Consider the following 72,089-nt stretch of genomic DNA (forward strand, 5'->3'; position numbering starts at 1 on the left):
TACTGACGCAGGGCTTTGGCTAAGCACCGCTACGATATGATCGAGGTGGATTATGGTGGAGGGGGGCACCGCACACGGCTAAGAGATCAAGAGATCAATTGTTGTGTCTTTGGGGTGCCCCCTACTCCCATATAAAGGAGTGGAGGAGGGGGAGGGCCGGCCCTCTCTATGGCGCGCCCTAGGGGAGTCCTACTCCCACTGGGAGTAGGATTCCCCCTTTCCTAGTAGAACTAGGAGCCCTTCCAAGTAGTAGGAGTAGGAGGGAAGGAAAGGGAAGGGAAAAGGAGAAGGAAGGAAGGGGGCCCCCCTCCCTAGTCCAATTCAGACCAGCCCATGGGGAGGGGTGCGGCCACCCTTTGAGGCCTTTCTCTCCTTTCCCGTATGGCCCATTAAGGCCCAATACGAATTCCCGTAACTCCCCGGTACTCCTGAAAATACCCGAATCACTCGGAACCTTTCCGATGTCCGAGTATAGTCGTCCAATATATCGATCTTTACGTCTCGACCATTTTGATACTCCTCGTCATGTCCCCGATCTCATCCGGGACTCCGAACTCCTTCGGTACATCAAAACATATAAACTCATAATATAACTGTCATCGAACTTTAAGCGCGCGGACCCTACGGGTTCGAGAACTATGTAGACATGACCGAGACACGTCTCCGGTCAATAACCAATAGCGGAACCTGGATGCTCATATTGGCTCCCACATATTCTACGAAGATCTTTATCGGTCAAACCGCATAACTACATACGTTGTTCCCTTTGTCATCGGTATGTTACTTGCCCGAGATTCGATCGTCGGTATCTCAATACCTAGTTCAATCTCGTTTCCGGCAAGTCTCTTTACTCGTTTCGTAACACATCATCCCGCAACTACTCATTAGTTGCAATGCTTGCAAGGCTTATAGTGATGTGCATTACCGAGTGGGCCCGGAGATACCTCTCCGACAATCGGAGTGACAAATCCTAATCTCGAAATATGCCAACCCAACAAGTACCTCCGGAGACACCTGTAGAGCACCTTTATAATCACCCAGTTACGTTGTGACGTTTGGTAGCACACAAAGTGTTCCTCCGGTAAACGGGAGTTGCATAATCTCATAGTCATAGGAACATGTATAAGTCATGAAGAAAGCAATAGCAACAAACTAAACGATCAAGTGCTAAGCTAACGGAATGGGTCAAGTCAATCACATCATCCTCCTAATGATGTGATCCCGTTAATCAAATGACAACTCATGTCTATGGCTAGGAAACTTAACCATCTTTGATTCAACGAGCTAGTCAAGTAGAGGCATACTAGTGACATACTGTTTGTCTATGTATTCACACATGTATTATGTTTCCGGTTAATACAATTCTAGCATGAATAATAAACATTTATCATGATATAAGGAAATAAATAATAACTTTATTATTGCCTCTAGGGCATATTTCCTTCATATTGTTGATTGGAAATGATATAGAATTTTTGGATAGCATAAAGGGATACTTGAATAACAGTTTTTCAATGAAAGACCTCGGTGAAACTGCTTAGATATTGGGCATTAAGATCTATAGAGATAGATCAAGACGCTTAATTATACTTTCACAAAGCACATACCTTGACAAAGTTTTGAAGAAGTTCAAAATGGATCAAGCAAAGAAAGGGTTCTTGCCTGTGTTACAAGGTGTGAAGTTGAGTAAGACTCAATGCCCGACCACTGCAGAAGATAGAGAGAAAATGAAAGATGTTCCTTATGCTTCAGCCATAGGCTCTATCATGTATGCAATTTTGTGTACCAGACCTGATGTGTGCCTTGCTATAAGTTTAGCAGGGAGGTACCAAAGTAATTCAGGAGTGGATCACTGGACAGCGGTCAAGAACATCCTGAAATACCTGAAAAGGACTAAAGATATGTTTCTCATTTATGGAGGTGACAAAGAGCTCATCATAAATGGTTACGTTGATGCAAGCTTTGACACTGATCCGGATGATTCTAAATCGCAAACTGGATACGTATTTACATTGAACGGTGGAGCTGTCAGTTGGTGCAGTTCTAAACAAAGCGTCGTGGCGGGATCTACGTGTGAAGCAAAATATATAGCTGCTTCGGAAGCAGCAAATGAAGGAGTCTGGATGAAGGAGTTCATATCCGATCTAGGTGTCATACCTAGTGCATCGGGTCCAATGAAAATCTTTTGTGACAATACTGGAGCAATTGCCTTCGCGAAGGAATCCAGATTTCACAAGAGAACCAAGCACATCAAGAGACGCTTCAATTCCATCCGGGATTTAGTCCATGTGGGAGACATAGAAATTTGCAAGATACATATGGATCTAAATGTTGCAGACCCGTTGAGTAAGCCTCTTCCACGAGCAAAACATGATCAGCGCCAAGGCTCCATGGGTGTTAGAATCATCATAGTGTAATCTAGATTATTGACTCTAGTGCAAGTGGGAGACTGAAGGAAATATGCCCTAGAGGCAATAATAAAGTTATTATTTATTTCCTTATATCATGATAAATGTTTATTATTCATGCTAGAATTGTATTAACCGGAAACATAATACATGTGTGAATACATAGACAAACAGAGTGTCACTAGTATGCCTCTACTTGACTAGCTCGTTGATCAAAGATGGTTATGTTTCCTAACCATAGACATGAGTTGTCATTTGATTAACGGGATCACATCATTAGGAGAATGATGTGATTGACTTGACCCATTCCGTTAGCTTAGCACTTGATCGTTTAGTTTGTTGCTATTGCTTTCGTCATAACTTATACATGTTCCTATGACTATGAGATTATGCAACTCCCGTTTACCGGAGGAACACTTTTTGTGCTACCAAACGTCACAACGTAACTGGGTGATTATAAAGGTGCTCTACAGGTGTCTCCAAAGGTACTTGTTGGGTTGGCGTATTTCGAGATTGGGATTTGTCACTCCGATTGTCGGAGAGGTATCTCTGGGCCCTCTCGGTAATGCACATCACTTAAGCCTTGCAAGCATTGCAACTATGAGTTAGTTGCAAGATGATGTATTACGGAACGAGTAAAGAGACTTGCCGGTAACGAGATTGAACTAGGTATTGAGATACCGACGATCGAATCTCGGGCAAGTAACATACCGATGACAAAGGGAACAACGTATGTTGTTATGCAGTCTGACCGATAAAGATCTTCGTAGAATATGTGGGAGCCAATATGAGCATCCAGATTCCGCTATTGGTTATTGACCGGAGACATGTCTCGGTCATGTCTACATAGTTCTCAAACCCGTAGGGTCCGCACGCTTAACATTTCGATGCGGGTTATATTATGAGTTTATGAGTTTTGATGTACCGAAGGTTTTTTGGAGTCCCGGATGTGATCACGGACATGACGAGGAGTCTCGAAATGGTCAAGACATGAAGATTGATATATTGGACGACTATATTCGGACACCGGAATGGTTCCGGGGGTTATCGGATATATACCGGAGTACCGGGGGGTTACCGACCCCCCCCCCCGGGGGGGGGGGGTTATTGGGCCTCATGGGCCCAAAGTGGTGGAAGAGGAGAGGCAGCAGGAGGTGGCGCGCGGCCCCCTTGCCCCAGTCCGAATTAGGAAAGGGAAGGGGGCGCGGCCCCCCTCCTCCTTCCTTCTCTCCACCTCCTTCTTCCCCCTTCTCCTAGTTGGAATAGGAAAGGGGGGCAAAACCTACTTGGAGTAGGATTGCCCCCCCTTGGGCGCGCCTCCTCCTCTTGGCCGGCCCCCTCCTCCTCCACTCCTTTATATACGTGGCCAGGGGGCACCCCATAGACACAACAATTGATCTCTTGATCTCTTAGCCGTGTGCGGTGCCCCCCTTCCACCATAATCGACCTCGATCATATCGTAGCGGTGCTTAGGCGAAGCCCTACGTCGGTAGAACATCATCATCGTCACCATGCCGTTGTGCTGACGGAACTCTCCCGTGAAGCTCTACTGGATTGGAGTTCGCGGGACGTCATCGAGCTGAATGTGTGCTGAACTCGGAGGTGTCGTGCGTTCGGTACTTGGATCGGTCGGATCGTGAAGACGTACAACTACATCAACCGCGTTGTGCTAACGCTTTCGCTTTCGGTCTACGAGGGTACGTAGACAACACTCTCCCCTCTCGTTGTTATGCATCACCATGATCTCCCCTCTCAATAGTGACAAATGTGCAACTCATATTTTTTTATTTCTTATAAATCCCCCTTTCCTTTCCAAGTGTCTATTTTGTTGGATATATTTCTTAAGATTTATTGGCATAGTTTTGTTTGTCCTTTTATTCTATTTTTTATTGGTATTTCTTGCAATTGTTGTGGTTAATGTGGGCTTTTTCTAAGGATCCCAAAAATGGTTTATGTGGCATCAGAACTTCCATTTTTTTATTGGCATCAGAATTTCCATTTTTATTTTATATTTTGACCAACTTTTATTTTATACATGTTTCGGAGACAATGATTGCATAAATAATACTACATGCTCAGTTGGCATGTACGAACTATGGTAAGTTAGACATTTCTTAAGATTACGATTACTCATAATAGTAAGTGCTTTTGTTCATTCTTGCTTCCTTTTATCTTCTGTTGGTATTACTCTCACTGGTTGATGTAGATATTTTTTAAGAATCTGAGCTATGACTTCAAATCTTCAATTTCTGTAGGAGAAATGTTAGCAAAATGGATAGTAAATTGGCTAAAGGGGGGCTTAACATGTCTCCTATGTTTATCTTCGGTGCTAAGAAATCGTCCTAGCATTTGTGTACCCATCTACTGTTTCCTAGTGCTGATACAGTTAAATTGTTCTCTTATGTCCCGGCCAAAAAAAAAAATTGTTCTCTTATGTACAATTTAGGCTAGTTAAAATTGATCAAGATAACATCATGTCCCCTGACCGGGCGTTTATATATAAAAATATAGTTAAAATTGATCAAGATAACATCGTGTCCCCTGACCAGGCGTTTATATATAAAAACATAGTTAAAATTGATCAAGATAACATCATGTCCCCTGGCCGCGTTTTCGGTCATCGATCACCTGGAAGCTTTGACAATGCTTGCGAGATGTCCATTTTTGGTACAACAGAAATTAATCATTGAACCATTCCACTAATTTCCAACATCACCACCAGTATTATTAATTGTTATGTATGTACATCAATGAAAGAATAGAAATAGAAGAAGAAGAAGAAGAATGTCTTCCAATGTTACACTGCCACCGCGTGATATAATAGACACACACAAAACTATACTAAACAAAAACAATGATGCTGTTGCAGCGACCTGACGGATCGAGAGCTACGCGCTTGATCGCCGACGGAAGCAGCACCGCAGCGACGGGAGGGAGCGATGGATCTGCAACAAGACGGGCAAAGCGAGCAGATCATGACCGAGTCGAGTCGTGTGAAAAAACTAGCTAGGAAGGAAGAAACAAACCAACAAAATACCCCTAAAAAAGACCCAACATAATAAGTGGAGCAAAATTAAGGCTGGGGCACTATCTGTAGTCAAACAAAGTGAACAAGAGCTTTGTGGAAATCGGTCCATTTCAGGGGAGAACTTGAATAAATTACAGCAGGGAGTGTCCATGCATGATCAAGAAGAACCATAGAGCAAGGATAAGTTCAGGGATGGATGGCCACCTACCTGCAGGAAGGGACACAGCGAGGAGCGTCAGATGCCGGGCCGGAAGGATCCGACGAGGTCCCCTGTCCGGAAGGCGCGCGCGACGGCGGTGGCGCCGGCGAGGCAGGACGACACCCACACCGCCAGGACCTCCCACACCATGTCCACGACGGACACGGTCATCGCCCACGGCATTGACATCGCGCGCCTGCCTCTCTCTGCTCTCCTCTCCCCTGCCACAACCAACAAGAAGAAGAAGAAGAAGAAGAAGAAGAAGAAGAAGAAGGTTCAACGATCCAACAGCTTCCGTGCATGGACCAGCAAGCCAGGCGGCGACTAAAACTGAATTAAAACCGAGACGAGCACACGCAAGATATCCATGACAGGCCAAAGTGCCCGTAAGTGTAGGATTTTTGTATCCCTGATCCGGGGGAAAAGACTGGATCCTGTGCGCACGTCACGGGCAGGGGGGCAGCTGCGCCCTGTTGCCGGGATGAGACGGAATTCAATGGAGAAAACGACCTAGTTAATGAATTCTCTCGCTGTCGCCTCACCGGCCTTCACGAGGGAGAGGGGAGAACACGTACGCGCGCTCCATCGAGCCCATGACGACACCGACCAGAAGCCGATTTAGCGCATCGTAATCCAGATTTGCACACAAAAGCGACATGGACAGTTGAGTGCCACGACGTGCTTCCTCGGCACGGTGGGACAGTTCTACGGCTTTCTCCCTCCGTGACAGGCCCGGGCCATCGCCGTTTGGTCCGTGGAGACAAAAATAACCAGCCAACGAGGGCCTGTCTATATGCATAGCGTACTACTACGTGACACCGAGGAAAAGGTCCCCGATATTGTGCTATAGGGTCCCTGTCCAGGGTGGAAGCATATGAACATATCGGTAGACGTTGACGGCTATCCGTCGATCTGTCCTGCCTCCCATGCCATGCCATGCCTGCCTTTGGCGACGAGCCGTGCATGAGTCATGCCGACGGTGATGGAGCCACGTACGTAGTGAAGCGTCGAGCCGTGATCTCTGCCCGTTCACCGTCCAAATGTTGCACGTATCGTGCACACTATTTTTCCTTGGTTTCTCAAATTTTATCACTAGCATACTACTACTTTTTCAATGATTGCATGGGTCATGTGGTAGCAATTCAAATTATTAATTTGTAAACATTTTTTTATGGTAATACATGTCTCATTTATATTATAAGAATCATAGTACAACCCCGGAAACAACATCGAACTCCAGATCTGGCACCCCGCACGACTACAACATCAAAGGAGAAAATCATACCTTCCATCTAGAAACCACAAATTCGAAGACACAAGTCCACCACGAGGATGTCGTCACTACCACACCACCCTTACTTGAACAGATAGGTTTCCAAACCCATTCCAACCATAAAACCGATCGACTTGTCTGGATAGTATCCAAAGAAATCTCTATTTAGCACCCGCCATCGTCGTCCCTGAAACCAAGATGATGAACATCGCGCGTAACTACACTTGCTTGCATGTACGGCAGGAGGCGTAATTGCAGTTGCACGCCCACTTAGATGCATGCAACTGTAGCTGCACGCTTGCCACGCGCAACTGCAGTTTGAAACTACATATTGTCTGGCAACCGCCCTTTTTTTTGTACTCCCTCCGTGAATTAATATGAGAGTGTTTAGATGACTATTTTAGTAATCTAAACATTTTTATATTAGTTTACAGAGGGAGTAGCAAGGAAGAAAGAAAAGCGATTCACCTTGCCGCACAATCTTGTCTACTACTAGTACACGCATCCATGGTTGTTGTATTTTTTTTCTACCGCCACATCTTTTTCAAATGCTTAGGGCATCTACAATTCGAGTGATCAACTTTTTCTTCTCTCGCCTATCTAGTCAATGGTCCTACATCCGCCCGATCAATTTGGGCAATCCAGTTATACATACTCTCAGTGGAAGTGCGATACAGACATATTATACATGCCCATTCCTATTTGACGCCTATAGCACCGGTTATAGGCAAAATGGTAAGCACCGCATATCCCCATTTCGTTTGCGAGATTTCTTGGGCTGACCCATAGAGGCATATTTCTGTGAAGAGCTCCCTGTCATTTTTTCTTCTTTTTTTATTTCTGGTTTTCTGGCCCGGTTTTTGTTTGGTTTTCCTTTGTTTTATTTTCCTAAATGCATGATTTTTTCACAAATTCGTGAACCATTTTTATATTAGTGGACTTTTTTTGGAAAACATTTCGAAATTCATAAAATATTCTAAATTCATAAAAAATATTTTATGATTTTTTCTCAAATTCTTGAAGTTTTTTCAAAAGTACGAACATTTTTTAAATTCATGGATTTTCCCAAATTCGTATTTTATTTTATTTTTCGTGAACACTTTTCAAGTTCACAACTTTTAAAAAGTCAACGGCCAACATCCACAATCAACGGTCAATGATCAATGCTAATGGTTGTGGTCCAAAATTCTATGTTCAAATGCTCTCGTGGGCCATGGCCCATATATCACATGCGTGAGCGCCAGTAGCCTAACGAGCGCTATAAGCATCAATTAGGAGGTCTCTACATACATATGCTATCTACTCCCTCCGTTCGGAATTACTTGTCTTGGAAATGGATGTATATAGAACTAAAATATATCTAGATACATCCATTTCTGCGATAAGTAATTCCGAACGGAGGGAGTACATTGTAAGGTGGTCTCGTACTGGGTAATTCCGAACATTTTGATATATTATACGTTTTTTTCTGACATCGTATGTAAAAGTTATAGCCGTTTTACATTTTCACTACATTTTTTGCAAAACATGTCCAAATTGAAGTTTTTAAATTTTCCTAACTAGTAGATGTAGTAATATATAACTATCTCTCGAAGGATTTTATTTTTTGAAATTTTTATCATTTTCTTTTGATTTTTTCAAAACAAAAAAGGCGATCCACCAAGGGGGGAGGGGGAGGGGGGGGGGGTAGAGTTTGAAAATGAGACCTTTAGTCCCGGTTTGAGACACAAACCGTGACTAAATGGCATCGCACCCTTTAGTCCCGGTTCGTGTCTCAAACCGGGACTAAAGGTCTAATCTTTAGTCCCGGTTTGAGACACAAACCGGGATTAAAGGGCATCGCACCCTTTAATTTTGGTTCGTGTCTCAAATCGGGACTAAAAGACTCAGATGAACCGGGACTAAAGCCTTAGCCGCACGAACCGGGATCAATGCTCACCGTGATCTACTAGTGACTGAGGGAGATAACCTCCACCAATTGCCCCGTGACCAAAGCCCTGTTTTCTACTAGTGACTGAGGGAGATAACCTCCACCAAGATCTGCAGCGCCGTGGCCAACGCCATGGCCGTGCAGTACAACAAGGCGGCCGAGGGCGTGCTGAACGGCATGAGCACGCAGCACGGGGACCTGCACTACGCGCTCTTTGACTCCTCCGCCGCGCTGCTCCGGTACATCGACCAGCCGGCGGAGTACGGGTTCACCGAGGCCAAGGCGGCATGCTGCGGCCTAGGGGACATGAACGCCAAGATCGCCTGCACCCCGCTCAGCAGCTACTGTGCCAACCGCTCCAACCACGTCTTCTGGGACTTCTACCACCCCACGGAGGCCACCGCGAGGATGCTCACCGCCACTGCCTTCGACGGGTCCACGCCTTTCATCTTCCCTATCAACGTAAAGCAGCTCAGCGCCATATAGAATTGTATTTAGACTAGCACTAGATTCATCATCTTCGTATAACAAGGAATGTAGTACATGTTTACACATGAAGTGCAGGGGAAAAAATCAAATATATATTGCAGTTATATGTTCATCGCTTGCCTGAATTTTTCTCCAAAGTCCGAGTCATATTTTGAAGCCTTTGGTCAACGTCTAACCATCACCATGTCTAAGTCAATCCATGCATAATTTACAACAACAAAATTCACTGGGATTTCACTAAGCAGTGTGCAATTCTAGTTGACTGGGATTTTTAAACAGATTATACAACTGAAATTTAGCGAATGCCAAATGTACTTTATACTTTATAAAAATGGTTCCACGTTCCAACTTTCAACTTGTAGAAGTGAGCATTTGTACGCTTGGAGCTCCACAACGTGCTCACTTCTACAAATTGTCGATCAAACGCCCTGGGGACACACTCACTGGGTTGGGCCATTTTGAAGCCGGTCATTACTCTTTTTTCTTTTGATATTTTTTGGGGATTTGCCTTTTTTCAGTTTCTTTTTTTTTTGCGGAAGAATAACTTGTATTACTCGATCACAATGTGTTTACAGTCTTCGAAGACAATCTCCAAAACATCTTCAGGACCGGACCCTAGCCATGTCATAGTCCGTCTATCTACTCTAGCAAATCTAGCTAAACTATTACTTGCCTTGTTTTGCGAGCGAGAAATATGAGTAATACAAGTTTGCCTAAGACTCAGTAAGTGTCTAATTTCATTCACCAAGGAAGCATAGAGTGATCTGTCAACTTCATCACTTGTAATCATAGATACCGCCATACTTGAGTCCATGTCAATAGCAATGGGAAGTACAGTCCTTTGAATGGCTAATGATAGGCCTTTCATGCACGCACACAACTCCGTCTCTAAAGCATCTCTGCAAGAGAATAAAGCTCTGCAAGAGAATAAAGCTCTGCACGCAGAAAATACAATCGCGCCCATATTATCACGAAGTATCATACCGGCGCCGGCGTTGCCGTTAGAATAAGAACCATCCGTACTTAGTTTCATCCAGCCATGTACAGGCGGCCTCCAACATGGCTCAGGCATATCTAGACGTGGGATTACCAAAGGCACAGTGGCCGGGTCATATGAGATAATGGACTTGCCGGATCAACATGAGAATTCAGTTTGACCCCAATCAACTCGTCCAGATACCTCTGCAAGAATCTGACAGATACTTCCATCGCCGGTGCTGGTTTATGGTGTACGAGTTCATTACGAACATACCGGCTTCTCCAGAAGATAAGCAGCAGCTTACTACGATCAACATCACACAATGGAGCTAGTGTATGAAGGAGCCATTCCTTGCCGCTCGGAATTACTGATTCAATTGCTGGCAGTTGCCAAACCTTGGTCATTTCCAAGTAAAGGTCACGTCCGAACTGGCACCTCAAGAAAGGATGATAATTGTCTTCAGTTTCCATACCACATACTGGACAACCACTCACCAGCTCAAGACCAATCCTGTTCTTGTTTTTCCAAGTCGGAAGAGCATCAGTAGCCAGCCTCCAAGCAAAGTTTCGAACCGTCGGAGGGACCTCACACTTCCATATAAATTCCCAACAATTTCTGCCTCCCGTCGCCGATGTGCTAGTAGAAACAGCACTCTCCCTATGGGATTCCTCAAACGCTAAATGGTACGCTGATTTTACCGTGAAAACTCCCAATTTCCCATGTCCCCATGCTATCACATCCTCGCCTAATCTAGGCGATGCTCGGATCTGCAGGATATCGTCCACATCCGCAGGCATGAAATATTGTTCCAGCAACCCAATGTTCCAAGAGCCATTCATATTCAATAGGTCTGACACATAAGGGATACGACATCTTCCCTGTGGCGGTATTGGTTTGTAAGAGAATGGCCAAGGGATCCAGTTATCTCTCCAAACCCGGATGCTTTTCCCGTTACCTACCCTCTAAATCAAACCTTTTTTCAAAAGATCAAGACCATGACTTATTGCTTGCCACGATGACGATGCATTCTCTGTAAATACTGTATCCTCAAGCTTACCTTGTGGGTAGTATCTTGCTTTGAGCACCTGACTACATAAGCTGTCCGGATTAGATAGCAAACGCCATGCTTGACGAGCCAACAAAGCCAGGTTGAACATGCGGAAGTCTCGAAAACCGACGCCACCTTTATCTTTAGGTTGCAAAAGATGGTCCCAGCCTCTGAAATGCACCTTTCTTTTTTTTTTGGAGGAGCCCCAATAGAAATTCCTCACCATTCTCGTGAGATCATCACACACCGAGTAGGGTAATCTGAAAACCCCCATAATATACGTTGGCAAAGTCTGTGCCACCGATTTAATAAGCACCTCCCTACCTGGCTGGGCTAGCAATCCATCACCCCACTGAATAAGACGCTTCGTCAAACTTGCCTGAAGATTCTGAAAACAGCCCTTTGACATATGGCCCTCCGGAGTGGGAAGCCCAAGATATTTCTCCTCAAACATCAAATTGGTGTCATTAAGGGCATCCCGAACCTGCTCTTGGATCACAACAGGACAGTCATCTCCAAACAATACTGAGCATTTATTGTAGTTTAGGCTTTGGCCCGTAGCCGCTCCATATAAATCCAATGTTGCCTTCACATTCTCCGCCTGGGCTCTGGAGGCCTAAAAAAACAACAAAGTGTCATCTGCAAATAATAAATGAGATATCCCCAGCGCTTTTCTGCATACTTTAACCGGAGTAATATCCCTCGTAGCCACCTTGCTATTCAAAATAGCTGATAGACCATCCGCCACAAATAGGAATAAAAACGGTGAAAGTGGGTCACCTTGCCGAAGACCACGCGTCGGTGCAAATGAATCTAAGAGGGTTCCATTTAGTTTAACAGAATATCTCACCGATGTGACACACGTCATTATTCAGTCAATCCATCGCTGAGAGAAATCCAACTTTTGCATCACCTGCTTCAAGAACACCCAATCCACTCTATCATACGCCTTTGACAGATCAAGTTTGTATGCACAATAACTTTTTGTAGGATCCTTCTCTTGCTTGATATAGTGAATACACTCAAAAGCGACCAGGGCATTATCAGCAATCATTCTTCCTGTAATGAACGCGCTTTGGTCTTGTGAAATTAAGTTATCCAATAGTGGCCTCAAACGATTAACCAAACATTTGGATATAACCTTATAGATATCATTCCAAAGACTAATGGGCCTGTACTCAGACAACTTAGTAGGGTTAGGCAATTTAGGGATAAGGACAATTGTTGCAGAGTTTACCCCCACGGGCATAATTCCCGTTCGAAAGAAATCCTTAACCACAGCAAGAACATCGTCCTTCAGTCTACTCCAGTTCCGCTAAAAAAACCTGACAGGAAAGCCATCGGGTCCGATGCCTTTAATGGGCCAATCTGAAACAAGGCATCCGCAATCTCCTTATCAGTAAAAGGTGCACACAGCTTTACATTATCCTCATCGGTCACCATAGACTCAAGGAGGTCAAGGACCGGAGATGCATCCAGTGAAGGATCCGCTTGAAAATGTCCTGAAAATACTCATTAGCAAGAGCCCCCATAGCAGCTAGATCCGTGTGCACCACCCCGATACTATCCGTCAACTCGCGTATTTTATTCTTCCTTGCCCTCCAAACAGCCTTGCTTTGGAAATACCTCGTATGTCTATCTCCCTCCTTCAACTATGAGATTCTAGAACGTTAAAGCCACATCATTTCCTCTTGATATAAAAGCTCATTCATCTTGTCCGTGACTCTACGAATTTTCATTCTATCCGCGTTCATATGCATCAGCTCCTCTAGTTGCGTCCGCGATTTAGCTAGCTCGCTGGTTATATTCCCAAACTTTTTACTCCATGCACCAAGGGACGCCATGGTCTTTGTAGGGCATCCCGTAGCTGGCCCAAATTCTGCACCCCGCCAATTGCTGACCATGCTTCCTTAATTAAATCCGGCAACGCAGCATTTTTTTCCCAAAACAACTCATAACGTCTGCTTGTAGTACCGGTCGGTCCTGGGTCAGCTGAACCCTTCAGTAAAACAGCTACGTGATCTGAGCAAGGGGAAGGGACATGCAAAACAGATGCAAAAGCGAACAAATTTCTCCATGCGCTCGTCGCCACAGCTCTGTCTAGCCGAACTCTGACATTGCTCGGCCTGCTCCGTTTGTTATCATATGTAAACGGAATGCCAATGAAACCAAGGTCAACCATGCCACATATCTCCAAAGTATCTCGGAAGGCCACCATCTGAGCTTCCCGCCTTCGGCGTAGTGGACATATGCTCAAAATTCCACATTGCCTCGTTAAAATCACCGACAACTACCCATGGTAGATCACTCACATTCTTCAAATTCTGGAACTTGGACCACATGAGGTGTCTATTCTCGACTCGAGGCTCACAATATACACAAGTTATTCTCCATTGATCGGCATCTTGTTGTACACATACTAGGGCATCAATATACCGCTCGTTTTTATCCAGAACCTGTACATCATAAGACTCATGCCAAAAAAGAGCTAAGCCACCACTCATACCATTACTATCAACTCCAGAGTAACCTCTAAGGCCCAGCCGTCCACTAATATTATTTTTCAGTTTCTGGTTTGCTTTCGGTTTCTTTTTTCCTTTTTATTTTACCATTTTCTCCATTTTCACGAATTTCAAAAAGTGTTCACAAAATTTAAAAAGTCATAAAATATATAAAACGATCACAAAATTTGAAAATGCTCGCAAAATTTTACGAAATGTTCAAGAATTTTAAAATTATATATTTTTATAAAACCAATGGAGTGAGGGACGGGCAACAGACGGAAAAAAACGGGAAATGGAGGGTGAATGCTAGGCGTTCTTCAGTGTAGACGTAGATAGATGAATTATTTAGATAGATAGATAAATATAGATTGATATAAAATATAAATATAGAGATATAGAGGTATCATTTGCATGTGAACACTTACGACGGAGATATATGTGTAGATAGAGATAAAGATAGAGATAGAGATATATAGATAGAGATGAAGATATCAGAGCCATGCCATCTTCTCCACAACCAAAGCACCTAGACACACACTTAAACAATGCAGGAACTCCTTTGTGCATCCTATAAACTGTCGGAGCAACTCCAAAGGGCCGACCCATTTCGTCCGTCTGCGTCCGTTTGGGTCGGCATGGACAAAAGTGGCGGCCCAACGCGCCGACCCAAACCCAAATCACATCCGCGTCGCGTCCGCGCCGACGCATTTGCAGCCCAAATTTGCGCCTCAAATGCGTGGGCGCGGACGCCGAACGGACGCTTCACACGCCTTTCCGTTGTCCGCCGCATCCCCACATGGCGGCCATCCAATTACCCGTTGCCCACACGGTCAGCCTAATTTATGACGACGGGCCCACGCGTCAGCGACGGCGCTCGTTCTTTTTTAAGCCGACCATGCGGCGGGGCCGTCCTCATCCAAACTCGCCGCCCACATCTTCCATCCTTTGCTCCCTCGTCGCCGGCAAACCCTAGCCACCACAACCACGAGATGGGCCTCTTCTCCGGCGCTAGCGGCAGCAAGGCCAAGGGCAAGTCCCCCGCCACCCCTTTCCTCCCGCCTCCGCCGGCGCCAGCGCCTCGCCGGCAGAGGCAGCGCGTGAACGTGCCAGTGCACAAGGCGGAGTGGCACTGGCAGCACCGCTAGCCTCTGCCGTATCCCGACGTGACGCTGCCGCACGACTGGCATCTGGATCCAGATAGGATCCCAGTGCCGGCGGCACCGCGGTCGGCTCGTGCTCACGCGGAGGAGGTGCGGTGCCGGCAGGCGCTGCTAACGCCGGAGCAGCGCAGTGACCCCGCCTACGCAACCGACTCGCCCAACTGGGCGAGGTGGTTCGCCTTCGAGCACGAGGAGGCGAGGTGACGGGGCGTGCGCGAGGTCGACCGGAGGTCGTCGCCACCGGCACTCGTCGTCCGCGAGGAGGACCAAGCGGCGGAGGATGCCTACCAGGCGGCCCTTGCGGCCGTATGCCGGGAGAGCGAGGAGGACGAGCGGCGCAGGGCGGAAGCGGCGGAGGCGGAAGAGGAGGCTCGGTACGAGGCGGCAATGGCGCAGGCCCTTGCCCTCTCCGTGGCGGGCGACAACGTGGTGCCGCCGGTGGCCCCGCCGTCCCCCATCAAGCCGGAGCCCGAGCCCGAGCCGTCCCCCATCGAGCGCTACTCCTGGACGGGAGTAGTGCACGAGTGGGTACGCGCACCGCCGGTCTGGATGGGAGCGACACCGTCGCAGGAGCAGGCGTACCTCGAGCACTGACGCGCCATCAGGGTGGCCGAGGAGCGCCGTGACGGCGAGTACCTCGAGATGCTCGAGCGCGACCTTGAGGAGGAGCAGCGCGAGGCCGAGGAGGAGGCGCGCCAGGCCGTGGCTGCACAGGCGGCCGCACAACCCCCCGCGCCGGCACTGCCTGCGCCGGCACAACCCGACATGACGGCGCTCTGGAACACGGCGTTTGCCTGGGCCGGGCCAGCGCCGACGCTCATCGACCTCACGGACCCCGAGGACGATGACGAGGACACCTAGGGCAGCGCGCCGCCTCGTAGTTTAGGCTGTTTTTACTTTTTTTAAATGTAAATGTGGACGCGTGGACTCTCGTCGGCCTTCGTGGCCGGCTCTAATGTTTAATTAATGTTGTTTATCTTTTTTAATATGCATGCGTTCATTTTTTTGCGCCGTCAAAAATGGGTTCAGGCCAGCGTTGGGCGCACGCGCCGACCCAAATACGGAAGCAGACATCTGTGTCCGTCTGGCCGACCCAAATGTACAAAAAGCGGACGAAATCACCGTCCGTTTGGGTCGGCCCGTTGGAGTTGCTCTCATCAGCCAAACCTCTTGAACTGAACTCTGCTAACACATTAAATACTTTCAAAGCGAAACACACACCGGTATAGTACCGTGCGCGCTGCTCTCGAACACTTGTTTGTTTGACCTAGCTAGCAATGTGTAATGCCCAGGCGGATCCCGATCTAGAATTGAGGATGAGGGAGGAGAGAGCAGAGTAGGTGAGAGGCTTGGAGAAGGGGGAAAGGAGGACTCGATCAATACTCGCTGCCTCATACGTCTTGTGAACCGTACATATGTAGCCGCCCCACTGGGCCACTCTTACAAGGCCGCGGCCCAATCACAAACCCACACACGCACTCGACCCAAGCCCAACAGTGGGTTCCAGGTTCAGATAACTGAACTGCACTTGTTAGTCCGCTGCAGATGCATTAGCAGCATCTGCAGGCGTGACATTGCCTCCCTCTTGCGATGCAGACTCATCCCAGATGCAAGCGGATGGGTACCAATGACGAAGGACGTCGTAGTCTTCCCAGGTTGTAGCCGATGGTGGCATGTTTGCCCATTGAACTTGCAATTGCACCACCGGGGCATCCCCTTTCTTCATCATGCGCCGTTGTAGAATTGTCACTGGTTCGGTTTGCTCTCCAGCGAGGTCCGGTACTCGTGGCAGTTCAGAGAACACCAGAGTATAGTCAGGAGTAAATGGCTTCAATTGAGAGACGTGGAATACCGGGTGGATGCTGCTGTTTGGGGGAAGTTGCAGTCGATACGCCAATGTGCCAATGCGTTCTGTCACCAAGAAGGGACCGAAGAACTTGTAGGCGAGCTTCTTGCAGGGGCGATTGGTGACAGAGGACTGTGCATATGGCTACAGCTTGAGAAGGACTTATTCGCCAACGTCGAAGGCTCGTTCTGCTCGGTGTCGATCCGCTTGTTTCTTGAAGCGAGCTTGGGCACGCGCCAGCTGTGCGCGCAGCAGGTCCGTGTTTGCAGTCCAGTCCAGGTCGCCGGACGCCGCGTCGCTGGGGAGCGCGGCGCTCAGGTGTGGTAAACCCCCCAGGTTGGGCTCTCTGCCGTACAACACCTTGAAGGGAGAGCAATTCAGGGAGGCGTGATGTGCCGAATTGTACCGGAACTCCGCCGCTGGTAGCCACTTGCGCCATTGATGCGGCGTGTCGTGGACTGCACACCGCAGGTACATCTCCAGGCACTGGTTGACGCGCTCGGTTTGGCTGTCCGTCTAGGGGTGGTACTCGGTGGAGTGTAGTAGTTTGGTTCCGGCGGCGGCGAGCAATTCACGCCACATTGCGCTCGTGAAGATCTTGTCACGGTCGGAGACGATCGAATGTGGTACGCCATGGAGCTTGATGATGTGCTCCCAGAAGGCGCGAGCGACCTGAACGGCGGTGAAGGGGTGACGAAGCGGCACGAAGTGCGCGTACTTGGTCAGCCGATCGACGACGACCATGATTGTGTCGGAGCCTTCAGACTTCGGCAGCCCTTCCACGAAATCCATGGTCAGCTCCTGCCATGGTTCTGTGGGAATTGGAAGGGGTTGGAGCTTGCCGGCAGGGTGCGTGTGCTCATGCTTGGCGTGTTGGCACACGGTGCACTGCCGGACGAAATCTTCCACGGCACGCTTCAGCCTGTGCCAGGCGAACAGCTTGCGGACGCGGTGGTAGGTGGCCGTGGCGCCGGAGTGAGCACCCACTGCACTGTGATGGAGCACGTCGATGAGTTTGGTCTGCAATGCAGAGTTTGCGCCAATCCAGAGCCGGTCGCGCTGCCTGATGACGCTGTTCTGCAATGTGCAGCCTTGGTCATCGGTGGTGGTGACCGCGAGCTTGGCCAACAGCTCTTGCGCGTCAGGATCAGTTTCGTAGGAGTTGGCCACCTCTTGGAGCCATTGGGGCTGGCACAGAGAGAGAGAGCGTCGAGCGCGAGAAGATGGCCCACGTGAGAGAGCGCGTCCGCTGCTCTATTGTCGACGCCTTTCTTGTAGCGAAAGGAGAACTGTAGCCCCACCAGCTTGGACATGGCTTTCCGCTGGAGGTCCGTAGCCAGCTGCTGATCTATAAGCGCACACAAGCTCTTGTGGTCGATGACTATTTCGAACGAAGCACGCTGCAAGTACGGCCGCCACTTGTCGATCGCCATCATCATCGCCAAGAACTCCTTCTCGTAGGTGGACAACTTCCGATTCTTGACACCCAATGCCTTGATGAGGTATGCGACGGGGTGGCCGTTCTGTGTGAGCACCGCCCCCACGCCGGTGTCGCACGCATCGGTCTCGAGCGCGAACGGCTTGGCGAAGTCGGGGAGTGCCAGCACGGGCGTGCTCACCATGGCTTGCTTCAGCAGCTCAAACGCTTGTTGCGCCTTGTCGTTCGAGGAGAAACCTTTCTTCGTCAGGAGCTGGGTCAGCGGCTTCGCGATGATGCCGTAGTGGGGGACGAATTTGCGGTAGTAGCCGGTCAGGCCGAGGAAGCCGCGGAGTTTAGTGGCTGTCATGGCCACGGGCCAGGCCTGCATGGCGCTGGTCTTGGTCGTGTTGGTGGCGACCCTGTCCTTGGAGATCACGTGCCCCAAGTACTCGATGCTGGTTTGCGCAAACGAGCATTTGGATTCCTTGGCGAAAAGCTGGTGTTCGCGGAGCAGTTGCAACGTGAGCCGCAGGTGCTTCTCATGTTCCTGCAAGTCCGTGCTAAAGACAAGAATATCATTGAGAAATATGATGATAAACTTACGAACGTATCGTCCGAAGACAGTGTTCATGAGGCACTGAAAAGTTGCAGGGGCGTTGCACAGACCAAATGACATCACTCTGAAGTGATAGTGCCTGTGATGAGTTTTGAAAGCGGTCTTCTCTTCATCCTCCTCGCGCATACGGATCTGATGATATCCAGCACGTAGATCGATCTTGGAGAAATAGGTGGCACCGGCCAGTTCGTCCAACAGCTCATCCACGACCGGCAGAGGAAATTTGTTTTTGACAGTTGTAGTATTCAGTCGTCTGAAATCAACACAAAATCTCCAGCTACCGTCTTTTTTTCTTAACCAATAGAACCAGTGCAGCGTAGGGGCTCATGATGTGCGCAATGACGCCAGTTTTTAGCATGTCCCGCACCTGCTTCTCAATCTCGTCCTTCTGAGCAGGTGAGTAGCGATAGGACGAGATTGCCTAGAAGGCACCGACTTTGTATTGATAGGAACAGTGCCTGGTTCAAGGTGAATACCATGGTCATACTGTCGACGAGGCGGTAACATGGTGGGTTCGGCAAACACATCCTTGTATTCAGACATCACTTTCTGAATATTTGATAGAATTGGTTCCGGGACTGCTCTGATACCACTGTAATGCCCAGACGGATCCCGATCTAGAATTGGGGATGAGGGAGGAGAGAGCAGAATAGGTGAGAGGCTTGAAGAAGGGGGAAAGGAGGACTCGATCAATACTCGCTGCCTCATACGTCTTGTGAGCCGTACATATATAGTTGCCCCACTGGGCCACCCTTACAAGGCTGCGACCCAATCACAAACCCACACGCACTCAACCCAAGCTCAACATTGAGTTGCAGGTTTAGATAACTGAAGTGCACTTGTTAGTCCGCTGCAGGTGCATTAGCAGCATCTGCAGGCGTGATACAATGATGGGTGCCAGTGTAGTCGCTTGTTGCTCCTTGTTCATCATGGCTTTGATGGCGGCCGCAGCAGCCCCAGGTTTCGTGCCGGCATTGTACGTGTTCGGCGACTCGCTAGCGGATGTAGGGAACAACAACCATATGCTAACACTGATCAAGGCGGACTTCACGCACAACGGCATGGACTACCCGGGGAGGAAGGCCACCGGCCGCTTCAGCAACGGCAAGAACTCAGCCAACTTCCTCGGTGCGTTACCTACTCATTCTTCACTTAAACAGTCGAATACCATTCTTCCCTTGCCAGCTGCCTGCATTCTCATCTTGCAATTATAGTGAAGCTCGATCTCTCAATCAACGAGTACTCATGATCTTTTTGAGAAATAGTTATTCATGATATTCTGCAAAGCAAACAAGAGAAAAGAATAATTGAAATCGACATTGATCCCAGCTATCTTGCATTCACGCGCGGGCAAGTTTTTTGTCAATTTTATTACGAGGTCCCTATTACTCACTCCCAATTATATTTGACTTGAAAACTCCCAATTTGTCTCATGTTGATGTATCATAATCTAGTTATGATGTAGAACTAGAGATATTGATCGTAGCATATAGTATTTGTTTAGAAAAAAAGAAAATACTTGTATCATATCATGATAGACAGTATCATAACAAATGAAGTACTACCACGAGTCATTTAAAATAATAAATGGAATCATCTAAGAGCAACTTCAACGGATCGACCCAAACGGACGACGATTTTGTTCGCTTTTTGTCCGTTTGGGCTGGCCAGGCGGACACGGACGTTCGCTTCCGCGTTTGGGTCGGCTCATGCGCCAATCGCTGGTCCGATCCATTTTGACGGCGCCGACAAAAAAATTGTGCATTCATATTTAAAATAAAAATAACTTAATTAAACATTAAAGCACTTATATCATATCGTGATAGACAGTATCATAACAAATGAAGTATTACCACGAGTCATTTAAAATAATAAATGGAATCATCTAAGAGCAACTTCAACGGGTCGACCCAAACAGACGACGATTTTGTCCGCTTTTTGTCCGTTTGGGTCAGCCAGGCGGACACGGACGTTCGCTTCCGCGTTTGGGTCGGCTCATGCGCCCATCGCTGGTCCGACCCATTTTGACGGCGCCGACAAAAAAATTGTGCATGCATATTTAAAATAAAAACAACTTAATTAAACATAAAAGCCGGCCAGGAAGGCCGGCGAGAGTCCACGCGTCCATATTAGCATTAAATAAAACTAAAAAAACTAAACTACGAGGTGGCGCGCTGCCCAAGGCGGCGTCGTCCTCAGGGTCGGTGAGGTCGATGAGCGTCGGTGCAGGGCCGGCCCAGGGGAACGTCGTGTTCCAGGCGGCGGCGATGTAGACCGCGAACAGCTGTTCCGGCGCGGGCCGGGCCAGCGCGGGGGGCTGTGCGGCCGCCTGTGTAGCCGCTGCCTGGCGCACCTCCTCCTCAGCCTCGCGCGCCTCCTCCTCCTCGAGGTCGCGCTCGAGCATCTCCTCGTACTCGCCGCGACAGCACTCCTCGGCCAGCCGGCGCCCGTGCCACATCTCGAGGTACGCCTGCTCTTGCGCTGGGGTCGCCCCCAGCCAAACCGGGGGCGCGGACACCCACTCGCGCAGCACTCTCGTCCAGGAGTAGCGCTCGATGGGCTCCGGCTCGGGCTCCGGGTCGGCCTTGATGATGCGTCGGGGAGGGGACGGCGGGGCCACCGACGGCACCACGCAATCGCCGGCCGCGGAGAGGGCAAGGGCCTGCGCCATGGCCGCCTCGTACCGAGCCTCCTCTTTCTCCACCGCCTCCACCCTGTGCCGCTCGTCCTGCTCACTCTCGCGGTAGACCGTCGCAAGGGTCGCCTGGTAGGCGTCCTCCGCCTCCTGGTCCTCGCGGACGACTAGCGGGGGCAGCGGCATGCTGCGGTCTACCTCGCGCACGCCGCGTCGCCTCGCCTCCTCGTGCTCGAAGGCGAGCCACCTCTTCCAGTTCGGCGAGTCTGTGGCGCAGGCGGCTTCGCGGTGCTGCTCCGACATCAGCAGTGCCCGCCGGCCCCGCACCTCCTCCACGTGCGCCCTAGTCGACCGCGGCGCCGTCGGCACTGGGATCCTATCTGGATCCAGATGCGAGTCATGCGGCAGTGTCACGTCGGGGTACGGCAAAGGCTGGCGGTGCTGCCAGTGCCACTCTGCCTGGTGCACTCGCACGTTCACACGCACCCTCTGTTGGCGTGCCGGCGTCGGGCGAGGCGGTAGGACCTCGGAGGGGAAAGGGACGACGGGGGCCTTGCCCTTGGCCTTGCTGCTGCTGCTGCCGGCGCCGGAGAAGAGCCCAATTTTGGCTTCGCTAGGGTTTGCCGGCAACGGGGGAGCGAGCTTGCCTAGATGTGGACGACAAGTTTGGATGAGGACGGCCCCGCCGCACGATCGGCTTAAAAAAGGACGACCGTCGTCGCTGACGCGTGGACCCGTGGTCATAAATTAAGCTGACCGCATGGACAACAGGTAGTTGGACGGCCGCCAGATGAGGACGCCGCGGACAGCGAGAAGGCGCGCGTGGTGTCCATTCGACGTCCGCGCCGACGCATTTGGGGCGCAAATTTGGGCCGCAAATGCATCGACGCAGACGCGAAACGGATGTGATTTGGGTTTGGCTCGGCGCGTTGGGCCACCACTTTTGCCCACGCCGACCCAAACAGACGCGGACGAACGAAATGGGTGGTCTCATTAGAGTTGCTCTAAGAGTACCAACTTGAGTTTGGTGGTATTATGATAGCGTATGAAAAGTAGTGTATGATACTCCATGCTGTAACTTTCATTACAGGCCCAACTTTGGTGACTTCCATTATGTATCTATAGTCATGTAGTACTCCCTCCGTTTCTAAATGTAAGTCTTTTAGAGATTCTACTAAAAACTACATATCAATGTATATAGAAATATTTTAGAGTATAGATTCATTTATTTTGCTCTGTATGTAGTCTATAATAGAACCTCTAAAAAGACTTATATTTAAGAACGGAGGGAGTATATGAATATGGAATTCTTCCCTGGCATATATGCATGCAGCCGACAAGTTCGGGCTAGCGACCTCCCCACCGTACCTGGCCTTGTCCTCGAGCAGCAATGCCAACTATGTGAACTGGCCTTGTCCCCATCGTACCTGGCCTTGTCTTCGATCTGGCAATGCACTGTGACCAAGGATGTATGGCGATCGGCAAGCCACTGGAAAGGATGTGCTGCCCTGGATCCTTCTTTGTGGGCAGTCCACAACGACTCCACATTCTACTGGGAAGCGATCGTGGCGGCCACAACACCCGAGAACATCAAGGGCACCAAATCGCTACTGATTCTCATTGCCTGAGAGCTGTGGCTTGAGAGGAACAATCGGATTTTCAAAAAGAAGAGCGAGAGCACGGCAATGATCATCCAAAATATCCGCCGATCCGTTGAAGCCTGGAGGCTTGCAGAAGCGACCTACTTCATGTCTCCCTTCGGGGACCCGCCGTGAAATGTAACCCAGAATTGTCTCCTATATAGCCTATAATCTCTTAACTTTGCTTTTTTTCATCTTTATGACTGCTCTCGCAGCCGTGTAATTATCTCTCCCTTCCTATCATAATAAAAAAACCAGCCATTGCTGGGCGCTTTAAAAACTATGTGAATGGCGACAACTTCGCTTCCGATGGCGCAGGAGTCTCCATCGCCACAAACGAGAACAAGTGCATCACCCTCGACAAGCAAATCGAGCACTACTCAGGCGTGTACTCCTCTCTCTCTCTCGCAGCCTCGGGCAGGCCCAGGCTGCGAGCCACCTTGCCAGGTCCATCTTTGCCATCACCATCGGCAGCAATGACATCATCCACTATGCCAAGGCCAACCCCGTCGCCACATCCTCCCAGCAACAGCGGTACGTTAATGCGCTCTTGCAGACCCTCTCGGACCAGCTGGCCATCCTCTACAACCACGGCGCGCGCAAGATGTTTTTTTTTTCGAAACGGAGACAAAAATTGCCTCATCTATTAATTAAGCAGAAGAGAATTGCCTAATTAATTATGAAAAACCGGGCGAAAACCGGAACAACAAGGGCCAAGCACACCCCAAAGACTAACACACAGGGCAAAGCCCACCCACGACCAACTCCGATGACAACCACGTCGCCCACACGACACGAGGTCCATGCCCTCGAAGCTGCAAATCTCTCGAGGCCGCCGCCTCGACATCCACTGCTCCGTTGCGCCCTACGCACTCAACCAACACCGCCTTCCGGGGCCGCCGCCCCGACATGCCACCGCTCACTCTCGAGCAGCAACGTCGCACGATACAGCAGCCCGCAGCCCACACTGCTCAGGACAACCGCACGCAGACCACGAATGCCGCACCACATCTGGGGCCACCGCTCACCCTCGAGCAACAACGCCGCACGATACAGCAGTCCGCAGCCCGCACTGCTCAGGACAACCACACGCAGACCACGAACGCCGCACCACATCCGAGGCCGCCGCCCCGACATGCCGTCCAACCGCCCTCGCTGGGACGCGTCGACCGAGCCGACAACCTTGCCGCCCACGCAGCTCAAGGTCCTCACCCAAGCCATGCCGACAAACAGCCCTACCTCCTGGGGCCACCGTCGCACCGCTGCCCGAGGCCGCCGCCTTGGCTCTCAACTAAAGATCCCGGAGCCGCCGCCCCGGCATACACCGCCCATGAAAACGGAAGAGCCCGCACAACATCCAAAGGCTGACCCTCCAAAGCGACGCCTTCAAGAAGGTTACGACGTAAAACGCCGCCGCCGCCCACTCCAAAAGGCTGAAGTTTAGATTCTCACCCGAAGAGTCCAAGCACATGGAAGGAGAGGAAGAAACTCTACGACGACGCCTCCAAAAAGGTCACGACACCCGCAGGCACCGACGTCGTCAAAAGCTTTCGCCCAAGTCCCTCATCTCCTAACAGTGAGCCTGCAAATCTGGACACCATGGATACCCAGACCACCGGAGCCAAGCCTGCTGTGAAGATCACCTCCCGTCGTCAGCCGCCAGAGCCCCCCGCGACGACCCGCTGCAGCACCTCATGCGACAGAGAGACGCCGCGTTTGCCGGGGTCAGATCCGCGGGCATCGCCCCGAATCCATCGTCCCCAGCCGCCGCAGCAGCCCATGCCGATGCAGCCATCGCTCCGGGGCCGCCGCCCTAGCATCCTTGCCTCGCCTCAAATCCGCGCTGACCGCCCATCGAAGCAGCAGGAGCACGCCACCCAGGCGGGCACCACGCACACCGTCGCATCCACTGGAGACCGGATCCGTCACGCCCGCACCTCCACGCACCACGGGCCTCCGAGCCACGCCGACGGCGCTGCCCGGGCCCTCCGCGCGCCCGTGCCGTGCACCTCCACAGATCTGCAGCAGCTTCATCCCAGGATCCTCGCGACGCCAGATCGACGCCAGCTCCACCAACGATCTGCTGCAGCCTGGGAGACTTCAACACCGAGAGCGCCTGCACCCCGCTCAGCAGCTATTGTGCCAATCGTTCTGATCACATGTTCTGGGACTTCTACCACCCCACGGAGGCCACCACGCAGATGCTTACCGCCACTGCCTTCGACGGGTCTGCGCCCTTCATCTTCCCAACCAACGTAAGGCAGCTCAGCGCTATATAGAGTTGTATGTATACTACTTGGCATTATTATTCATTAGTTGCGTAAACAACTTAGAATTATCAGAGGTGTAATATACTCCAATTTTTTTGATATTCCATGTTCCAACTCGAGCACTTCGTTGGTTGTCAACAATTTTTCCTTTGACTACCAAGCAAATCCACAAAATTGGTGCACCGAATAGTTTGTTTTACAAAAAAAAAATTCAAGCGAGTCCGGTCCAAGGTGTTAGACTATTACTTGCCTCTCAAGTTATATAGTCCTAGTTGTATTGTAATAGGTCTAGTTGGCTTGTAATCTCTTATATATACTGCTGTATGCGGCTGCAATAATCAATCAACAATAGTTCTATTCAATCGTACATGGTATCTTAGGGTTTCTGGTCCTAGAGTAAGGCTCCGCCGCCCAACCCACCACCGCTGCCACCGCCCGGCTACTTCGAGCGCCGGGCCGCTACCCTCGCCCACGCCGCCGCCGCGGCTTCCTCCTCCTCTGCCCTAGTTCTACCACCACCACCACCCATGCCTCCGGTGCTCTCCTTCACCGATACAATCTCCGATATTAGTCCATATATCCCCATTACCCTCGATCTCACCTCCCACAACTATTACCATTGGCGCCACCTCTTCGAAGTTCACCTCGGGCGCTGCAATCTTCGCTCCCACGTCGACGCCACCGCCGTGCCGCAATCCCATGATCCCCAATGGGTCAAGGACGACCTCGCTATCATCCAATGGATCTACATGCGCGTCTCCATCGAGATCTTCAATCTCGTCTTCCGGGAAGCCGCCACCGTCGCCGGTCTCTGGGCGGCCCTTCAGCAGTTGTTCCAAGACAACGTCGATGCTCGCACCAATCTACTCCACACCGAGCTCAGGAATACGGTGCAAGGCGACTCCTCCCTCAGTGTCTATTGCCAACGCCTCAGGTCCATCGCCGACGAACTACGTGAACTTGGTGATCCCGTTGAAGACCGTCAGCTTATCAACATCCTCCTCATCGGGCTCAATGAACAGTTCGACAAGCAGGCTTCTTTCATACCCATGATGCGACCCCAGCCAACCTTTCCCGAGGTGCGCTCCATCCTCCAGTGGGCCGACTGTGCTCAAACCAACAAGGACACTCGCCCTCAGCTCTTCGCCGCCGTTCCGCGTGGTTCGGCACCCGCGGCGCCCCCTTCACCAGCGGTGCCTTCTTCCTCAACCGCGGTCGCTCCACCGCCAGGCTGGCGTCCTAGCCCTAATTATCACAGCAAGAACCCCGTCTACCGACCGCCTACGACGCGCTCGGTGCCCACTCCTTCACCGTCGCCGGCCCCAAGTGCGCCACCAGCAGCTACGCCTTGGCGTCCTCCACATGATCCCTGGACGGGGCTCGTCCAAGCTTGGCCCATGCCATGGTCCTCTCTAGCTCCCCTCGGCGCTCCACCGGCTTACACCAGTGCCTGGCAGCCTGGCATGCGGCCCCATACTGGTGCCCCAGGTCTCCTCACGCCTCGCCCGCCGACTCATGCCTACCATGATGCTCCATCATATGGCGCTCCCTACTATGCTGACGGCGGCCACTACTACACCCCACAGTCGGCCCTGCTGCCATCGTCGTCGTACCAGCCGGCCCTGCTGCCATCGCCTCCATCGTCGGCTCTACTGCCCTCGCCGCCGTACCAGCCGGCCCTGCTGCCTACACCGACATCTGCTACACCACCAAGCTGGGACCAAGCCGCCTTCATCCAGGCCATGAACAATTTTGCCTCCCAAGGCAACACAGGTACGGATTGGATTTTCGATTCCGGTGCTTCTAGTCATATGTCTGCATCTAGTACGTTTCTCTCCTCTTGCACTTCACCACTTTTTAAATCCATGACCCTCGGTGATGGTTCTTCTATACCCATCTATTGTTTTGGTCAGGCTCAACTTCCTTCCACCACCAAAACTCTTCTTCTTCATGATGTACTTGTTGCTCCTGCCCTTATCAAAAATTTAATCTCTGTTCGTCAATTCACATGTGATAATCTTGTTTCTGTCGAATTTGACCCCTTTGGCTTATCTGTGAAGGATTATCAGACCAAGGTCGAGATCACGCGGTTCAATAGCTCCAGTGACTTATACTCTCTCAATGGTGTTCCTGCCGTTGCCTCTCCAACCTCCATGATGGCATCTACTGATCTCTGGCATCGGCGTCTAGGGCATCCCAACCCTGCAGTTTTAGCATCTGTTCTTAGTGAATTTACTATACCTTGTAATAGAGATTCTCACGATTCCTCCGTTTGTGAGTCATGCCAATTAGGCAAGCAGGTGCGTCTTCCTTTTAGTTCGTCTAGCTCTTCAAGAACTTATCCCTTTGAATTAATACATTGTTATCTCTGGACATCGCCCATTGCTAGTGTCTCTGGTTTTAACTACTATCTTGTTATATTAGATGATTTTACACACTTTGTCCGGACCTTTCCTCTCCGCAACAAATCCGATGTTCACGTTCTCTTTCTCAATTTTCAGCGATACGTCTCTGTGCACTTCTTCCTCCCTATTCGTTTCATACAATGTGATAATGGTCGTGAATTTGATAATGTTAAAAATAGTACCTTCTTTCTTAACCATGGCATTCTTCTTCGTTTTTCTTGTCCCTACATGATAACCCACAAGTATAGGGGATCGCAACAGTTTTCGAGGGTAGAGTATTCAACCCAAATTTATTGATTCGACACAAGGGGGAGCCAAATAATATTCTCAAGTATTAGCAGCTGAGTTGTCAATTCAACCACACCTGGAAACTTAATATCTGCAGCAAAGTATTTAGTAGCAAAGTAATATGATAGTAGTGGTAACGGTAGCAAAAGTAATATTTTTGGGTTTTGTAGTGATTGTAACAATAGGAACGGAAAAGTAAATAAGCGAAGAACAATATATGAAAAGCTCGTAGGCAATGGATCGGTGATGAAGAATTATGTCGGATGCGATTATTCATGCAACAGTTATAACATATGGTGACACAGAACTAGCTCCAATTCATCAATGTATTGTAGGCACGTATTCCGAATATAGTCATACGTGCTTATGGAAAAGAACTTGCATGACATCTTTTGTCCTACCCTCTCGTGGCAGCGGGGTCCTATTGGAAACTAAGGGATATTAATGCCTCCTTTTAATAGAGTACCGGACCAAAGCATTAACACATAGTGAATACATGAACTCCTCAAACTACGGTCATCACCGGGAGTGGTCCCGATTATTGTCACTTCGGGGCTGCCGGATCATAACACATAGTAGGTGACTATAGACTCGCAAGATAGGATCAAGAACTCACATATATTCATGAAAACATAATAGGTTCAGATCTGAAATCATGGCACTCGGGCCCTAGTGACAAGCATTAAGCATAGCAAAGTCATAGCAACATCAATCTCAGAACATAGTGGATACTAGGGATCAAACCCTAACAAAACTAACTCGATTACATGATAAATCTCATCCAACCCATCACCGTCCAGCAAGCCTACGATGGAATTACTCACGCACGGCGGTGAGCATCATGAAATTGGTGATGGAGGAAGATTGATGATGACGATGGCGACGGATTCCCCTCTCCGGAGCCCCGAACAGACTCCAGATCAGCCCTCCCGAAAGAGTTTAGGGCTTGGCAGCGGCTCTATATCGTAAAACGCAATGAATCGTTCTCTATGATTTTTTTCTCCCCAAACATGAATATATGGAGTTGGAGTTGAGGTCGGTGGAGCGTCAGGGGGGCCACGAGGCAGGGGGCGCACCCAGGGGGGTAGGCGCGCCCCCACCCTCATGGACAGGGTGTGGCCCCCCTGACGTGGATCTTTCTTTTAGTATTTTTTATATATTCCAAAAATAATCTCCGTTGATTTTCAGGTCATTCTGAGAACTTTTATTTCTGCACAACAATAACACCATGGCAATTCTGCTGAAAACAGCGTCAGTACGGGTTAGTTCCATTCAAATCATGCAAGTTAGAGTCCAAAACAAGGGCAAAAGTGTTTGGAAAGTAGATACGACGGAGACATATCAACTCCCCCAAGCTTAAACCCTTGCTTGTCCTCAAGCAAATAAGTTGAAAGTGATAAAGAAAACTTTTACAAACTATGTTTGCTCTTGTTGTTGTAAACATGTAAAGCCAGCATTCAAGTTTTCAGTAAAGATTATGAACTAACCACATTCGCAATAACATTTAGGTCTCATGTTTACTCATATCAATGGCATAATCAACTAGCGAGCAATAATAATAAATTTCGGATGACAACACTTTCTCAAAATAATCATAATATGATATAATAAGATGGTATCTCGCTATCCCTTTATGAGAACGCAAAACATAAATGCAGAGCACCTTTAAAGATCAAGGACTGACTAGACATTTGTCGGGGGTTGGGTGCGACATATGCCAATGGATGGCTTATCATGATGGGGGCGAGTAGAACGTCGCCGGTGCCTGGAAACGGGATGAGGCGTAGACACGAACACCGGCGGACCTTACCCAGGTTCGGGGCTCTCCTAGGAGATAACACCCCTAGTCCTGCTCTATGGGGTCTCCACATGATCACTAAGGCAAAAGTGAGTACAATTGTGCTCCTCGAGCTGTATCTGTGGACTCATGGAGACTAGGCCAGCTCTTCCCCTTCTCTAAGGTCAGGTCTAGTTCTAATGGACCGGAACCCTTTGCATGGGTGCCCTGGGGGGCTTATATAGGCCTACCCCCAGGGGTATAATGGTAAACCGACTGGGCACAGGGCCCAGCCGTCAGTCTCTTCTCCTGCCGGCCTCTATGCCGACTGCTGGGGCACGCCGGCTGGTGGGCCCCGCCGACTGGCCTGGTACGGAGCCGACAGGCCGTACCCGCCGCTTGCGGGTCTTGCCGGCTGCTGATTACTGTAGCCGTGCCTCTAATGACGCAGGCTTGGTCATGGGGTCATGGTTACAACCTTGCTACCTGGCGGGCGATTACTGTAGCCACTCCCCGTCTCGTCTGGTTAATGGCGTGTGGGACCCGTGGGAGGGGTAGGCTGACTTTCGGGGGCCGGCTCCCTTCAGGTCCGACTGGCGGCGCTCTTGCTGTCTTCTGGACTCTCTCTGATCGGTAGGGCCCATCATCCGTGGACCGTACCTACAGGCCGTCGTGGGTGCAGGACTCTGCCCGCTGTTGCTGATGTCAGGGATGGCAAGGCAACGGTGCTTTACCGGACGGAGATCTCCACTGGTACGGCGCACTGTGGCCTAGCCATCCCATGAAAAGGGGAGGGAGTCGGCTTTACTATTTTCACTCCCGTCCCATCCCCCTTATGAGGGCATGGGCTTTGTTGGTGTCGCGGGCCGACTCCCCGTGGCCGGCTTCTCTGGGAGCCGCTAGGCGGGAGTCGGCTCGTCTTGACCTCGCCTCCAGGACTCGGCCGCATGCGGGCAGTCGGTTGTTCCTTTAGCCAACCTCTGGAAGGCGGCTTTCCATCCTGGTGTCTTGAGGGGCGCAGTCAGCCCCGATGTCTTGAAAGGTTCTGGGCCTCGGGTTAGCCTACCCGTGGCCCATTACTCCGACAGTAGTCCCCAAAGCTGGTGAGGCGCCGTGGATGATCAGCCGAGGAGCCTCAGCAGTTTCTTTCTCTGAGTGCTTGAGGTGAGACCTCGTTTGACTTCTGCCCGGCCGACTGGTAGGAGTCGGAGTCGCCTGACTTTGACTTGTCCAAAAATCCTTTCGAATCCCCCAGCGGGAACTCAGTAGCGTGTGAGCTAAGCTTCCTGACCGCCACCCACTCCGTGCCCACCATGTGGCAACCAGTGGCCGGGCCAGCCCGCCTACCCATCTGCGAGATGGGACATGTCTACAGGCGGGGCCCGCCACTACCACGCTTCGGCGCGCGAGCGGATCTGCTGCAGCCGTGGGGGGCGGTTGAGGTTCTCACGGAATTACCGCGCGCAGTAACTTTGCGCGATAAACGTGGGGGGCGTGGAGTACTGGGCGCAGTAAATCCCACAACTGCCCCCTCGGCTTCGCAGCTCACTGGGCTATAAGTAGGGGGAGGAGGGGAGATGGCGGAGCTCGCGCGTCCCACCTCCCTATTGCTTCTTCTTCTTCTCTCTCTCTCTCCGCCGCACCTCAAGCTACGTCGAGCGCTGCGGCAGTCTGCTCACGATGAGCTCTTCCTCCGCCGTCACGCCCCCTACGACGCATTCCGGCACCTGGGATGGTTCGGAGGTTCACGACGACCACGTCGATTTCCTCGGCAAGACGCGTCGGTTGCCCGGCGAGGACCTCGTTCGGGTTCGTCTCGCGCCGAGGGACGAAATCTCGCCGGCGCCGCAGGAGGACGAGCGGGTCGTCTTCCGCTCACATTGCTTGCGCGGCCTGGGCCTGCCGGTGAGCAACTTCTTCCGATCCTTCCTTGAGTTCTACGGACTCCAGCCGCACCACCTCACCCCCAACACGGTGGTGCTGTTGTCCGCCTTCGTCACCCTGTGCGAGGGCTTTATCGGTGTTCTCCCCACCCTGGAGCTCTGAGGGGAGTTCTTCTACTCCAAACTCGGCACCCAAGCCGCGGGCGTGCCGGCTCAGTGCGGCGTGTTCATCGGCATGCGGAGGTCGGGGGCCGACAACCCGTTTCCCTCCATCAAGCTGATCAAGTCGGTGAAGATGTGGCAGTGGCCGTACTTCTACGTGAAGAACGTCTCCGCGGAGGGTGACTGGATCAACCTGCCGGCCTACGTAGCCGGCCCGCCGGCTGGCAGGCAGCCCAACTGGTCGCACCGGGCCCGGACGTTGACGCCTGCGGGAGCCGGCGCCATTGCGCGGCTTCGAGTACTGGCGCAGTCGGAGGGCCTGACCGGGCCGGACTTGCTGGCCGCCTTTGTGGCGCGCCGAGTGCTGCCCCTCCAAAGTCGCCCCCACATGATCTGCCAGATGAGCGGGCACCGAGACCCGAGCCGAATGTGCACCAAGGAGATGCCTCACGAGGAGGTAGCCTACATGGTGAACTACCTTGCGAGCTACGACCTCAACGAAGAGTGGCAGTTCGGCAAGGAGCCGTATTCACGTGCCGCCCCTCCGCCTCTGGTGAGTCGTTTTCTTTTTCTCTTTCTCTCTGACTTCTTCGTTGCCGAGTCCATTTTGTCCGATCTGACCAGCCGGCTTTGGTCAGAACCCCCTCCTCCAGCCAGCAGTCGGCACCGCGGGGCCGAACCGTGAATTCCTCCCCGACCGGGCGGAGAGTGATGTTGACGACCCCGACCTGGGGGCGGCGGCCCTGGAGGACAACGCCGAGGGAGGAGGCGGCGCAGCGGGCGGCCCGAGACTTGGGGCCAGTCTCGAGGACTGGCCCGATGATGACGAGGAGGTCGTCCCACGCCACCAGCCAGGAGCCGGCCAGTCGGGCGCGGGCTCGTCAGCTCCGCCGGACGCACAAGGCGGTGACAAGAAGCGCAGGGCTGGGGCGAGCCTGTTTGGTAGCCGGCCGAAGAAGCCCAAGGGCTCAGCCGCGGCGACCAAGCGGGACGAGGCGGCCGCAAAGGCCAACCGCTTTCGCAAGGTGGTGAAGACGCCGCAGCTTATTTCAGCGTAAGCACCACCTCTCTTCGTACCTTCGTATTCCTTTATTGAGTCTGTCTGAAATTTCTTTACTTTATTTTCCGGCTTTAGGGCCCCTCTCTCTCTTGAGAAGTCGGCCGCTGGCTCCGTCATGAAGTCGGCGGAGACCTCCTCCACTACCCGGCGGGTTGACCCTGCCGCCGACCTCCGGGAGGCGACGGAGCGGAATGCGCGGGAGGCGCGTGAGGAGAGGGAAGCCGCCCTTCTGAAGAAGGCGGAAGCCGACAAGGCGGAGGCCGCCGCCCTAAAGAAGCTGGCAGAGGCCGAGGCCGCCGATGCGGAGAAGAAGCATGCAGAGGAAGCCGGCGACGAGAACCCGGTCATGGAGAGGGACGCCGACGTCACCGCTACGCCGGAGGTCATTGCGCCGCCACCGCCATCCTCCGGAGGCACGCCAGGCGGACAACCGGCGGATCCGCCAGTGCCGCCAACCGGAGGCGCGGCGGCGATGGGCCTGGCCCTCAAGGTCAGTACGCCGACGCGCCGCCGTCTCGCGAAGGCGGCCTCAGCGCCGCGTCCTCTGGAGACCGGCGCTGCGAGCTCCTCGGTCCCGGACACCGAGGTGTCGAGCGCCGCGCCCACCGGGTGGGTGCGGGGAGGCGGGACGGGCTCGTTGAACCGGGCGCTCTTGGACGTCCAAGCCAAGATCCGGACCGAGGGCGACGCCATCAAGGAGTGCACCAAGGCATACCTGGCGTCACGAACGGCCATCCGAGTACGCATCCTTTCTTTGCTTTGCTTCCTTGTTTTTTCTTTGTGGGGGCGCGCCAGCGCACCCACTGGGTGTAGTCCCCGAGTTTCGAGCCGGCTGCTGAGCAGGCGGCTCGGAACTCTAATCGGCGAGTTCCAAGTACCAACGCTTTTTTCTGAAATTTTGATGCAGGATTACCACAATCTTCGCGTGACCTCCTTCAACGCCAATGTTGAGGAGCTGGCCAAGCGGACCACCGACTTGTCGGATAGCCGGGGTGAGTTTTCTTCTTTCTCTGCGGGGGCGCGCTGGCGCACCCGCGGGTTGTAGTCCCCGAGATTCGGGCCGACTGCTGAGCAGTCGGACCGGATCTCCCCGGCGACCTTTATTCTTTGCTGACGACTGACATCCCTCCTCCTCCTTTTTCAGAGGCCAACGCCGCCCTTCAGCAGCAGCTGGGCGAAGTCAAAACCGCGTTGCGTGTCAGGGAGGAGGAGTGCGGCCGGTTGACGGAGGAGCGCGACCGGCTGGCTATGCAGCTGGCGGAGCAGAAGGAGCTGCTCCAGAGGGCCCAGAAGGAGGCGGAGGACAAGGAGACCTCCCTTCTCGCTAAATTTGCATCCGAGCGCTCCTCCTGGACCGACAAGGAGGCGACGTTGGTCTCCGGCTTCCAAGCAATCGAAGATTTTGTCGATGGTGAGCTTCCACTTGTTTCCTTTTCCGGGCTGCCGACTTGCTAGTTGTGTCGGCCTTAAATTTTTAACTTTGTTTCTTTGCTCTTCTTCCTTAGCGGACTTCTTCCCCGGCCATTCTGATGCCGCCAATCAAGCCATTGAAGCTGACCGCGAAGCACGGAGGGCGGACGGCGCACAGGTCGCCGCCGACGCCCCCCGAACTCTTAACGAGCAGATTCTAAGTATCGAGGCCCGTCTTCGGCCAACCCACCGGATGCTGCGCCGGCTTCAACGTGTCGGCGCCCAGGCGATTGCCGCCCTGTGGCCGAACATGCAGGCACCACGCACCCCCAGTCGGACTGCCGACTGGTTGGAGGTGGCAGCCGGCCGTCTTGAGGCCTGGAAGGGTTCTGCAGCCCGGGCTGGAGCCCGCCGGGCCTTGGAATTCGCCAAGGCGTGGTATCCTGGGCTGAGTTTAGCCCAGTTAGCCACGTTCCGGCTGGAAGCTCGGGCGGAGCTGGCAACGGTGGAGGACGATCTCGTCAGGCGCGCCGCATCGATCGCTGAGTACACCGACACCAGCATCTTCATCCCAGAGCGGGCTGAGAACGGCGAGGAAGCGCCGCCGGAGTGGTTCGGGCTGAACCCGGACGACGGCGAGGACTCTGCGGAGGTGACTGACTCCAATGGCAAAGAGGAAGGCGACGAGGAGGAACGAGACGAGGAGGAGGAGGCGCCAGAGGTCGAGGCAGACGGCCAGCCCCAGCCCGACCGCGCCTCTAGCAACGAGTCACGCTCAACTAAGCCAGCTGTCGCCAGGGGTGATCAGGCGGAGACCAACCAGCCGACTGCCCCGTCAACTGGCACCGCCGACCCCTCTGGTCCTCCAAGTCCGTCAATGGCTTCCTAGGCTGCCACTTTATCTTTATTTTACCTGCTTAGTAGTCTCAATGAACTTGTTATTTTGCACAATTCCACCCACTGGGTGTGGGTGTATCCTGAACTCCTATTTGATGATTCAGCCAAGGGCCTTTCTATGTAAATTTTTATCCGTGTTCTATCTCTTCTTGCTTATTGCTCTTTGGCTTTTTCCTTTGCCGCCTTCCCTTGGTTGCCGTTTGGCTAGTCGGACAGCCGCTCTACGGACTGCCGCTAGATCAAATACTTGGCTTCTTTGGGAGGTAAGTACTTAGCCATTTAGAGTTTTTAGCAAGTTAATTTAGAAAACGACGAGCCGGCTGCTCAAGAGTTGGTTGCAAAAGGCCGGAAACCGGCTTGAGCTATGTGCATGCTTTGATTCCTTAGCCATTTTTCATATGGACACCCATTCTACCTTACTCCTGCTTGCCAGTCAGTCGCTCTGCGATCTGCGGCTTCTAACAGGAGACGGCTTGAGTGCCACACACTACTTGTCCGGCTGCAGGAAGTCATTTCATAGCTCAAGACGGCAAGTCCCCGGGCCGACTAGTCGAACCCGGTGCCAAGTGGTAAAGAATAACATACTCATAGGCATAACTCTTTATCATATAGATAAAAGAAGGCAGTCCCGGAGATCTTCTAGAGGGGCCCGAAGTCTTCGTACTTTAATACAGGCAAAAGTGAGTACAATGGTGCTCCTCGAGCTGTATCTGTGGACAGGAGGAGACTAGGCGAGCTCTCCCCCTCCTCTAAGGCCAGGTCTAGTTCTAATGGATCGGAACCCTTTGCATGGGTGCCCTGGGGGGCTTATATAGGCCTACCCCCCAGGGGTACAATGGTAAACCGACTGGGCGCAGGGCCCAGCCGTCAGTCTCTTCTCCAGCCGGCCTCTATGCTGACTGCCGATTACTGTGGTCATGCCTCTAATGACGCAGGCTTGGTCATGGGGTCGTGGCTACATCCTTGCTACCTGGCGGGCGATTACTGTAGCCACTCCCCATCTCATCTGGTTAATGGCGTGTGGGACCCGTGGGAGGGGCAGGCCGACTTCCGGGGGCCGGCTCCCTTCGGGTCCGACTGGCGGCGCTCTTGTCGTCTTCTGGACTCTCGCTGACCGGTAGGGCCCATCATCCGTGGACCGTACCGACATGCCGTCGTGGGTGCAGGACTCTGCCCGCTGTTGCTGATGTCAGGGATGGCAAGGCAACAGTGCTTCGCCGGACGGAGATCTCCACTGGTACGGCGCACTGTGGCCTAGCCATCCCATGAAAAGGGGAGGGAGTGGGCTTTACTGTTGTCACTCCCGTCCCATCCCCCCTTATGATGGCATGGGCTTTGTTGGTGTCGCGGGCCGACTCCCCGTGGCCGGCTTCTCTGGGAGCCGCCAGGCGGGAGTCGGCCCGTCTTGACCTCGCCTCCAGGACTCGGCCGCATGCGGGCAGTCGGCTGTTCCTTTAGCCAGCCTATGGAAGGCGGCTTTCCATCTTGGTGTCTTGAGGGGCGCAGTCAGCCCCCATGTCTTGAAAGGTTCTGGGCCTCGGGTTAGCCTACCCGTGGCCCATTACTCCAACCACATTGTAATTCATGGTAAAAGAGATCCAGTCAAGTCATACTCAATGTAAACTAACAGTAATGGATGCAAATGACAGCGGTGCTCTCCAACTGGTGCTTTTTAATAAGAGGATGATGACTCAACATAAAAGTAAATAGATAGGCCCTTCGCAGAGGGAAGCAGGGATTTGTAGAGGTGCCAGAGCTCGGTTTTGAAATAGATATGAGTAATATTTTGAGCAAACAACCGAGAGATCTCGATATCTTCCATGCTACACACAGTATAGGCGGTTCCCAAACAGAATGGTAAAGTTTATACTCCCCCTCCACCAACAAGCATCAATCCATGGCTTGCTCGAAACAACGAGTGCCTCCAACTAACAAGAGTCTCGGGGGAGTTTTGTTTGCAGTTATTTTGATTTGATTTGCATAAAGCATGGGACTGGACATCCCGGTGACCAGCCATTTTCTCGTGAGTGAGGAGCGGAGTCCACTCCTCTTGAGGATAACCCGCCTAACATGGAAGATACAGACAACCCTAGTGGATACATGAGCTATTCGAGCATACAAAACATAATGTTTATTTGAAGGTTTAGAGTTTGTCACATACAAATTTACTTGAAACGGCAGGTAGATACCGTATATAGGTAGGTATGGTGGACTCATATGGAACAACTTTGGAGTTATGAAGTTGGATGCACAAGCAGTATTCCCGCTTAGTACAAGTGAAGGCTAGAAAAAGACTGGAAAGCGACCAGCTAGAGAGAGACAACAGTCATGAACATGCATTAAAATTAATCAACACCGAATGCAAGCATGAGTAGGATATAATGCACCATGAATATAAATATCGTAGAGGCTATGTTGATTTTGTTTCAACTACATGCGTGAACATATGCCAATTCAAGCCACTCGAATGTTCAGAGGAGGATACCACCCTATCATACCACATCACAACCATTTTAATAGCATGTTGGCACGCAGGGTGAACCATTATAAGCTCCTAGTTAATTAAGCATGGCATAAGCAACTGCAATATCTAATTATCATTGCAAACATGTTTCTTTCATAATAGGCTGAATCGGGAACGATAAACTAATCATATTTATAAAAACAAGAGAGGTCGAGTTCATACCAGCTTTTCTCATCTCAATAAGTTCATCATATATCGTCAATATTGCCTTTCACTTGCACGACCGAATAAAGTGGATAATAATGATAGTGCATGTGCATTGGACTAAACTGGAATCTGCAAGCATTCAATTCAAGAGACAAGACAAGGTAATATAGGCTCTTTGTTAGATCAACAATAATGCATATAAGAGCCACTCAACATTTTCATTATGGTCATCTCCTCTCGACCCCCAAAGAAAAGAAACAAAACTATTTACACGGGAAAGCTCCCAACAAGCAAAAGAAGAATGAGAAATCTTTTTGGGTTTTCTTTTTAATTACTACTACTACAGGCATGGAAAGTAAACTAGCTAAAAGTTACAACTAAATTTTTTGTTTTTCTTAAGGTTTATCAAACACACAAGAAAAAAGCATAAAAAGGGAAATAAACTAGCATGGATATTACAATGAAAAAGTATGAGCACCGACAACTAGCATGAGTGTGTGAACAGAAATGTAATGCCGGTGAGAAGTACGTACTCCCCCAAACTTAGGCTTTTGGCCTAAGTTGGTCTATGGCCACGGCTGACCTGGCGGATATCCGAAGTAATAGTTGGGGTCGTACTGGGAAGTAGCCTCGGATTGCCACTGGTTGGCAATCTTCTCCGGATCCCACTGGTAAACAGACTGTCGTGAAGGATCAAATTGTGGTTCCGACTCTGGCTCTGTAGCTGATGTGGGGTTTCAATAGGCGTGAATGGCCTCCGGCGGAACATGGTACTTGCCTACAGATAAGTCAAACAAAGAAGGAGCAGGCAAAGTGATAGTCTCAGGGTGATTTTTATCAAAAATCAGCTTATATTTAAGCATCTTTTCCTTATTCTTAATGATAAAATCAAGTGCTACCATACTCTTATAGTCTAGAAAAACAGAAGGAAACAACTTTTCTTCTTTCTCATAATGTCTAATAGGTATGTTAAAATGTGCAGCGAGGCGCGAGGCGAAGATGCCTCCAAGGACGGGGCCCTTAGTACGGTTCAGGTTTAACCGCTTTGCAACAATAGCGCCCATACTAAATGTGTCATCACGGAACAAGGCATGACACAAAATAACAATATCAGGGGCACTAAGGTTGCCACAGTTCCCGCGACCAATCAAGCATCTACTAGCAAATATTGCAAAGTAACGTAGAACAGGAAAATGTATGCTAGTAATTCTTGCATCGGAAACCTTTCTAGTTTCCCCTACAGCAACCATATCAATAAACCATTCCACATCACTATGATGTGGTTCTTCTATACTGCCTGTAAAGGGTATTTTACAGACCCGGCAGAAATAAAAAATGAACATCTCCTTATACTCATCATATAAATAGAAATCCACCGAAGGTGGTGACCTCCTAGCATGGAAATGAAAATTTTGCACAAAAATATTACTGAATAAGAGATACTATTCGGTTGGTCGTGAAGGAAGTCGGTGAGGCCTGCATTCTCAACCAACTCATAAAAATCATCATAAATCCCGGCTGCTCTCAAGAACTCATCACAAGGCCATACACATGGTCGAACCTTCGCAGTACGAGGAAGATTATATTTGGGCCTCTTATCCTCCTCACTTTGCTTATCCTTCGAGTTTCGGTTCGATGAGCCCCTCAAAAATAATTTATCTCAAATTCTTGAAGTTTTTTCAAAAGTACGATCATTTTTTAAATTCATGAATTTTCCCAAATTCGCATTTTATTTTTATTTTTTGTGAACACTTCTCAAGTTCACGACTTTTCAAAAGTCAACGGGCAACATCCACAATCAACGGTTAATGATCAATGCTAATGGTTGTGGTTCAAAATTCTATGTTCAAATGCTCTCGTGGGCCACGGCCCATATATCACATGCGTGAGCGCCAGTAGCCTAACGAACGCTCTAAGCACCAATTAGGAGGTCTCTACATACATATGCTATCTACATTATAAGGTGGTCTTGTACTGGGTATTGTATGATGGATCAATCTCTCGTGGGCGAGAGTACTAGGCCGGATAGACATTGTTTTGGAGGCCCTGCGGTGAGGATGCTTGTATCGCATATCCGGACGGATGAGTTTATTTCAATATTTTGCGAGATAGATAGCCGGCTTACTATGAGATGGACAGAGTTCTTGCCTACATTTATGTTCTATCTGGAGTGCCTGTTAGCTCCGGATTTAGGAACCTTCTACTAGATGAAGCTTCTGGTATTTTTTTCTTTTTCAAGTTTCTTTATCGGCTTCATTGATTTTCTTTTTCTTTCTTGATTTTCTGTTTGGTTCTTTACTTTATTTTGTTTCAATTTTTTGTTTTACTTACTTTTTTTCCATATATGCGAATCTTTTTAATCTGTTCAGTGTAATGTAGTAATTTTTCTACATCTTTTTTTACACTTTGAGTAAGTGCATTGAACACTTTTATTACATGGCACAAACATTGATTATATGTTATGTTTTTTTAAAAAAAATTGCCCAATTAAAATTTAATATTTTCATGAACATGTTTTAAATATTGGGAACATTTTTTTTTCTAAATGACACAAGGATTTTTCCATGTTCAAGAATTCCTTCAAAGAGGGTCTGAACCTAAGTAAACACCATTGTCACTTCTGTTACCATCTTGCCAAGGCTACCAGCTTGGGACTTCCTATGTGGGATCTGCCGGATTTGATCCCGTCACCCTATAAAAATGAGCGAAGGCGGTGGCACTTGGTGAGTTGACACAACTCAATGATGGCAACATAACCACTGTACCCTTATCTGCTTCGTTCATGTGAACATTTACGTTGAGAGAGTTGTGCCGCGTGCACCCACCATAAATAATAAAAAAAATCATGCGTGTATCAAAAATAACAGCATACATGTGAAGACTAACGACGGAGGGAGAGCCGCGAGCGCACGCAAGATCAAGTAAAGTTGAACCGGACGGAGACCCGTCCTATACGGTCGATTGTCATTTTGGTTGTTTATTTATTATATGATAGTATATGATATGATCGCCATGCCGTCTTCTCCACACCACAGAGCACATACGCACGCTGAACAAAACGTACGTACTCTGCCGCGCGCTCTTTTTCAGTACACACATATAGAAGCAGAATGTTTTATCCTCCGTTTCAGAATAAAAGAATGTTTTATCTCTCCCGTGCTTGCACGCTCGCTTCCACTCGATCCTGTCCGGCCTATAAATTGCTGTAAGCCAAACCTCCTGAACTCATCTCATTGTCTAGTGTCAGAAGTAGAGCGAGTGCAGAACACACACCGCTCTAGGCCTCTAGCTGCTCGAAGCAACAGTTGTTTGTCGATCTCAGCTAGCCAGCAATGGCTGGTGCCAGTGTAGTCGCTTCTTGTAGACTGGTCATCATGGCTTTCATGGCCGTGGCAACGGCAGCGTCCGTGCCGGCAGTGTACGTGTTCGGCGACTCGCTGGCCGACGTCGGAAACAACAACCACCTGCTGACGGTGCTCAAGGCAGACTTCTCGCACAACGGCATGGACTACCCGGGCGGGGTGGCCACCGGCCGTTTCAGCAACGGCAAGAACTCCGCCGACTTCCTAGGTGAGTTGCCTACTCATTTCACTCCATCGGATACCAATCAATAGTCTACTCTTTTCTTAGCTGTTGCTACTAGTAGTTTGTACGGTCCGAGTATTAGATACTTATAGTTAAATAAATTAGATAAATGATCGTCACTTTCAGTGTCAATCAGTTATTGAAGATATATCTTCAGCTACAGAGAAAGTGTAATGTACCCTTATATCCAAGCTATATATGTTCCTATTCTTCAGCCCCATTTTTAAAAATTTAAGTTGAGAACGTACGACTTTTCACTATATCCAAGTTTGTGATTGATATATACTCACTCGTATGCATGTATGCATGCAGCCGAGAAGCTCGGGCTGGCGACCTCGCCACCGTACCTGGCCCTGTCCTCGAGCAGCAACGCCAACTACGTCAACGGCGTCAGCTTCGCTTCTGGTGGCGCAGGAGTCTCCAACGCCACAAATACGGAACTGTGCATCACCTTCGACAAGCAGATCGAGTACTACTCGGGCGTGTACGCTTCCCTGGCGCGCAGCCTTGGCCAGACCCAGGCCACAACCCACCTGGCCAAGTCCATCTTCGCCATCACCATCGGCAGCAACGACATCATCCACTACGCCAGGGCCAACACCGCCGCCACACCCTCCCAGCAGCAGCAGTATGTCGACGCGCTCATCCAGTCCCTCTCCGGCCAGCTGCAGAGCCTCTACAACCTCGGCGCGCGCAAGGTGCTGTTCCTCGGCACGGGGCCCGTGGGCTGCACCCCGTCGCTGAGGGAGATTAGCTCCACCAAGGTCTGCAGCGCCGTGGCCAACGCCATGGCCGTGCAGTACAACAAGGCGGCCGAGGGCGTGCTGAACGGCATGACCACGCAGCACGGGGACCTGCACTACGCGCTCTTTGACTCCTCCGCCGCGCTGCTCCGGTACATCGACCAGCCGGCGGAGTACGGGTTCACCGAGGCCAAGGCGGCATGCTGCGGCCTGGGGGACATGAACGCCAAGATCGCCTGCACCCCGCTCAGCAGCTACTGTGCCAACCGCTCCAACCACGTCTTCTGGGACTTCTACCACCCCACGGAGGCCACCGCGAGGATGCTCACCGCCACTGCCTTCGACGGGTCCACGCCTTTCATCTTCCCTATCAACGTAAAGCAGCTCAGCGCCATATAGAATTGTATTTAGACTAGCACTAGATTCATCATCTTCGTATAACAAGGAATGTAGTACATGTTTACACATGAAGTGCAGAAAAAAATGCAAATATATTCTGGAGTTGTATATTCATTTTATTTTATTTTTGCGAAAAGGAGTTGTATATCCATCACTTGCCTGGTTTTTTTCCTCCAAAATCATCATCTGCGTGTAACAAGGATTGTACCTCATCTGCATGTAACAAGGATTGTACATGTTGACACATGAAGTGCAGGAAAAAAATCAAATATATATTGCAGCTGTATGTTCACGTGCCTCAATTTTTCTCCAAAGTCCGAGTGATTTTTTTTTTCAAAATAAGTCGGAGTCATATTTTGAAGCCTTTGGTCAACGTCTAACCATCACCATCTCCAAGTCACTCCATGCATAATTTACAAACCAAAAAAAAAATCGCTGGGATTTCACTAAGCAGTGTGCAATTCTAGTTGACTGGGATTTTTAAACAGATTATACAACTGAAATTTAGCGAATGCCAAATGTACTTTATACTTTATAAAAAATGGTTCCAGGTTCCAGCTTTTTTTTGCGGGGAAAACTACACACCGGTATAGTACTGCGTGCGCTGCTCGAACGCTAGTTTGTTTGAGCTAGCTAGTAATGGCGGGTGCCAGTGTAGTCGCTTGTTGCTCCTTGTTCATCATGGCATTTGTTAGCTACTGCTTCAGCTCGAGTATTTGACAAAAAACTACCACGTTAGGGGTATCCGTCCCACAGAACTACCACTTTCAAAAAAGTGACTAATAACTACCAAAAATTTATTATTTTGTGACAAAAAACTACCAAGTCGCCATTTAGCCGTTTTAACCGCTTAACTGACAGGGATGGCCCATATGGCAGGCCGACGGCGGCCCAAACGGCTAACGGACGCCCGCTCGCTGCCGTTAGTGGCCCGGCTCGATCGGAACCAGCCAGGGGCCAGGTCAAAACGACCGACCGGCCGACCGACCGACCGAACCACATCTCTCTTCCCGAGCTCTCTCCTCTGTATCCCTAGGCGGCGGTGGTAATGGCGGCGGTGGATCCAAACTCCGATGGCGATTTGTTCGGCGGCCAACCTCCTGATGTAGTTGGGGGCCGCGTCGACCTTTCGGAGGTCGATATGTGGCTAGGCAGCTCTAGCTTTGCGGCGCAACAGCCTGAATCTGTAGTTGGCGGCGGCGGCTCGACCACCGACGAGCCATCCCAGGAGTTGGCGTCGGCTCCACTACCGACGACGACAAGAAGTGCACCTCGCGGCCGGCGCAAGCTTCCTCGTGCAGGAGGCGGCAGGTACAACATATCTTCTTCTTTTTCAGTTTTATTGACAGGATGTATTTTAGGTCAATTTCTCCTAATGTATGATAACAGAGTAATTGCAAATTGTTAGAAACTTTAGCAGCGTGCATTCTTTATAATAATTCATTCCGTTTTTGTCCGGTATTGATGACCCAAAATGGGGAATTTGGTTCCATTTAGAGGGCAGAGATTCTGTTGTTAGAAACATGTACCAGTCAGACATATCATTTGGGACTCTGATATCTCTTATTAGGAGTGAGGGTTGCTGCTCTGATGATTATATGTACTATGTTAGTGATGCTCATAAAGGGATAGAAGGCTTAGAGAAAATATCTTCTGAAGATGATGTGCAACAGATGTTGCTCCACTCTCTAAATGAAAAGAGTGTGAACATAAGAGTTGTGAGAGCAAATGAGTTGTGTAATGCAGATGAAAACATAGATTATTATTTTGTTGATCATTGCATTAACACCCAACAAAGTTGCACTAAGTTTGTGGATACAAGCATGGACAGAAAGGAAGAGCTTAAGAAAAGTATTCTTCAAAGAGAAGCTGACCTCAATCATTTTGAAGGTGACACTGATGTATCAGAATTTATGTCTGATTCAGATGGCAACAGTGTGGAACTGCAAGCAGTTTCTTCATCTGATGATGAAGATAGACCAATGGCACAGAAACTAAAGCCAGTGAGAAATCCTAGTCCGACAATTAGATCACACAATGAGGCTGAGAAAATGGAAAAACCAGATTGGTTCCCTGAAGCTGATGAAAAATATTTTCCTGGTGATTATGGCATTAGTGATGAAGAAGATGAGCCTGAAGGATCCTATAAACTACCAAGTGGTAGGAAGAGAAGGGATATGAAGTTGAAGGAAAGGGTATGGTTCAATCCCAAACTACCAAACCCAGAAGAACAGTTTTGTAAGGGATTGTGCTTCACCAGTGTTTATGACTACAGAGATGCACTTAGGGATTTTCACATTAGGACATTGAGGAACTTTCAATACCATAGAAATGCCCCAGATAGAATTATTGTTTGGTGCTCAGAGAGAGCACAAGGATGTGATTTTTTATATCACTGCCTCTAAAATAGCTCATGAGAAAACTTACTACATCAAGAAGTGTGATATTGTGCACACTTGTGGAGCATGTGCACAGTCCACAAAGGTTACTACAAAGTGGTTGTCCAGATCAGTACAGGAAGCATTGAGAGAAGACATTAGATCTCTTGTGGATGCATTAATTAAAAAGACAAAGACCAAGTTTTCAGTGGATGTGTCAAGGAGTGTGGCATATAGGGCAAGGAGGAAGGTTGTTGATGTGGTGCAAGGTGATCACAAGCAACAGTATTTGAGGTTAAGAGATTATCTTCAAGCTGTTCTTGATACAAACCCTGGGAGCAAGTGTATAGTGACAACATTTGAAGATACAGAAAACCCAGCACCTACTCCTATATTCAAGTATCTTTTCTACTGTTTAGCAGCTTCAAAGGAAGGTTTCCTTAATGGTTGCAGACCATTTATAGGTAATTTTTGAAGATTTAACTATTATTAATTAGTGGTTTCCTAGTAGTTCTATGTTGTAGCTAATTTGTCACTTAATCCAGGTCTTGATGGATGCTTCATCAAGTTAACCACTAGACAACAAATACTTGCAGCCACGGGAAGGGATGGCAACAACAACATCTACCCCATAGCTTTTGGTGTGGTTGACAAGGAAGATGGAGAGAGTTGGACTTGGTTTTTAACTCAGTTGAGATGTTGCATTGGTAGTGGCAACAAGTTTGGAACATACACCATCATATCTGATAGGCAAAAGGTTAGTGTCTTATGCACAAATATGTTTGATCAATGTGGTTTTAGTACCTATTGGAATTATTTAAGTTTGATCATGTGCATTATTAATTTGTTAATATATAGGGCTTGCTTAAGGCAATAAATGAGGTATTCTCTGATTCACCTCAAAGGTACTGTCTTAGGCACATATATGCAAATTTCCAAGCAGTTGGATTTAGGGGGTAGGAACTAAAGAAATGTGTGGACCAGGCTAGCTACTCTTACACAAAACATGGTCATGAATTAGGGATGGCAGATTTGAAAGCACAGTGTGAGGATGCTTGGAAATGGCTAAAAAAGATTGATGCTTCTGCTTGGGCTAGGTTTGCTATGGATCATACATGCAAAACAGATCTAGTGGTGAACAACCTGAGTGAAGTGTTCAACAAGATGATACTGGATGTTAGGGCTAAGCCTATAAGGACAATGTTTGAAGGGATTAGGACCAAGCAGATGATCAAGAGGCAGCAGACCAGAGAGAAGTTACAGATTAGCAGGTGGACAATCACACCCAACTATGCAGAGATTTTAGAAGAGAACAAGAAATATGTCAAGTATTGCCAGACTGGTAGAGCAGGTGAAACAATATGGCAAGTTACCAGCAAAGAAAAACAATATTCTATTGACATGGAAAAATATACCTGCGATTGCAAGAGATGGAACATGTCAGGAGTACCTTGCAGTCATGGCATATCTGCAATGACAAAGCAAAAACTGCATCCTGAGGACTATGTTAGTGAATTTTTCAAGAAGACACTATATTCTGAGACATACAAAGAAATCATATACCCTGTCCCTGGTCCAGATTGCTGGCCTCAAACAAACACACCAGACATTGAGCCTCCTGTTTTAAAAGAAAAGGCAGGGAAAAACAAACTGCAAGGCGGAAAGGGCAGTTTGAAGTTCCAGGTCCAAGAGATAGTACTAGGATGGGGACTATAACATGTAGTAACTGTGGGCTAGAAGGACACAAATATACAAGTTGCCAGAAGGCTCTGAGGCCTAAGCTTCAGATGAGGAAAAACAAACATCAGGTAATTACATGACTTACAAGTTTCCTTTTTCCATGGTATTTACCTCACTAAATGTGTCCTGGTTCTTGAATGCAGGAAAACAGGGCAGTTTATGCAAATACACCAGCTGCACCAGCTCAAGGCCATGCTACAACTGGAAGAAGAGCCAATCCTACCATATCAGTCCCTGCTGCTGTTGGGGAACGTAGTAATTTCAAAAAAATTCCTACGCACACGCAAGATCATGGTGATGCATAGCAACGAGAGAGGAGAGTGTTGTCTACGTACCCTCGTAGACCGAAAGCGGAAGCGTTAGCACAACGCGGTTGATGTAGTTATACGTCTTCACGGCCCGACCGATCAAGCACCGAAACTACGGCACCTCCGAGTTCTAGCACACGTTCAGCTCGATGACGATCCCCGGACTCCGATCTAGCAGAATGTCGGGGAAGAGTTCTGTCAGCACGACGGCGTGGTGACGATCTTGATGTTCTACCGTCGCAGGGCTTTGCCTAAGCACTGCTACAATATTATCGAGGATTATGGTGGAAGGGGGCACCTCACACTTCTAAGAGATCAATGATCAATTGTTGTGTCTATGGGGTGCCCCTGCCCCCGTATATAAAGGAGCAAGGGGGAGGAGGTGCGGCCAGGCAAGGGGCGCGCCAGGAGGAGTCCTACTCCCACCAGGAGTAGGACTCCCCCCCCCCTTCCATGTTGGACTAGGACTTGGGGGGGAAGGAGAGAAAGAGGGGAAAGGAAAGGGGGGCGCCGTCCCCCCCCCTCCTTGTCCAATTCAGACTTGGGGGGAGGGGTGCGCGGCTGCCCCTTGGCCTCCTCTCTACTTCCTCCACTAGGCCCATTAAGGCCCATTAGGTTACCGGGGGGTTCCGGTAACCTCCCAGTACTCCGGTAAAATGCCGATTTCACCTGGAACACTTCCGATGTCCAAACATAGGCTTCCAATATATCAATCTTTATGTCTCGACCATTTCGAGACTCCTCGTCATGTCCGTGATCACATCCGGGACTCTGAACAACCTTCGGTACATTAAAACATATAAACTCATAATGAAACTGTCATCGTAACGTTAAGCGTGTGGACCCTACGGGTTCGAGAACAATGTAGACATGACCGAGACACGTCTCCGGTCAATAACCAATAGCGGAACCTGGATGCTCATATTGGCTCCTACATATTCTACGAAGATCTTTATCGGTTAGACCGCATAACAACATACGTTGTTCCCTTTGTCATCGGTATGTTACTTGCCCTAGATTCGATCATCGGTATCTTAATACCTAGTTCAATCTCGTTACCGGCAAGTCTCTTTACTCGTTCTGTAATACATCATCCCGCAACTAACTCATTAGCTGCAATGCTTGCAAGGCTTTAAGTGATGTGCATTACCGAGAGGGCCCAGAGATACCTCTCTGACAATCGGAGTGACAAATCATAATCTCGAAATACGCCAACCCAACAAGTACCTTCGGAGACACCTGTAGAGCACCTTTATAATCACCCAGTTACGTTGTGACGTTTGGTAGCACACAAAGTGTTCCTCTGGTAAACGGGAGTTGCATAATCTCATAGTCATAGGAACATGTATAAGTCATGAAGAAAGCAATAGCAACAAACTAAACGATCAAGTGCTATGCTAACGGAATGGGTCAAGTCAATCACATCATTCTCCAATGATGTGATCCCGTTAATCAAATGACAACTCATGTCTATGGCTAGGAAACTTAACCATCTTTGATTCAACGAGCTAGTCAAGTAGAGGCATACTAGTGACATACTGTTTGTCTATGTATTCACTCATGTATTATGTTTTCGGTTAATACAATTCTAGCATGAATAATAAACATTTATCATGACATAAGGAAATAAATAATAACTTTATTATTGCCTCTAGGGCATATTTCCTTCAGCTGCAACAACAAATAGAGCGTCACATTCTGCTCCAGGCCCTTCTGCATCAGCACCAGCCCCTGTTGGTACATCCAGAAGGGGCAGGCCTGCAGGTAGAGGGAGAAATTCCGGTTTCAGTGCACCAAGATCTGCCACACTTCTGCACAAGGTTTGGCGGGGACCAAAAGGAAGAGGTATCCAAGCCCCAAATTGAAGGGCTACTTCTATGCAAGTGGTAACTAATGGTAAGTCTGAACTTAGTTTCTGAACTTTTCTGAACTTAGTTTCTGCACTTAGTTTCTGCACTTGTCTGAACTTGTCTAAAACTGAACCTATCTGAAACTGAACTTGTCTAAGATGGGCCTGCTGCCCTGTTATGCTTTATTAATTGGGCCTGGTACTGGGCTCGGTTATTGGATCTCTCTGCCCCCCCCCTCCCAAGCCTGCCATTCTGTCTACAAAAGTCGCAACGATCTTACAACCTCTTTCCCCTAACCCAAAACCTAGCCGCCGTGGAAGCACGCGGACCCTAGTTCAGCCAAAGATGGATCCAGCATTAGGAGAGGTAGTGGATGACCATGAGGAGGTTGATAGGGCTGCTGCGAGGGCCAATCGCAGAGCGCACGCGCTGGAGCGACGGCGGAGGCTGGCTGCCAGGATTATGGCAGAACGCAACGCCAACGATGTCAAGCAGTTTAATGAGGCGTTCCCAGAAGGAACACACATCACGGATGACCTTGTCATCTGGTGGGCAAGAGACAGGGCAAGCTTCCATCGATTCCAAGTAACAAGGACTCGATGGACTAGTATGTTGGCTGCGTTCGAAGGAAGAGAGGATTAGTTCTCTGCATGTTATCTGCATGCTCTGTGTTTTCTGTTTATGTATGTCTCTGAACTTATTTCTTCCTTTATATTGCATTTGTCTGCACTTATTGTTGTTACTTCTGAATGTTCAGAGCGGCGTCATCTTCGTCGTCTGCAGAGTGAGAGAGCATGCAACAATGGAGATGCAGCAGCAAATTATCGTCATCTTCGTCGTCTGTATTAGTACTATGTTTTCTTAAATCAGCTCGAACTATCTATGTTTTATGTGTTTTAATGCGTGGTAGTGAATGTTTCATCTCTGTCTATGTCTGAATCTGGTTAAGAATCATTCTATCTAAGCATTGCTGAATGTTTCTAAATTTGGTTTAAGTTTATGAATCAGGTTTATGTTCATGAATGTCTGTAAATACTTGAGAAATCTTTTTTGCGTTTGGTTACATTCCAACCTAACTTTCACTTTCCCGATGAGAAATGGCAGCAAATTATCACAAGTTTCAACACACTGAAACTGTGAACATTAAATACAACACATCTACCACCTCACTATTACTACTCCACTGCCACACAACACCTCCCCCCACTTAACTCCTCCACATAACTACTACTCCAACACCTATCCACCTCACTTCTGCCGCACCCGCAACTACTCCTCCTCTCCCTAGCTCCAACCATGGCTGGTTCTTCCTCTTCCCCTTCCCCAGACCCATGGCTAAACCCATTCCCAACTGGCAAGGGATGGGTTGCCATGCTTCTTGGTTCAACACGCGGCGACCAAGAACTCTTCCTCGACTACATGAAGGTCGCCATGAGGTACACCAGCGCTATTGGGCTGGTAGATGCAGCAAAGAAAGTGAGGAAGAAGGCGACTAGCGAGGAGAAGTAGCGCATGGAGCAGTGCTATGGAAACCCAGGTAAGGTGGTCATGCCCATCGACATTCTCCTATGGGCAATGAAGGAGGCCGACTCCGGCGATGCTGGGCAGAGGCAGCGGTGGGCAGACCACCGCTGTGTCGCTCCAGCACAAGCTACATCAAATGCAAACGTAGCAGAGGTGCACGAAGACGACGACGACCTACAGATCGTCGCACAGCCAGCTGTGCAGGCTCGCCGCCGTCCTCCTCCCATCATCAGCATCGATGAAGATGAAGGGAAGAGGAGGTGGAGGTGTAGCCAAATCCCACCCAACTGAAGCAAGAGGTACGACGATCCGGACGCTTAGCAGGACAGACAACTAAGTGAATCTGAAACTATAAGTTTCAGATTCAGTTTCGTCAGTAGTTGAACTACCTATGTCAGTTTCGTCAATTGAACTACCTATGTCAGTTTCGCCAATGTCTGTAATCTTCAGTTTTAGCAAGTATTGTGCTATCTATGTAATGCTACCTATGGTGCCTCCTATGTGAAGTACCTACCTTTGTCTAGTGTTACCAAGTTTGTGCAATCTGTGAAATGTTACAACAAACTTCTTAGGACCATATTGCAGGTAGGATAAAAAAGACAGATAGAAACTGCAGCAGGCTTAGATAATAAGGTTCTTAACTTAACATCAGGGCATTAAAGATAACATCATCTTAGAGCATTACAGATCAGAGCCATAACAGCACCCCACACCACAACCAAAATGATCTGAAACCATAGACAGTTCTTAGGCTTAGGCAGTTCATTAGCTAATATTAGTACTGAGATGCATATTTGCATCAGACTCCTTCATTGCTAGGCCAATTATATATAGAGGCCTCATATTTACTTACCAACCATGCCTAATAAATCACTCCTCCATGACAACTTCTTTGATCTTGTCCAGCTTTTCCTTGCACCCATGACCAGCCTTCAGTAGCTCAGAAATGACATGCTCCAGCTTCTTCTTCTCTTCTATAAGGAGGTCTCCCTCCACTTGTATCTCCTTCATGGCCTTCCTGGTGTTTTGAATGATATCAGCTTGACTCTGCAGGATGCACCTCTGTTCTTTCTTCAGCTTAAGCTTCTCCATTTGAACCTCAATCTTTGCCTGCTCCTCAAGCTGATGATTCTTCTCCTTAGGATCATTGATTTCCTAGCTTGTGTAATCCATGTCATGGGATTTCTGCCCATCCTGGTAATCAAACAGCTTGGATACATCATCCACAAGCTGACTGTACTGATTGGCAAAAGAATCCAGCTCCGTCTTCAGTTTCTCAACCTCTATCTCATGAGCTTCTTTGTCTTGGACTCTACCAAGGTTCTCCTCATGATACATATCCCACAGCTTGGTTAAACACCTCTGCAGAATTACTGGCCAAGGGGCATCTACCCACTCCAGAACACCACAGTTCACACCATCCTGAAAATGCAGTGAAATATTAATTATAACTAAATCTAGTAAAATTCAGTTACAGAATTCATACATACATATCAATGTTTGTCTGCATGCAGTAACAAAGAAATTTAGTTAGACCAATTTTAGATGCTGCCTAGATTCAGTTCCTATCAGAGATTTAGCTAACACATGAACACCACACCAGCTTTGTACTTCAGTTTTCAGTAAACGGATACTGAAACAACAAGAATATCAATGTTGTTTGCACTATGTACCACCAAATAAATCTACACATGAAAACCAATAACAATAGTTGCTCTTAGCGTAGTAGCACATCCAATGAATCTCCTTCCAGTGTCAGTCCCTTCAAATGCCACAAACCTGCCTGGTCTCTACCTGTGCAGGATGCACTTACGATCAGATTCAACCACAAGCCCACTGAAACTTGGATCTATCACCGTGTCAGGAGTTTGCTGCAGTACCAACCCCATATATATCAGCCACAACACCTCACACATAAGAACTACATGGAAGAGCAGAGTGAGCTCAAACCCTAACCCTAACCCTAGCATAGGAGAGAACAGAGTGAGCTCACTTACAAAATACTCCATATGCATGCTGCTCTACTCATCCATGTACTCGTCATCGTCGGCGTCGGATGTCTCGTTGCTGTTGAGCCAGGAAGGCATCCTCGCGCCGCTGCGTCGCAGTCGCCGGAGGAAACAGAGGAAGAAGAGAGCTCGGGGAGAGGAGTGAGTGAGTGAGAGTGAGTGAGGGTCGGCCGGCCAGTCGGTCGTTTTGACCTGGCCCCTGGCTGGTTCCGACCGAGCCGGGCCACTAACAGCAGCGAGCGGGCGTCCGTTAGCCGTTTGGGCCGCCGTCGGCCTGCCATGTGGGCCATCCCTATCAGTTAAGCGGTTAAAACGACTAAATGGACTATCAGCACGACTTGGTAGTTTTTTGTCACAAAATTAGAAATTTTTGGTAGTTATTAGTCACTTTTTTGAAAGTAGTAGTTCTGTGGGACAGATACCCCTAATGTGGTAGTTTTTTGTCAAATACTCGCTTCAGCTCACTCAGAGATGCCTTGCACACAAGGGATTCAGAGTAGCTACAGGTTCAGGTTTGGCAGAATTCAGAGTAGCTACAGCCTAGAGGTTCAGCTTACAACTGGATGCACGCACAATTGTGCTGGAATTGGAAGAAGCAAGAATTGTGGGTAGGGTTGAGAGCCAGGCAAGAGAGAAAGCCGCCGCCGCCAGTTCTGATCGAGTCTATGATGCCTGTCCGGAGAGCGATCCCCTGCTTTATGCTTCCTGGGTCGTGCTCACCCACTCCTCGCCAGCCAGTCGTTTGTTGGGCTTGCGGGCTCTCCTGGCTGGGCCTTGGGCCATTCCTTCGTCGGCCTCGGCTGGGGTGTGGTTGGGAGCATGGTGTGGTACTGGTAGAGACCTCCTATGTGACGCTCTCTGCGTCAAGTTGCTGAGTATTCGCACAGGCATGTCTTCGACTGGGCCGGCCCATGAAGATAGCGACGCGAATTGGGGATTCGAACACTGGATCGATTGCTATAAACGACGCGTTCCTACAAGCTGAACTAGGAGCCGCATCTGACCGTGTTGGAGCATCAACCTTAAAGAACCAAATACGCTGCGCTGATCCGAATTACTTTAGGAATTTCAAAATAATTTTTTTTCCAAAAAACGGAATGTTCCATGAGACGCAAACACTTTCCAAAATTGTGAAAAATATTTTGGAAAACTATAACATTTTTGAAAAAACAGGATTTTTTTGAAAATGATGAACAGTTTTTTGAAACGGGAACATTTTTTCAAATTCCAAAACAAAATTAGGAAACACGAACATATTTGAAAATTCCTGAACAAAATTTGAAAACATGATTTTAAAGAAACTTGTGAAAAAAATTTAAACTTCTGAAAAAAATGAAAACACGAACAATTTTTAAAATCTATGAACAATTTTTAAAAACAGGAACATTTTTTTAAAATTGTCAAAATTTTGAAAATAAATATTCAAACATTTTTTGTAAAACAAGAACAATTTTTTTAAATTCTAGAACAATTTTTGAAAAATGCGAACAATTTCAGAATTTTTGAAAAATGCGAACAGTTTTTTAAAACAAGAACATTTTTTGAATTTATGAACAACTTTTTAAAACACAAACATTTTTTCAAATTTTGGATTTTTTTAAAGAGGAACATTTTTTGAAAATTTTGAACAATTTTGGAAATATGATCTTTAAAAAATAAACTTGAAAAATAAAATAAAATTAAAAGCTAAAAAACAATAAGAAAACTGAAAGCAAAAAACGAAATTAAGAAAGAAGAAGAAGAAATAGAAAAAACAAAAAACAAAAAACCAAGAAGAAACAGGAAAACCAGTCTAAAAGATAAAAACGGTGCAGAGAACCTTCTAGAAGGTTCTCAAAACCGGCTGCATAGATTTTGTATAATGAGCCGACCCATTGCGAGAGATGCGGCGCTTCGCCTGTGCGTTGTATCAACATTTTGACGCAATGAGCGGCACATAGGGTTTTTTGTACTGGCAAGCCTGCTAACAGCATTCATGGCGGACGTGGCGGGCCATGGGGTCCATGCCGGCGGTGTACGTGTTCGGCGACTCACTGGCGGACGTGGGGAACAACAACCATCTGCTGACGCCAATCAAGGCGGACTTCTCGCACAACGGCATGGACTACCCGGGGAGGAAGGCCACCGGCCGTTTCAGCAACAGCAAGAACTCCGCCGAATTCCTCGGTGCGTTACCTGCTCATTGTTCACACGAACAGTCGAGTGCCATTCTCTCTCGCCTACTGCCTGCATTCTCACTTCGCAATCACACTGACACTCGATCCGTCAGTCGACGAGTGTTCATTTTTTTTTCTTTTGAGAAATAATTATTCATGATATTCTCAGAGTTTTGATTTTCAGTTTGTAATTTTTTCGCCCCAGGTAGAGATGGCTGAATTTCGTCCATTTCAAAAACATCTGGCTTAAATTTGACCAAAATTTATGTTTTCACCCGAAAGGTATTTTTCGCCCCAGGCCTAGATGGCCGAAATTTGGCCTAAATCCATTTTTTTTGGCCAAAAATTGAAACACAGATTCTACCAAGCAAACAAAAGAAAAATAATATTATTTGAAATCGACATTGATTGCAGCTATGTTCCATTCGAGCGTAGGCAAGACTTTTGTTTGAGGTACTCCCTCTCTTTTTTTATAAGACATTTCGTACAATTGACATTTAACTGTTTCAGGTGATATCTGAAACATTTTATAAAAATGAATAGAGGGAGTACAAGATATTTTATACTCCCTCCTTTTTTTATTTAGAGCAACTCCAACAGGCCGACTCAAACGGACGGCGATTTAGTTCGCTTTTTGTCCGTTTAGGTCGGCCGCCCGCCCGGCGTTCACCCTGTTTTTCATATGGATCGGCAACGCGTCCAACACGCGCGATCCATATGTGCAGGCGTGGCCGATTGGCCGCCTAATTTTACATTGCATTCAACATATTGTAAAATGAAAATTTAACAAGCAAAATAGTTTAGCCGCCCAAATAAATAGTATAGTTTTAGATGCCAAATAAAAATAAAAATGTTTCACATAGTTTTGCAAACGAGTAAAAGAAGATACATCTATTGATTGCCAACATGAGTCCACATATACTCAACCAAATCATTTTGCAGTTGCACGTGAGTTTCCCAATTACGCATGTCTTCATGAAACTGAGTGAACTGCTCAAATGTTGCCGCTACTCTATGCTCAGGCACAACATTCTCACCCTGAAACTGAAAAGCCTTGATAGTACAGACGTTCCAGGCGCTTGTCTTCTACGATCATATTGTGCATGATCACACAAGCAATCATCACCTCTCATAGTTTCTGCGTGCTCCAAGTATTAGCAGGATACCGAACGATGCTCCATCGAGATTGCAAAATACCAAATGCACGGTCGACATCCTTTCTAGCACTCTCTTGCTCTTGGGAAAATCTTTTCCTTTTCTCTGCGACAGGGTTGGGTATTGTCTTTACAATAGTGGTCCATTGAGAATAGATACCGTCACCCAAATAATACCCTTTGTCGTAGTTGTGGCCGTTGACAGTAAAGTTCACCGGTGGGCTGTTGCCTTCGGCAAGCCTAGCAAACACCGGTGAGCGCTGAAGCACGTTGATATCATTGTGTGATCCAGCCATGCCAAAGAAAGAGTGCCAGATCCAGAGATCTTGAGACGCCACGGCCTCTAGTATGATAGTGCAAGCCCTGACATGTCCCTTATACAGCCCTTGCCAAGCAGAAGGGCAGTTCTTCCACTCCCAGTGCATGCAGTCTATGCTGCCAAGCATCCTCGGAAAGCCCCTGCTAGCATTCATCGCCAACAAACGGGTTGTATCTTCAGCTGTCAGCTCTCTCAAATACTCAGGGCCAAACACAGTAATCACAGCCTTGCAGAACTTATACAGGGACTCTATGCATGTAGACTCGCTCATACGGACGTACTCGTCAATGAGATCACCGGACACTCCGTATGCAAGCATTCAGATGGCGGTAGTGCATTTCTGATAAAAGGAGAAACCAATCTTGCCGACGGCATCCTCTTTGCACTCGAAGTAGTCATCATAGCCGACCACTCCCTCTCTAATACGGTTGAAAACATGCCTACTCATACAGAACTGGCGGCGGAATTTGTGATGTTTGAACAACGGGTTTGTTGTATCAAAGTAGTCCTTCCAGAAAGGAAATGCCCGCTCTCCCGGTTACGATTCAACGCCGGAAGGTGGCCCGGAATGGAGCCACGGAACAATGGCCGCTGGTTGTTGAGGTGGTGATGGACCAACACAGCAGCCAATATCTCCTCCTCATCATCGGATGACGAATCGTCAGAGTCACAAATGAAATTGTGGAAAAAGAACTCGTCGGCGGAGTCCATTTTCGTACCTTGGCAAACTGTCGAACAGCTTGCGGGCGTCGAAGAAGGAGACGGGCGGCGAGGCGAGACGCGGTGCCCACAGACCAGCTAGCTGCCCTGGCGGAGTCCGACGAGTGTGACGGCGTCGGACGAGCGTGCCGGTCATATGTGGCGGGGGCAGCGAGGCGTCTTCTTGGTCGCGGGGCAGCAGGGCGGTGGGGGAAGCGGCGACGGGAACCAGTTTGCTCCCCGGCGGCAAAACGGCGGCGGCGGGTGACTGGGGGCAGGGGCGGTGTTCCTGGGCGGATGTGGAGGCGGCGACAGTTGGAAGAGTCGCCGGCAAAAATGGGCGGCGGCGTCGGTGACGGAAGAGGCGGGGGCGATGGTTGCTTGTTGGCGGGGGGAGGGGAGGCCAATGTGCCACAAACCAGCGGGCCCGAGGACATGAGTAGGCGAGCGCGCGCGCGTCTGTCGCGTGTCCGCGCCGACGCAAATCAGGCTCAAAAATGGGCCGGGAATGGGTCGCCCACGGATGAAAAACGGATGCGCGTCCATTTGGTTCGGCGCGTTGGGACGCTTTTTCTGTCCGCGCCGACCCAAACGGACGGCCGCGGACGAAATGGGTCGCCCCATTGGAGTTGCTCTTACTCCGCAAATTAGGTTTATCTAAAGTCAAACTTTATATACTTTCAACATGTTTGTAGAAAAATATATTAACATATACACCACCAAATATATATCATTGGATTCATCATTGCATATATTTACACATCATATAAATTTGTTACTGTAAATGTTCATATTTTTTTTCTACAAACTTGGTCAAACTTTATAAAGTTTGACTTCAGCCAAAACTAATATGCGGAGTAAATAAGAACAGAGGGAGTATTTTATTACACGGTCCTATTGTTCACTCCCAATTTGACTTGAGAACTCCTAATTTGTCTCATGGTGGTGTATCATAATCTAGTTATTATGTATTACTAGACATATTGATGATATGATATGGTATTAGTTTAGAAGAAGAAAAGGATAATACTTGTATCATATCATGATAGACAGTATCGTAACAAATGAAGTACTACCATGAGTCATTTATAAAATAATAAATGGAATCATCTAAAAATACCAACTTGAGTTTGGTGGTATTATGATAGCATATGAATAGTAGTGTATGACACTCTACGCTGTAACTTTGATTACAGGCCCAGCTTTGGTGGCTTCCATTATGGATCTATAGTTATCTATATGAATTTGGAATTCTTCCTTGACATATATCTTGAAACAGGTTTTCGCCCCGCTTTATATACAAAGCAACGTCAGAACAAAGTGGACAGCCGAACGATACAAGATGATGAGGTGACCCCATACAACACCGATCCTGAAATAACCGGATCACGCACAACACGGCCGAAAAAGAACATAGGAAGAACTAAGAACAATGCCGCTCTACGCCTTAACACACCTATGCTCCGCGACAACACCCTTAAGAGGGAAAACAACGCAAAGCGTCGCTGCTGCCAAGTCCAGAACAGACAAGGGTCTTCACCTGGAACCCTGACACGAATAGGAGCACCTCGACAACATCTTCAAAAATAAAGCGACGCCCACGAGTGGCGCCGCCATCGGCACCGAAGCGCAGAGCTTTCACTCGGTAGTTCCTTGTCCCACCACGAGGTCGTTAGGACAAGTGCGAGGAGACCAGCTCCCCAAGTCAGGATCAGGGCTTCGTCACTGCTAAGATAGAATGACTGCCTGAGCCACCCATCACTACAACTCTTGCCGCTCACATGACCAAGAGGGGTAGCCGCCACCACCACCACCATGGGGCCCGTCGGAGAGCCACCGACGGCCAACCGAAGCCGTCGCCCCGGCATCCACGTCCGAGAAACTGTCAATGATCCCCAACACAGCGTCCCAGCCACAGTAGAAGGAGTGAAAGGCGACTCATTTACATCAAGATTGATGACATCGGTGTCACGATCCAAGGGAGGTGGAGATTTTTCTCCGGGCGGCATCCCACAACGACAAGTGTGTCATCCACTCATCCTTTGCGGAGTCGCCTATTCAGAGGCTTAAAACATAGTTTTGTTGTTATGGCTTTTTCTTGAATCTTGGCATGGTGGAGGCATTTTCTTGTCCTCTCCGGCAGTCGCTCCGCTGACGACAATGGTTGAAGTTTTTGATCGTTTCATTGGTAGTTGCAGGACCTTGAAGGATCTTTTTGTAATTTTTTTATGTTGATGGCAATTCCTGTAACAATAATCCTACATTTGCGTGAACTTTCTAAGAGCATCTACATCCGAAAGCCCCAAACTTGCCTCACACGTCGGGCGGATGGCCCGGTCAGTGACCGGTCACAAAAGCGACCCAGACGGGCGCCTCAAACGGGCCTCAAACGCCCGGACTGACAGGCACCCGTCATATCTATCCCAAATGTAAGACGGATATGGGGGCGCCCGAGCGCGTCTGCCACGTCAGACTGACGGCGGGGTCCCACATGAAAACACTCTGAATTAATTCATGTTTTTCAATTCATAGTATTTTTATAATTCAAGATTATTTTAAAATATGTGAACTTCTTTTTGATTTAGTGAGCTTAAGTCGGTTTTTCTGAGCTAGCAGTGGAGCGAGCGAAAAAAAGCTAAGCGAGCCGCGGAGGAAAGAGTGAAGTTGAGCGAACGGGAGCTCCATGGCCCCACGCATGTGAGCGTTATAGCATGAATAAGCGCTCCTAAGGGCTCAGGGCATCTCCAGCCGTTGGCCCCCCCAAGACGGATAAAAATCGCCTCCTGGGGACGAGCCGGCGATACAATCGGCGCTGGGGGCGGTTTTGCGCCCAGTCGTCGCCCCCAGCTCGCCCCCAGGCGCCGAAATTGGCCCACTTTGCAGCCCAATTTTGGCGAATAAAGGGCCCATATGGGCAAGAATAGGCCCATATTCGGCGTGGTTTCGCCGTGTCTCGGCGTTCAATTATCAACACAATTATTTCTTATCACATATTTCATCACAGAAAAATCAAATACTTCAACAAAATAGTACAACAACAAATAGTTCAATACAAATTATATAGTTCAACAAATAAAAACTCGTATTTCATCACACGGCGTCCCCCTTGAGCCTTCATAGGTGCTCAATCAGATCTTTCTGCAGTTGATGATGCACCTGTGGGTCTCGGATCTCCTGACGCATACTGAGATAGGCAGTCCAAGTTGCCGGTAGCTGGTGATCAACTTCGGCTAGAGGACCTTGCCTGTAGTATGGTTCGGTGTCAAACACTGGGTCTTCTTGCTCGCTCTCGATGATCATGTTGTGCAAGATGACACAGCAAGTCATAATCTCCCACATTTGATCTTTGGACCAGGTCTGAGCGGGGTACCGAACAACAGCAAATCGAGATTGGAGCACACCAAATGCCCGCTCGACATCCTTCCTGCAAGCCTCCTGAAGCTTCGCAAACCAGGCGTTCTTGCCTCCTGCCACAGGGTTTGAGATCGTCTTCACAAATGTCGACCATCTCGGATAGATGCCGTCAGCTAGATAGTACCCCTTATTGTATTGGTGCCCATTGATCTCGAAGTTCACCGGAGGAGAATGGCCCTCAACGAGCTTGGCAAAAACAGGAGAGCACTGCAGCACGTTGATGTCATTGTGAGTTCCTGGCATACCAAAGAAGGAGTGCCAAATCCAGAGGTCCTGTGTGGCTACCGCCTCAAGCACCACACTGCAACCGCCTTTGGCGCCTTTGTACATCCCCTGCCAACCAAATGGGAAATTCTTCCATTTCCAATGCATGCAGTCGATGCTTCCAAGCATCCCAGGAAATCCTCTTGCTGCATTCTGGGCTAGGATCCGAGCAGTGTCTTCCGCATTGGGTGTTCTCAAGTATTGTGGCCCAAACACTGCCACCACTGCCCGACAGAACTTGTAGAAACACTCTATGCTGGTGGACTCGGCCATGCGCCCATAGTCGTCGAGTGAATCACTGGGAGCTCCATATGCAAGCATCCTCATCACTGTCGTGCACTTCTGGATGGAGGTGAATCCAAGAGCGCCAGTGCAATCCATCTTGCACTTGAAGTAGTTGTCGAACTCTCGGATGGAATTCACAATCCTGAGGAAGAGTTTTCGGCTCATCCAATAACGGCGCCGAAATGTTCTCTCGCCATGAAGTGAAGCATCGGCGAAGTAGTCGGAGTAGAGCATGCAGTAGCCTTGGAGACGATGCCGGTTCTTTGCTTTCATCCGCCCCGGCGCCGAGCCACCTCGCCACGGCTTTTCATTGCTCGCCAGCAGCTGGGCAAGGGCGGCGAGCACCATGAGATGCTCTTCTTCCTGGACGTCGGCCGCGGCTTCCTCCTCCAGCAGCGTGGCGAGCTCTTCCTCCTCATCCAAGTCCATCGCCGAGGCAGGCAAAACGCTGAACACCTTGCGCTCGGTGGGCGTGTATCCGCCGTTAAACCGCGCCTCCGCGGCCGGAAACGCCCAGCTGGTGTGGGAGGGGCTGCCGCGGCAAAGCGCTGCTATTTTCCGGCGGGGAATGGCTATCTAGCGGAGTAGGGCGGCGGTCGTCGCCGGGATATAGCTAGTGGTGGCCGAGGGCGCGGGGGGTGCGAGGCGAGTTGGGGGAAAAAAATCTTGACTTTTCCCCTGTCGGTGTGGGCCAGGTGTGCTTTTCCCTAGCGCCGGAGCCCCCAACTGCTCCCCAGCGCGCCGGGTTCGGCCTGTGACCGCCGGGCGGAAAAAAGGTCCGAACCGGCGATTTTCGGCGTTCTGGGGGCGCGACTGGGTCGTTTTTTCGGCGCCGGCGCCGAAAAAGTGGCCTGGGGGGCCCTGTTGGGGGCGCGGCTGGAGATGCCCTCAGGCAACCATTACCAATCGACACCGAGGGCGAAACACGTATGGATACTACAACTACGCATCTAGCAACTCAACTCCCCTCTCACAACAAATATTGTCTCTAAAAGCAGCCCAACATGATATATGAATAAAAAACACCGTCAACAAATAATTAAACCCAAGCCAACGTAGATAAACCAAAACAAAACAACTAACGGTAATAACTTGCTATAGAAAAAGAAGCGCACGTTATCTCCTCAAGTTTTAGAGTGCAGAAACCTTCTATGAGCACCGATCGAGAAACTAGAAGCTCATTCTTTAGCTCGGTGTTCTTTTATACGAGGTCGCGGGACGGCATGTATGGTTAATCCATCCTGCTAAGATGGTGAACGTTCATCTTACAGCTTGTTTAATTGACAAGTTGATCACTAAAAAATCTCCAAAGGGTGGCTGGATATATGCATGTATACGGTGCTGATTGATCAAGTTCCCCGTTGTTGTCGTATTGCCAATTTTTCTCATCGTATTTATCTCTCGCCGGCCAGTGCACTATGGGCTAATCAATAGAAATTGACGCATAGCTGGCCACTTGCTGCAAGCCTGCAGGACTAACCTTTCTTAACGAGGATACTTATCTAATCTGGAGCCCTACCTGTATTTAAAAAGCATACATGGCTACCTATGTGCAACACATCCACCTCCTGCTGAAATACCATTTTATTGCGGCGCTTCCAAATGTTCCATAGGATTAATATGACCACCAAAGTATGAATTTTATTCAAATGATCGATAGCCTAAATATCCTGAGATCCTCCGGGGTGGTTGAGCAAATGCTTTGTAGGTTGTTCCACACGGGATGCACAAGATGACAATGTTGGAATAAGTGTTGAGTGGTTTCAGAGAAGCTGCGGAACAGGTAGAGATCAGGCTGCGCCAAACCAAAAAAGTGTATCTTGTCATACTCGATGGTGAAATGGAGTCTTGTCTTGTCCTACGTCACAATATATATGAAGTACACATGATATAGAAGAAATGGGCACACCACTAAAATCTTTAAGGGCCATGGATATAAGAACAACAGTGCTGCCTTTATCAGACTAGAAGTTAACCTCAAACCCATACATTAAACCCTTCTTATAATTTTATTATGGTTGTTTGCATTAATTTTGCAATAAGCATACAATTATCTAAATTATCATAGTGCAGCTTAGATATATTCTTCGGATCCTTTTTCCATAAGAAGTAGACTATGTAATGCATGTCTAGCTTTAACCTGTAATGAAACGCTTGTCGTCTTGTATGTTAGTTTGATACCTTTGGGACAGGGAACGTGTTAATGATTGTTGTTCCTAGCGAAGCTGGTCACATGTGATGCTTCTGTTTTCTATCTTCAATGTTAATTTGATGTTGTAAAACCTTTATAAGACTAGCAGTTTCTTTAATAGAAATCGATGAGGGAGCTCGTTGTTTCCAAAAATGGAAAAAATGTCTCAGGTCTAACCTTACTCCTGATTAAACTTGTACATGAAATATGTACTTTCGCATCCATTATACTTTACAATCTATTCTATGTATACTCTTCAACCACTGAACTTTACAATCTACTGTATTCCCTTCTTGCCATGGCGGATCTACAATTTGACCAACGTGGGGGCAACATTTACAAAGGGTAGTAGTTTTCTTAGTCAAAACTAATAGTTAATAAAGTACTGAATATAGATATAAATGCACTAGTAAAATAAATTCGGCAAATTGTTTGTGGGGGCCATGGCCCTCACCACCCCAGCCCTAGATCGGCCACTGCCTTCTTCAAGTATGAGCTGAAAAAGAAGTTAAATCTCTCCCCGCAAAACAAGAAGTTAAATCTCACCCAAGAGTCACCGGACCTCTTGTAGTCGGGAGTACCTTCACAATGCATAGTAGCATACACTAATATTATATGGCCACCTCATTAATTCATATGTAGAATCTCAAAACAAAGTTGTGGTTAGAACTTATATCTGTTTGAGTTTTCCTGTTTGACCTGCTATGATACCGTATCATAGTCGAACTCTCTCACACGTCATCAATTACAGTGTCACGTCATATTTCTGCTTAGGTGACAATGCAATGCATGAGACTCATATGATACTCCCACCACGTACGGGAGGTCTCATGGCACTTGTCTATATAAGCATCTAGAGACATCTACAATCAGCACAAAGCTAAGCTAACTACACCCCTCGTTTCATTTCTTTACTACTAGGTACACTTGGAGATGCAGATGGACATACGTGTTGCTCAATACGTAGCTCTATGTGCGGTTACACTTGTAATTGGATGGCTAGTACACTGGGTATACAGGTGGATCAACCCGGTTTGCAACGGGGTTCTTCCTCCTGGCTCCATGGCTCCCTGTTATTGGTGAGACCTTGGAATTCCTCAAGGCAAGCACTTCCTTGGACGTCCCAGACTACTTCAAACGAAGGATGAAGAGGTATACTATTAACAGTTGTCATTTTTATTGCAAATAAACATACATACAAATAGTAGTAGTAGGAGTATATATATTCTATTTGTGAGAAAAATAAGCACGTGTTTGTGTAGGTACGGCCCGGTTTTCAAGACAAGCTTGCTGGGGCAGGCTGCGGTTGTTTCCACCGACGCCGAGGTCAACCGGTTTATCCTTCAGCAGGAGGGCACCTTGTTCCGTGTTGGGTACCCTCGGGCACTGACCAAAATATTCGGCGAGGAGAGCATCGAAGCTTTCCATGGCACAATCCACAAGTTCATCCGTAGGTGCGCCTTCATGCTGTTCGGTCTCCAGAGCCTCAAAGAGGTGCTCCTCCCCGAGATGGAGTCCGCCGTGAGGGAGCGCCTTGCTGCGTGGGCCACCATGCCGAGCGTGGACGTGCGGGGCGATGCGCCCGACGTAAGTGTCTTGCCTTGGTTTCGATGCAATTTGAGTTGCTCTCTCCATCATGGTGTACAAATTGCTCGCTATTGTCGTTGCAGATTCTTTTTGAGTTGGTGACGAGGAAGTGCCTTGGTTTCGATTCCACCAGGTCGAGGGAACTGAGGAACAAGTTTGAAGTGCTTTTCTCAGGGTTGTGCTCCTTCCCAATATATTTCCCTGGGACACCATTTTACCGATGCATGCAGGTACTGCCTCCGATCCTATTTACTCCGCGTATTAAATATTTGTATTGAATTCATGCTTCAGCCGATTCATCCAAAAATCTGAACTGATGGCGGGCAATATATTTCAACACTCCCCCTCACGTCTAGACTATTTTAGTCCTTAGACGTGGGATCGATGTAGGCCGCAGAACCGTTTTATTTAATATTGCGTTGGCAGGGTCTTGAACTCAAGACCTCTTGATTCTGATACCATATTGAATTCATGCTCTAGCCAACTCATCCAAAAATCCGAACTGATGGTAAAAAGCGGGCAATATATTTCAACAATTGTTCAAGTCAAACATTGCAAACTTTGACTAAATTTGTATTAAAAAATACCATTATCTATAATACCAAATATATATACTATGAAACTACATTTCATAACGAATCTAACAATATTGATTTGGCACTGTGAATGTTAATACTTTTTTTATATGTTTGATCAAAGTGGAGATACTTTGACTTTGGACAATACTTATATGCAAACTAAAAAGGACCCGAGGGAGTAGGAGTACATAAAAAAAATCGGAGAAGGAGTACATAAACTAATTAGCTACTCCCTCTATAAAGAAATAATATAAAATTGTCTAGATCACTAAATATAAAGAAAGAAATAATATATTTTTTGCGAAATAAAGAAAGAAATATAAGATCGTATAGAAGATGACAGACGTCCCTACCACTACTTGCGTGCACATGCAGGCAAGGAAAAACGTGCAGAAGACAGTGCGGGATACGTTGGCAGAGAGGTTAGCTACACCAGGGAAGAAACATGGCGACCTCCTTGACATAATTGTCGAAGAACTGCAGGGTGAAGAGCCATTAATAAGTGAGAATTTCGCTACTGATATGGTCTCCACGCTGTTGTTCGCCAGTGTCTTCACGCTATCAGGGACCATCGCTGTAGCCTTCAAGTCACTCCATGACAATCCGGACGTTGTCCACGCCCTCGAGGTTGGTTTTATATTGGTTTTTTTACAGTACATTATACTACTTCTGGGACCAAGTAGTATTGAATCATCGTAGCCATGGGTACTTTGGTCATTTTAATTTCGTGATTTGTAAAATCCCTCGCCATGACCGTCCTCGTCAGGCCTCGTGGTTGCCGTCGCCAGTCATCGACGGCTCCTGTCAATAACCATCTATGGCTCCAATGGCGTTGACGAAGGAGCTGTCGTGGTTCAGGACCCCTGGCTCCGTCGCCGCTGCATCTTCCTCGGAGGCTCCCGCTGTCCCCCGGTGCCTCTGCTCCCACTGCGTCACGTGAGAGTGCCATGGCTGCTTTGACGTCGGCACAGTGAACCTTCCCAGCCATGCATGTCACCGTATCGATGTTGACAGCGATGGCAGTGCGGTCGTTTCATATCCATATATATGGTCCATGTGTTAGCGTACCTCCTTGCCGGGGCACGCCGTACGTCGTGCCTCTCACCGAGTCTAGTACACCATGAGATGGTAGAACCGTAAAACTTAGATACCTGTGGGACGATCTGCCGCTTCTCCTATCGGCGGCTCAGCATCACGGGGATGCGGGTCGCTAGTGGTAACGAGGTCAAGTTGACGTATTCCGGCGAGATTCGAGCGGTGTTGTGTGCCTACGTTGCTTGTCTGCAGCGGATGCAATCGACGGCTTGTGTACACGCGTCATCGCCGGAAAACAATCGAGTCGATCACGTACGTACTAGTGCATTTGGACATGATCAATCAATATAGGAGGTTAGCTTGGCTAGCTTTGTACATGATGATTTCTTCGGCCATATGACTGGAAATGGACGGCTCATATTACTTAGATGTATTGTCGAAGGTCTCATTATTTTGTACTACGTGCCATGCAGTACTTCCTCCGTCCTGATTTATTAATCTTTCTCATATTTTAGTCAAATTTTGATCATAAATTTTACTAGTAAAGTATGACTCATATATTGTAACAATAGTGCCATTAGAAACCTTTTTTTTAACTAATCCAGTAATGTATTTTTGAGTCATATCACTTATATTTTGCAAGTAAATATATAGTCAAATTAATCTTGGCTAAAAATGTGAAGAAGATTAATTAACCCGGACAAAGGAAGTACATATACTATATAAACTGCTTGCATATAGTACAAGATTATAGTACTGTGTACCTTTTGCTGTACTCATGCTAGACCGACGACATACTAGTGTGTGTAATAAAATGGAGGGAATAGAAATAAGTATCTTAAAACGTGCAAAATTATTAACATCCTGAAAACTTGCACTTTACACAGAAGGAGAACCGTGCTATGCTAAAGGGTCGAAAGGGTGGGAACTCCGGGCTCACGTGGGAGGAGTACAAGTCATTGACATTCACTAATGAGGTAAAAATATATAAAAAAAAGATTGATTACAGCTGGATTCATCGGCACTAGTAGTTTCTAAATTTGACCAGATTTTCTCTTTTATTGAAGGTCACCAATGAGATTATTCGAATAAGCAATGCCGCGCTTGTAGTGTTTAGGAAAACTCTTACAGATGCACAAGTCAACGGTAAAAACTCATAAATATTGTAATATAGTATTTTATTTCATTAGCTAGCAAAGCAGTACAGTTATATCAACAACTTTGAAAGTGGTTGTTTCTTAATATCTTGATTCGTTCTTCCTGTAGGCTATACAATTCCAGCCGGATGGTTGGTCATAGTTAACCCTATGGCAGTTCATCTGAACGGAGAACTGTTTGAAGATCCACTCAAATTTAACCCATGGAGGTGGATGGTTAGTGAAGACTTCATTACTTCGATTATGTTACCTTTTTTACCTTGGATATTTTGTTGGAACTAATGTTGTGGATGTAAATAAATTTCACAAATCTGAACATGAAGGATGAGTCAAAGCGCAGCACAATGCTGAAGAATTTCATGCCATTCGGAGCAGGTATGAGGGTTTGTCCTGGCGCAGAGTTTGTCAAGTTGTTCATAACACTTACCCTCCACATTTTGGTGACCGAGTATAGGTGTGTATTTTTCTCAGCTCAAAGCATGTTGCATTCATTAGATCAGACACCCCGTATGTTGATATGCAATATGCAATTTTTAACTTCTATCGCAGATGGGAAGAAATGAAAGGGACAAATGTATTCCGAAGCGGTGAGGTCATGTTCCCGCAGGGCTACCCCATTCGACTTCGACCCCAGGATGACTAAATGAACTGATGTGTATCTATACCAACAGGAATCTACACTTATCAGCCTTCTTATCACACACCGAATAAACAAACGATATTATTCTGATTCCGGACCTTGTACTATAATTTTTGAAATTTATCTATCCTTTGTTACATATCTCTGTTATATGTACCATTAAAAAAACTATCATCCTATACCCTACAAGACCTCATCACTAGGATGATCTGGTTCGTCGGTTGTTTAAATGCATGAACATGATTTGTTAGTTTCACAAAACTCACGCTTTTATAAGTAATGGAGATGAGTACGAATCCGGTATTTAAGCAAGTTTGTCTGATATTTATATTCCGTGTTTTGAGTTCTATGCATTTGCATTTAGTTTAACCACATGCCTAAATACAACAGCAAGAAAACAAAATCTACCATTGTCCACGGAAAATATAGTTCAATTTTGTTCATCATTGTCGATGGTGTTTCGCAAAGTACTCGAGGATGATACAGTAACATACGTGGATTTTTATCATAGTGGGACGTAATTAACCTCAAGCTGTTGGAAGGACACGTGGGACAGTTTTCATCCAGGTTCAGGCTTTGAGATGCAAGGACCAACCCTAATCCTTCTTACTATATGGATTTATATCAGGGAAGAACTTGTCAACCAGTACATTTGGGAGTGCAGCTATTTCAATGTGAGGCAATTGGATTTCGAGGTTCGATTTTTCTTTCCTCTTCACCGAGGAAGAACTAGTTGTCCCTCCTCCTTGGGATCTTAGCATATTTATGATGGACCTAGGATGATTTAATTGTCCTCTTTTTGGTTTCTTTGTCTCGAAAGACTTGGACTCGCCTTTGTCTGATAGTCAAACGCCTTCCTTTTCAAGAGACTAATTGGTAAGTGTATTGGGGAGTCGCCCGCCCGGATATGCGCTTTATGTGGTACCTAGATTTAGTCTCAGGCGACTTATCTAGGGTATGTGTGGCATGATGTTGGTCTAGAACCCACTTCCTATCGACAAGCCCCTTTCTGTATCCGCGATGAAGACGTTAGCGAGTCTCGCTCTTCACACCTTTGATGGGCCTTTGAGCGGCCTGACACTGCCACCGCTTGCTCGGGCCCCACCTGATTGTTGCCATTCACGTGATATCTCATTTTAGTGATTCAAGCATGAAATACAGATAGTGATGATGTTACCTTTCATGCCGCATGTCCACAACAACTTTTCGAGGTCCTCGACTCATGAAGCTTGGACTCCTTCTCGTTGAACAAGACTGCATTGCTCCCTTCGGTTTCTCGCAACCCTTGCTCCTTTGTTCATGGACCTTGGTTGCTCTTGAGCCATCATCCCGCTCTTCCTTTCTCGTGGCTTCTCACAGTGCTTCCGTCAGTGCTAAGAGCTCTTCGGCATATTCGTGATGATACACATTTGCTATAATGGGTTCTTTTTCTCATTGATGTACAACCATGATGAATTTATGATAGAATCAAGAATGTCACGCAGGTGTTGCCATGGATCTTTTCCATGAAAAAAGTCGTTTCCTGTAATGGAAGTATTTTCTTCCATGATAGAAAATGACGTGACATGGAAGTGATTTTTGTCGCGGGTGAACAGCTCTACCGGGACACCACCCACACGTGGTAGTCATCATAACGGGTCGCCATTAAGCTAATTAATGGACATGGGTACCGGATCCGATACCTATTAACAATGTGGCATCCTATTGATCACCTACATGTTGGATTCATATTATTCTAAGCAAACCATGTGTCAGCTATTTATTCGAACAATTGTCGCACATCCAACAGACTTCGTGCATCATTCTCTGGATGACACCCCCAACCCAATGGAGGCCCATTTAGTTGAAAAAAAGGTTGGCTCAGTCCAAGGCCTTAGTCAAACCTTAGTCATTTCGGCCATGTAAGGTTCGCTAAGGACATGGATGCACACAACTCATTTACGACCCAGGTCCAAACATCCCATTAACAACATGTCCTTGGTGCTTTCGAGCCATTTTATTTTACGATTGTAGTGCTTTCAGCTCCTTTCTGGCCCATTGTGTTTCAGCCCATGGTGATTTTGGCCTATTTGAGCCCCATAGTGCTTTCGGTCCGTTTGACGTCCATGACTTTTGGCTCATGGTTCTTTCAGCCTACTAATAGATCATTGTTTTTCCGGGCCTTTAGTGGCCCTTTGGTTTTTTTATCATTGGTGCAGATAAACTTATCACCATAAGTCGGGAAGTACATATCATTTGACATGAGTGGTAGGATTTCATGTCATAGAATATGATGGACCATTATCTTCTCTGTCCACACAGAGAACATGGCATGCGGAAGGGTACTCGGTAAGCGGAAAATGCCATCGGAGGCTGAGCTCCAGTGAGCTCGTTTTCATTTTTTATTTTTCTGGAGCACGAAAAATTCCAAATTTACTTTTTGAACACACATGCACATGTATACTATGTATATGCAAAATTTCACAGTATTATACGTTTACATGTGGCCTATAGGAAAAAGACAAATACACATTTTTAATGGGCCTTTTATTTTTGTTATTGGGCCAGAAATTTGTTACTTTTGTACAGCCTACAAATCACAACATTTTTCGACGAAATTTAACACGTTCTTGCGGAATACATATAAGTTTTCATGATATATTTTTAGATTTTTTTGGAACTTTTAAATACGCTTTTTGATTTTTTTCAAAATACCGAGCTCACTGGAGCTCGGCCTCCAAAAATCCGCACTCACTCGGTAAGTCGCTATCCAGCGACCCCACGCGAAATAGGGATCGCCAACTACATGCATACATAGGCCATCTACGTTATAAGATGCGCTATTAGTGGGTCTTGTATGATAGGTCGATCCGTCCATGGGCTACTAGTCTGATTACACATTATTCTGGAGCGTCTGCGGTGATGATGGATGTGTCTATTTCTTCCCTTCAGGAGAGCTATATCTAGCTTACTACAAGACGGACAGAGCTCTCGCATTCATGGGTGTTATATCTGGAGTGGCACATTAGCTCCAGATTTTGGAACCTTCTACTCGACGAAGATTCTGGGAGTCCAGATGGGCCGGCCCAGTTCCGCGGGATGCCACGGCCTGTTTTCTTTGTTTTTTTTTCTGCTCTCATTTTTTGCTTTATATTTATACTATTATTTATACATCAAAATATTCTACATATATACACAAAAAACACTCTATAAAAACACATTTGGAAAATGTTGAAAATTATTTTTAAAATGTTGAATAAGTATTTAAAAATATTGAAAAAATATTTGAAAAATGTTGAAAAAGTATTTGATTTTTAAAAATAAATACTAAAAAAGTTGAATAAGTATAAAAAATTATTAAATGAGTATTTTAAAAAAGTTGAATAATTATTTAAAAAATGTTGAGTAAGTATTAAAAAATGTTAAACAAGTATTTGAAAAATGTTGAATAAGTACTAAATGTTGAAAAAGTATTTAAAAATGTTGAATAAGTATTAAAAAAATTTGGACGAGTATTTGAAAAATGTTGAACTAGTATTTGAAAAATGTTGAAGTAAGTATCAAAATGTTGAGCAAGTATTTGAATTTTTTTGAATAAGTGTTCAAAAAATGTTGAACGTGTATACATAAAATGTTGATCCCTTAATAAAAAACGGTTTTGACATATACAAAAATGTATAGTGAAAATAGAGAATAATTGGAGAATAAGCAAAAAAAGACATTGAAAAAGGAGAAGAAATAGTGAAAGCCCTGCTCGATTTGAATTAAGTGGTCCGACCTTCTAGTTTAGCACGTAGCCAAGTGGCAAGCAGCTATTTGCTTTACTGTAGTGTTCCACGTGAGAGTAACCTCTGGGCTCGTTTAATACGAGTAATAGGCGCCGTGCTTGCATTCAGCGAGTCCAGCATCCGAGGAAAAACCTACACGCAGCTTACTGCATCGAACTGTCGAGGGAGCTCCTGTTCGGCGCCTTATGCGCCCGAACAGGTTCCTGACGCCCGCTGCAGCGCCTTGTTGGGCCGCACGCGATGGGAAAGGCAGCTACCAGAAATCGCCAAAAAACACAAAAACGGTAGATTCTTTAGGGATCGTACTCA

General features: G+C 48.1%; 3 protein-coding genes and 4 pseudogenes across 3 annotated transcripts; 6 read left to right on the plus strand and 1 right to left on the minus strand.

The window, feature by feature from the left end:
* Nucleotides 1–8,970: 8,970 nt before the first annotated feature.
* On the plus strand, nucleotides 8,971–9,324 carry LOC147973387 (GDSL esterase/lipase At5g55050 pseudogene; annotated as a pseudogene).
* Nucleotides 9,325–14,847: 5,523 nt separating this feature from the next.
* LOC147973388 (uncharacterized) lies at nucleotides 14,848–15,879 on the plus strand (annotated as a pseudogene).
* Nucleotides 15,880–17,026: 1,147 nt separating this feature from the next.
* On the minus strand, nucleotides 17,027–17,341 carry LOC147973389 (uncharacterized). The gene has a single exon (XM_087524665.1). The coding sequence runs from the start codon at nucleotides 17,339–17,341 to the stop codon at nucleotides 17,027–17,029; it is 315 nt and encodes a 104-aa protein (XP_087380791.1).
* A 2,446-nt stretch (nucleotides 17,342–19,787) lies between these two features.
* On the plus strand, nucleotides 19,788–25,454 carry LOC125507506 (GDSL esterase/lipase At5g08460-like; annotated as a pseudogene).
* Nucleotides 25,455–41,330: 15,876 nt separating this feature from the next.
* Nucleotides 41,331–42,725, plus strand: LOC125506217 (GDSL esterase/lipase At5g55050-like). Its single transcript, XM_048671079.1, has 2 exons — nucleotides 41,331–41,568; nucleotides 41,896–42,725. The coding sequence occupies exons 1-2, from the start codon at nucleotides 41,331–41,333 to the stop codon at nucleotides 42,723–42,725; spliced, it is 1,068 nt and encodes a 355-aa protein (XP_048527036.1).
* A 3,401-nt stretch (nucleotides 42,726–46,126) lies between these two features.
* LOC147973390 (uncharacterized) lies at nucleotides 46,127–46,819 on the plus strand. The gene has a single exon (XM_087524667.1). The coding sequence runs from the start codon at nucleotides 46,127–46,129 to the stop codon at nucleotides 46,817–46,819; it is 693 nt and encodes a 230-aa protein (XP_087380793.1).
* Nucleotides 46,820–63,949: 17,130 nt separating this feature from the next.
* On the plus strand, nucleotides 63,950–68,105 carry LOC125507507 (cytochrome P450 87A3-like; annotated as a pseudogene).
* The last annotated feature ends 3,984 nt before the right edge of the window (nucleotides 68,106–72,089 follow it).

Source organism: Triticum urartu, chromosome 5A (assembly GCF_056163025.1).
Source record: "Triticum urartu cultivar PI428250 chromosome 5A, HENAU_Tu73, whole genome shotgun sequence".
NCBI classification, from domain to species: Eukaryota; Viridiplantae; Streptophyta; class Magnoliopsida; order Poales; family Poaceae; genus Triticum; species Triticum urartu.

Coding starts and splice junctions, on each gene's coding strand:
- LOC147973390 (XM_087524667.1), top strand. CDS start 46,127: ATGGCAGATTTGAAAGCACAGTGTGAGGATGCTTGGAAATGGCTAAAA.
- LOC147973389 (XM_087524665.1), bottom strand. CDS start 17,341: ATGTACCTGCGGTGTGCAGTCCACGACACGCCGCATCAATGGCGCAAG.
- LOC125506217 (XM_048671079.1), top strand. CDS start 41,331: ATGGCTGGTGCCAGTGTAGTCGCTTCTTGTAGACTGGTCATCATGGCT. Junction 41,569..41,895: donor GAACTCCGCCGACTTCCTAG/GTGAGTTGCCTA, acceptor GTATGCATGCAG/CCGAGAAGCTCGGGCTGGCG.